The sequence below is a fragment of the Aquarana catesbeiana genome, linkage group LG08 (assembly GCF_042186555.1).
Source record: "Aquarana catesbeiana isolate 2022-GZ linkage group LG08, ASM4218655v1, whole genome shotgun sequence".
In the NCBI taxonomy this organism is placed as follows: Eukaryota; Metazoa; Chordata; class Amphibia; order Anura; family Ranidae; genus Aquarana; species Aquarana catesbeiana.
The window spans coordinates 299,163,689-299,224,636 of record NC_133331.1 but is presented as its reverse complement, the minus strand read 5'-3'; the positions used below and the strand labels follow the sequence as shown (position 1 = coordinate 299,224,636).

Genomic DNA, 60,948 nt, shown 5'->3' with positions numbered 1-60,948 from the left:
GGGACTATAAAGTAGAATACGCCCTGTTGTATCCAGCACGCCTGCGCATTACTGCCCTAGGGGCCACTCATTTCTTTGACACAACGACAGGGGCAAAAAAATGGCTCGAAGACAACAAAATGACTCTGCAGAGCTAGGGGTACTACAAGGCTGGTTAAATCACTATGTTTCATTTTATTTTTGTTTTTTTTTTTATTTTTCGTCTTTTTTTTTTTTTTTCTCTCTCACCATACAGCGGATGGCATGGGGATTTGGGTTTTGTTAGTATCATATAGCGGATGGCACGGGGAGGGAAGGGCAAGAGGGGGGCGTGTTGGATGGATGGAAGAACAGATGAAGGATGTGGTTTCACTAGGTGTACATTTTCAGAGTATTTTTCTGGTGTTTTGGAATCGGGTGGGGGGAGGGGGAGAGGGAGGGAGGAGTTTGGAAGCGTGTTACGAAGCACTTGGTCAGTACATGAGTGAAGAGGTTCTTTTTGAATGGTTAGAAGGGAGTAAAAAGGTCACACGTATAGCCCCTAGGGCTAGCCTAGTAAGGCAGGAGGGGGGAACACCAAGGGGGGTGGGGGAAAGGGGGTTAGGCCAAGTAAAAGTTGGGGGGAGGGAGGGGGGTAGGTTAAACAGAGGGAGGGAAGGGGGGTTCACAATAAATAATGGGGTCAGATACCGTGGTGAACAAAAGGCACACGCATTTAAGAGGAGAGAGCTTGTAAAAATTAAGCACATGTGCACAGGTTGGTCACGCTTGCAATTAAATAACACGGGAGGAGGGGATGGAGTGGTATCTGGACGCGGGGACCCTTACCCCCTCACCCTATATTTTTTTCTTATTGTTAACACAACCACAGATATCACGGCAAGCCCTGTAGACATAAATGCACAAATGAATCGCTTTTATTTCTTTTTTTTGGGGGGTCAACCACTCCCCCTTTCTTCTTTTGCTTTTTTCTTTTTTCTTTTTTTCTTCTTATTTATTTGTTTCTTTTTTTCCGTAGATGCCCTTTAAAACTTTAAAAATAGGCTCATGGAACATTAGGGGTATGAGTGATCCTGCTAAGAGAGCGGCTGTTTTCTCGATGATGGAAAATTATGGTGTTGGACTGGCTTGCCTGCAGGAAACTCACCTCACTAATGAGACTAAAGTACATGTTCGGAGTAACAAATTCCAAGAACAGTATCACTCGGTCTATACCTCTTATTCAAGAGGGGTGAGCATTTTTGTGAGGAGAGGTATCTCATTTTCCTGCAGGAAAGCTAGGACAGACCCGCTGGGAAGGTACGTTTTTCTGAGCTGTGTGGTAGAAAATAAACCCCTGGTGATAGCAAATATTTATATCCCTCCTCCGTTTAAAACAGAGAGCATGCTGGAATTGCTGGAGTTTGTGGATGGCATGGTGAACATTCCTATAATAGCGGTGGGCGACTTTAATGCAGTCTTAGATAGTAGTATGGACCGATTCCCGCCCGTGACCCACGCGGAAAGAGTACCAGAGGGGCGATTCGCCCAAATGCTTGCAGAGATTGGATGGTGCGATTTCTGGAGATCCTATAATCCAAATACTCGGCAGTACTCCTGCCACTCAGGGTCACATTCCACTCTCTCGCGTATAGACATGGCAGTGGGCAACAGCGAAGCCATGCGATTAATAGGAAATATAGAGTATAGACCGAGGGGAATATCGGACCACTCTCCCCTGACTTTGACTCTAAATCTAAGCACTAGAACTAGCCAGAAGAGGTGGACAATAAACCCACTATGGTTGGACCTGATTAGTAGTCCAACAGAAGTCTCTTCTAAGTTAAAAGAGTTTATAACATTCAACTCAGGTACAGCACCAGTAGGGGTGGTGTGGGATACCCTAAAAGCATATCTTAGGGGTCTGCTACACCAGCAGGTGGCCATGGTAAAAAAAACATCAAGGGACCGGGAGGTAAGGGCTAGCAGGGAAGTCATGGAAGCAGAAGCACAATATGTGTCAGACCCAACCCGAGAAAAACAGGAGACTTGGCTTAATAAACAACAAGTGTATAAAGAGGTAATTAACAGAAGAGTAGAGAATAAGAGACTGTTCCAGAAACAAAATTACTTTGGGGAGGGAGAGAAAGTAGGCCGGATGCTCGCCCTCCTTACCAGGTCTAATCTATTTTCACCGGCCATCTCCTCAATTAAAACGTCGGCTGGAAATATTACATCTGATCCGGCCGAGGTTTTAGAAACCTTTTCCACATTCTATAGAGACCTGTACAGGTCCCGCCAAGGCTTGAACCAGCATGAGATGGACAGATTCTTGGAGGGAGTAGACCTGTCCACACTCTCGGAGACTGATAGAAGCGAGATAGATTCCCCTTTGACCCTGGAGGAGCTACAAAAGGCAGTTGCAGAGTTGTCAGGGCAGAAATCTCCGGGCCCGGATGGGCTACCATTGGAGATCTATAGGAAATATGGGGAGACTCTGCTCCCGGAACTTCTAAAAGTGCTAGAGCAGGCAACCAGGGATGGCAGGCTGCCCCTATCAATGTCAGAGGCTGATATAGTAGTAATCCCAAAGGAGGGGAAAGATCAATCGGAAGTTGCTTCATACAGACCAATATCGCTGCTGTGCACAGATGCCAAGATCATTGCAAGGGTGCTCGCATCTAGGCTAAATAAATGTATTGATAAACTGGTACATCCGGACCAATCGGGGTTTATCCCCGGTCGGTCCACTAGCATAAACATCAGAAGAGCTTACTTGAACCTACAGGTACCAACAGAGAATGTGGAATCCAGAGCCATATTGTCTTTGGACGTTGCCAAGGCCTTTGACAGCCTAGAGTGGGAATACCTTTGGAGGGTACTAGAGAAGTTTGGATTCGGTCCTGTATTCATCAGTTGGCTAAAAACCCTATATAACCATCCAAGGGCAAGGCTTAAGATAAACGGCGAATACTCGGAATGCTTTCCCCTCGAAAGAGGGACAAGACAGGGATGCCCCCTGTCTCCTTTGCTGTTTGTTCTGGCCATGGAGCCACTGGCGGGAGCATTGAGATCATCCACGGAAATACAGGGATTTCAAAGAAAGGGGAGAGAAGAGAGAATAGCGCTTTTTGCAGACGATGTTATATTCTTCCTGGGGGACACGACCTCCTCGCTGAAGAAAGTGATGCACTTAGTAGAAGACTTCGGAAAATTTTCAGGACTAGTTATCAATTGGGAGAAGTCATCGCTTCTACCGATAGACCCACTGGCTAACTCCACCCCGATGTGCTTGCCCCACTTGAAGATCACAGAGAAAATGAAATACCTGGGTGTTGTGCTGTCCAAGGACCCCGGCATGTTTATTAAGGACAATTTGATCCCCCTCTTATTAAAATTCAAGAGGAAATGCGATATTTGGAGCAGACTCCCTTTGTCGGTGGCAGGCCGAGCCAATTTGATAAAAATGGTTTGGATGCCTCAGCTGTTATACTTACTCCACAACTCCCCAATTTGGATTGGAGAGAAGTGGTTTCAAAAAATCCAATCCATTTTTAGGGAACTAATATGGAAAAAAGGGCAAGCTAGGATTAGCCTACAAAAACTGCAGCGTTCTGATACGGAGGGGGGACTGGGGGTCCCTCAACCGTTTACCTACTTCCTGGCAGCCCAGCTACAACAGCTGGGCGGTAGTGCTACCGAGAGTGGGGGAAACAGCAATATTAAAATCATCCTGCAGGGGAATCCACATACCTCATTAGCTGGAGCATTGGAGGCAGACTCGCTACAAAAAGAAATTCCAACATTTAAAATGATTACCAAGGTCTGGCAGGCAGTTAAAAAAATAATGGGGTACAAAGGAATATCGGAATACGCGCCACTATGGAACAACAAGCGACTGCATGAACTATTAACAGTAGAAAGGAACAGAATGTGGGAAAACTGTGGGGTAAGCCGGCTAATACAACTATATGAAGGGGACACTCTGAAATCCTTTGAGGACCTAAGAAGTGAGTACGGGATGTCGAGTCAGACATTCTACAGCTACCTACAGATCAGGTATGCTTTGAGCAAGCAGTTTAGTAGACAACCCCCAACATGGTGCGGGATCCCACTACTACAGACAATAATCAATTCAGAGACCACCAAGGGTTTAATCACAGAGGCATACACCCAATTAACAAAGAGAGGTAATACGAAGGCAGGTCTGTCAGGGGGAAGGGGCAGATGGGCGGCAGATGTGGGGGTGATAACGGACGAGCAATGGGAGAGGATTCTTGAGCTTGGATCAGAGGTGTCAGTCTCTCCCTCACAAAAAGCCTCCCACCTGATGTTGTTACATAGATCCTATTACACACCAAAAAAGCTGTTTATGTTCGGCCGTAGAATCAATGACGAATGCCCTAGATGTAGAGGAACAGGCGACCTAATTCACATGGTTTGGAGGTGCCCAAAATTAGCTAGATATTGGACCGAGATTATAAAGAAAATAAATGCTACATTTAGAGTGGATATAGAACTTGATCCTAAAATCTGTGTGCTGGGCTGTGTCAGTAGTGAACTGAGGGACAGGACCACAGCCATAGCGATAGCAAGGTGCTTGTTTCAAGCCAGAAAATTAATCGCTCAAGCATGGCAATCAAGTACATCTCCAACCCCGGAAGCCTGGGCTAGGACGGTTAACTCCACAATATGGAGCGAAAGGACTTTCTACACTAGGTTAGGCAATTACAACTTGTTCATGAAACTATGGAACCCATGGGTTCAAGCAATGCCATGCTCCCTACCAATACTATCTTAGTGCCGAGGGTAATCGTCTCCTCACCAGGGTAGAGAGGCCGCTCCATAGCCTAGAGACCTGAAGTCAAAAGAGAATATGAGAAGGGGAAGAAAGAGGAAGGGAAGGAAAATATATGTATTAGCTTAATATAAGGTGTGCACTGGAATAATTAGGGTGGGTCACTGGGGGGAGGGGGGGGGGGGCTCAATAGCTTTAAAAGCAATAAAATATAGCCATGCATGTAAATAGTAAGAGATTGTGTGGTCTGCTGGCCGAGACGTATAGAGCGGGTACTTTTTTTTTTCTTCCTTCTTATATTACACTTTTGTACAAATGCAATTTTATTCATTGAACGCACAAATCAAACTAAGAGAAAAACTTGAACGGCCACTATGATGTGACTCGGCAAGAGACAATTATGACTATCAATCTGAAAAATGTCTCTGGATCAAGGTAACTGAAGTGGCAGAAAAAAAAAAAAAAATAGAAAAAAAAAAAAAAAAAAAAAAGGATAATCGGTGCCCTTTCACACAAGTCAGTTATCAGCTCTCCTCTGCTCACACTGTCAGCATGAGGAAAGGAATGCTGATAACCAGCTTGTGTTTACATCATGATCAGCTGTCATTGGACACAGCTGATCACGTGGTAAAGGGCCGCAGTGATTGGACCTTTTACTCCGATCTGTGTCCTAAGGATGCAGCGATCACAGAGCGCACGGCAGGGGGCGTCTGGTCAGCACGATCACATGAGGACGTCCATATATGCCCCCCCGGCAAAGTAAGATCGCGATATAGTCATTTTTTGGGTATAGCACGGGCCAGAACTGGTTAATTTTCAAATATATAAACTAAAGTTTTTAGACTCTATGACTTCCCACGGAAGTATAAATAATATACATATTGTTTGTTGTTGTTAATTTATTTAAAACATAGGAAAATACATGTTGGCCAAAATTTATGAAGGAAGATTATTTATTTGCAAAGATTTATAAGAGAAGCAAGAAAAATTAGTTTTTTAACTAAAAGTGGTGAAGAAACACAACCAAAAGAAAGCTTTACATTACGGATCCACCGATACCGGTACCGATACCAAGCATTTGAGCGATTATCGGTACTCGCTCAAGTTCTCCCGATACCGGTACTTTGCGGTGCGATTTGCATCAATTCAAAATGAATGGGTGCAAATCGAACTGCAAAGTATTGCATGCCCGCCAGAGGGGTGACAGCAGGGGTGGACTGAGCCAGGCCACTCTGATGGGGCCAGGATGGCCAGGGTAAAACCCGCAGCTTCATTCACCTACTCCTCCCCACCCCCCCTCGTCTGATGACCGATCTGTCCTCTGCACATGTGGGTGACAGCTGGCTCGGGAAGGAGGGGATCCCCCCAACTCCATCATGCCTGAGTATGACACATCCCTTCTCCTGACCTCCTCCCCCCGCCTGTATGCTCCGTCTGTGAAGCCGACAGCTACATTAAAAGAGAAGCCACTGACTGAACAAGTGAGCCCCCGGGACCATCCAAGTAAGCGAGCACTGACCAGACACTACCCCCCCCTCCCCCTGCCCCTCTCTCCTCCTGAACTTCTCTATCCCCTCCCCTTCTCGCCCTGCCCCCTCCCCTATTTTTCCATGCCCTCTTTCTCTTTCCCTCCCTCTCTCTCTGTCCCCTCTCTCCCTGTACTCTCTCTCGTCCCTTTCTCTCCCACTCCCTGCCCTCCCCTCACTGTCCCCTCTCGCTCTCCCTGCCCTCCTCTCTCTCCCTGCCCTCCTCTCTCTCCCTGCCCTCCCCTCACTGTCCCCTCTCGCTCTCCCTGCCCTCCTCTCTCTCCCTGCCCTCTCCTCTCTGCCCCCTCTCTCCCTGTCCCCTCTCTCTCTCCCTGCCCTCCTCTCTCTCCCTGCCCTCCTCTCTCTCCCTGTCCCCTCTCTCTCTCCCTGCCCTCCTCTCTCTCCCTGTCCCCTCTCTCTTTCCCTGCCCTCCTCTCTCTCCCTGTCCCCTCTCTCTCTCCCTGCCCTCCTCTCTCTCCCTGTCCCCTCTCTCTCTCCCTGCCCTCCTCTCTCTCCCTGTCCCCTCTCTCTCTCCCTGCCCTCCCCTCTCTCTCTCCCTTCCCCTCTCCCACCTCTCTCTCCTCCTGTCCCCCCTCTCTCTCTCCCCCTCCCTGACTCCAATCTCTCTCCCCGTTTCCTTTCTCTCTCCCTCCTCCCCTCTTCCTCCTCTCTCTCCTTGCCCCCTCTCCTCTTTTTTTCACTGCCCCCTCTCTCTCTCTCTCCCCCTTTCTCTGTCCCTCTCTCCCCCCCCGCTCCACCCCCTCTCTCTCTCCTGGTTCCCTCTCTCCCCCCTCTCTCTCTCCCAGTTCCCTCTCTCCCCCTCTCTCTCTCAGTCCCCTCTCTCCACCCCCTCTCTCTCTCTCTCCCGGTTCCCTCTCTCCCTCCCTGTCCCCTCTCTCTCCTGGTCCCCTCTCTCCTGGTCCCCTTGCTCCCCCCTTCCTCCCTGTCCCTTCTCTCCCTGCCCTCACCTCCATCTCTCTGTCCCCTCTCTCCCCCCTCTCTCTCCCAGTCCCCTCTCCACCCCCTCTCTCATTTTTTGGTCCCCTCTCTCTCTCCCGGTTCCCTCTCTCCCCCTCTATCTCTCCCGGTTCCCTCTCTCTCCCTGTCCCTTCTCTCTCCCTGTCCCCTCTCTCACTGCCCTCCCCTCTCTCTCCATCTCTCTGTCCAATCTCTCTCTCCCTGCCCTCCCTCCCCCCTCTCTCTCCCTGTCCCCTCTCTCGCTCCCGGTCCCCTCTCTCCCCCCTCTCTCTCCCTGTCCCCTCTCTCGCTCCCGGTCCCCTCTCTCCCCCCTCTCTCTCCCGGTCCCCTCTCTCCCCCCTCTCTCTCCCGGTCCCCTCTCCCCCCCTCTCTCTCCCGGTCCCCTCTCTCCCCCTCTCTCTCCCAGTCCCCTCTCTCCCCCCTCTCTCGCTCCCGGTCCCCTCTCTCCCCCCTCTCTCTCCCTGTCCCCTCTCTCTCTCAGTTCCCTGTCCCCCTCTCTCTCTCCTGGTCCCCTCTCTCCCCCTCTCTCTCCCTGTCCCCTCTCTCTCTCAGTTCCCTGTCCCCCTCTCTCTCTCCTGGTCCCCTCTCTCCCCCCTCTCTCTCCCTGTCCCCTCTCTCTCTCAGTTCCCTCTCCCCCTCTCTGTCTCTCCCGGTCCCCTCTCTCCCCCCTCTCTCGCTCCAGGTCCCTTCTCTCCCCCCTCTCTCTCCCGGTCCCCTCTCTCCCCCTCTCTCTCCCTGTCCCCTCTCTCTCCCGGTTCCCTCTCCCCCTCTCTCTCTCCCTGTCCCCCCTCTCTGTCTCTCCCGGTCCCCTCTCTCCCCCCCTCTTCCTGTCCCCTCTCTCTCCCAGTTCCCTCTCTCCCCCCTGTCTCCCACCTTTCTCTCCTGGTCCCCTCTCTCCCCCCTCTCTCTCTCCCTGTCCCATCTCTCTCTCCCCCGGTCCGCTCTCTCTCTCCCCCGGTCCTCTCTCTCTCGGTCCCCTCTCTCCCTTCTCTCCCTGCCCTCCCCTCTCTCTCTCCATCTCTCTGTCCCCTCTCTCTCTTCATGCCCTCTCTCTTTCCCTCTCTATCCCTGCCCCCTCTCTCTCACTCTCCTCTCTCTCTCCCAGCGCCCCCCCTTTCTTTCTCGCATACAATTTTTTGTAGTGCGATTTGCACCAATTTTTTTTTGTGTATTGACACGAATCGCACTGCAAAGTATTGGCACTCGTACTCACCAATAAAAAAACAGTATCCGTGCAACCCTACTTTCCATGTCTCAAAAATGATATAAAATTCATTTGGGTACAATGTTGTATTGTCGGTCAAAGTATAACTGTGCTGGAAACTAAAGAATGGCGTATACAGGAAGGGGGAATAACATGGCGGTCTTTAAGTGGGTAACAAACAATAAAAACTAAGCTAGAATATAAATCAAAACCTTTATAATTGAAGATAATAAACCATAAAGTGTATTTATTATTGGTTGGACCAATGAGAAGCCGGCTTCTTCAGTAATACATAAAAAGACCAATAATGTACAGAAACCGATATCAACCAATAAGAAGTGTTGTTCATGTATTGTCATATCTGGCCATGTATTAGCACAGTTTAGTTGTATGGTGCGGTCTGTGTGAGTGCGGGACCGAGTCATCTCTATATGATTAGAGGATCGTATTACTAGAATTCAATCCCTGCAGACTCAGATCTATCAAACCGAACCTGAAAAACATTCAATATATTCTGCCCCACCCCCAACACACCACTGTTATCATGAGAAAGATTGTTATCTCGTGTGAATTCTCTGATGTAGCACAAGGTTTCCTTTCTGAATGAAAGATTTCCCGCACTCTGCACACGAATAAGGACGCTCACCCGTGTGAACTCTCTGGTGTTGCACAAGCCTGCTTTTCGAAGTGAAACATTTCCCGCACTCTGAACATGAATAAGGACGCTCCCCCGTGTGAATTCTCTGGTGTTCATCAAGGTTTCTTTTCTGAATTAAAAATTTCCCGCACTCTAAACATGAATAGGGACGTTCATCTGTGTGAATCTTCTGGTGTGCATCAAATGAATATTTCCATTTGAAACATTTCCCACACTACAAACACAAATAAGGACGCTCGCCCGTGTGATCTCTCTGGTGTACAAGAAGTTTTTCTTTTGCAATAAAACCTTTCCCGCACTCTGAACATGAATAGGGACGCTCCCCCGTGTGAAGCTTCTGGTGTCTAATAAGACTTTTTTTCTCAGTGAAACCTTTTCCGCACTCTGAACATAAAAAGGGAAGGTCGCCCGTGTGACATCTCTGGTGTGCAATAAGATTTTTTTTGTTGGCATAACATTTCCCGCACTCAGAACATGAATAAGGACATTCACCTGTGTGAATTCTTTGGTGTATAAGGAGGATTCTTTTATCAGGGAAATGTTTCCCGCACTCTGAACATGGAAAGGGACGCACACCCGTGTGCATTCTAAGATGTTTAAGAAGGGGATTTTTCCGAAAGAAACATTTCCCACACTCTGAACATGAATATGGACGCTCACTTGTGTGACTTCTCTGGTGTTCAATAAAACTTTTTCTTTGTGAAACATTTCCCGCACTCTGAACATGAATAGGAAAGGTCAACCATGTGATTATTATGGTGTCTTATCAGATGATTTTTCAGAATGAAAGATTTCCCACATTCTGAACATGAATAGGGACGCTCACCCGTGTGAATCTTCTGGTGTTTAGTAAGGCTTCCCGTTATCAATGAAACATTTCTCACACTCTGAACATGAATAGGGACGCTCAGCAGTGTGACATTTCTTGTGTCTAAGAAGTTCTCTCTTTTTTGTGAAAAGTTTCCCACACACTGAACATGACAATGAAGTCTCTTCTGTGTGATCTCCTTCCTGCCCTGAAGAAGATTCCTCGGGAATAGACGGATCTATTAAAGTATTTCTACTGTGAGATCTTAGAGTCCTGGAATGTGATTTATCAGAAGATTCCTCAGACGTATTCCGCACATTATGGTCATCTGCTGAGAAATAATTTTATAATAAAATGTTAGAAGAATTTTTTTAAACCTTTTATTCAGGAGTCATATATGTTGGTCTCGTTCTAAATCTTTGAGCTCCGGCATGTAAGTGGATGCAATCAAAACAGAAATATAAATTCATAGATACGATTCACCCAAATCACACTGTGTAACTTTGTGCATTGATGACATTGTTATTGTGAAAATAGAGATGGAAACATGACAACATACTGAACAATGGAGATGAACCTTTCATATGATGTACAGTATCTCCTCCTCATTTGTAGGGAACATGACGTTATATTGAGGAATGGAGATGGACCTTTTATATGGTGTACAGTATCTCCTCCTCATTTGTTGGGAACATGACGTTATATTGAGGAATGGAGATGGACCTTTTATATGGTGTACAGTATCTCCTCCTCATTTGTTGGGAACATGACATTATATTGAGGAATGGAGATGGACCTTTTATATGGTGTACAGTATCTCCTCCTCATTTGTTGGGAACATGACGTTATATTGAGGAATGGAGATGGACCTTTCATATGATGTACAGTATCTCCTCCTCATTTGTAGGGAACATGACGTTATATTGAGGAATGGAGATGGACCTTTCATATGGTGTACAGTATCTCCTCCTCATTTGTTGGGAACATGACATTATATTGAGGAATGGAGATGGACCTTTTATATGGTGTACAGTATCTCCTCCTCATTTGTAGGGAACATGACGTTATATTGAGGAATAGAGATGGACCTTTCATATGGTGTACAGTATCTCCTCCTCATTTGTTGGGAACATGACGTTATATTGAGGAATGGAGATGAACCTTTCATATGGTGTACAGTATCTCCACCTCATTTGTTGGGAACATGACATTATATTGAGGAATGGAGATGGACCTTTCATATGGTGTACAGTATCTCCACCTCATTTGTTGGGAACATGACATTATATTGAGGAATGGAGATGGACCTTTCATATGGTGTACAGTATCTTCTCCTCATTTGTTGGGAACATGACATTATATTGAGGAATGGAGATGGACCTTTCATATGGTGTACAGTATCTTCTCCTCATTTGTTGGGAACATGACATTATATTGAGGAATGGAGATGGACCTTTCATATGGTGTACAGTATCTTCTCCTCATTTGTTGGGAACATGACATTATATTAAGGAATGGAGATGGACCTTTCATATGGTGTACAGTATCTCCTCCTCATTTGTTGGGCACATTAGTTAATGTGGTAAATATAACTGACTTCTTCTGATTAAGGCTAGAGATGATTCTGTTCACATGGTGTACAATAAACAGAGTACATTGGGCGGTGGGGTAGGTACATCGATGATGTTCTTACTATCAGCATTTCAGGTTTCTCAGCCTTTCCTGGAAATAAGAATATGATGTTCTCAATTTTATAGCTGTGCATCATAGATTGTGTGTAATTAAAGTGGGGTTCCACCCAAAAAACAAAAATATCTGGAAAAAATCTAAAAAAAAAAACAAAAAAACATTTGGATATTTTTTTTTTTTTCACTTACCTCTAAATGCCTGTTGCTAGGTGGTCCCTCGTAGTCTGCCTGTTCTTTTGCCTGGGCTGGTGACATCACTTCCCCCCAGGCACAGGAAGGGCTCCGCTCTGCTCCCTCCCTCTTGTCAATCATCTGGGACCTGTAATGGGTCCCAGATGATTGAGCGGCCAATCACGGCGCGCGGCGCCGCTCGCGCATGCGCAGTGGGTGCCAGGCTGTGAAGCCACAGCCCGGCGCCCACAGTTGAAATGCCGGCGCCGACGAGCGGAGGGGGGGGGACGAGCGGGGCCTCGATCCCCCGCATCGCTGGACCCAGGGACAGGTGAGTTTCCAATTAAAAGTCAGCAGCTGCAGTATTTGTAGCTGCTGACTTTTAATTTATTTATTTTTTTGACGGCCCCCTGGGTGGAACTCCTCTTTAAGAAAAAAACAACCTCTGTATATGGAAGGGGTGATTTGTTTTTAGAACTCTGTAGATTAGAAATAGTCTGGTTCTAGATGACTCTGAAAAAAGACTGGATGTCTTCTTATGATTACTACTAATTTTAGGAAATACATTTTAGAATGTTGGTCTGGGTAGTCAACTGATTGCCTTTTGGAATCAGGAAGGAATCTTTTTAACCTAAAGAAAATTAATCCTAGCTTTATATGGCTATTCGGTTTTCCTCTGTAACTATTACCACTTTGATATTTTTATTGTTTTCCTGGGTGAACTCAGTAGACCTTTTCTCCTCTGATGTAACAAAGTAAAATAATAATGGGAACGGTTTCTACATTTAGTATTCATTACTCGCTTGTGTCCATATGTGGAGAAGATTCCTCCTGTTTAGTTTTCACAATCATCTCCCCCTCCTCCATAGACTGCTGATCTCCACTCACCAACATCTCTTCTTCTTCCTCTTTATCCTCAACTTTGATGTCTTTCAGTTCTTCACCCTAAACACAAAAGATGATAGAATACATTTATAAAAAGGAACAAGAGATTACATAGAAGAGTGTCGTCTCATAGCTCAGAATTCTCTAGAGTTCTAGTCGCTCAGTCCCACCTACCTGATGAAGGTGAGGGATGGTGTGATCTTCCTGTGTGGAATCCCGGGAATACAGAGGACGGGGACATCTCTCTGGTGGGTTCCCATTACTGGATCCATCTGTAGGAAACACACACACTGACTGAATACATTGTTTCTATGTGTTTATCAGATGATGGGGGATCTAGGTGGACCCTCCGTACTGCTCTCTCCTTTACAATAAAGTCTCCTCTTACCCGGTGATGTGAGGGGTGGCTGATTGTTCATCATGACGTCCTTGTAGAGATCCTTGTGTCCTTCTAAATACTCCCACTCCTCCATGGAGAAATAGACAGTGACATCCTGACACCTTATAGGAACCTGACACACACAATGATACAGTCACCATCCAGACACATCCCTTGTCTGTTACTGGATAATGTCCCAGAATTCCCGGCACCGCTCACCTCTCCTGTCAGCAGCTCAATGATCTTGTTGGTGACTTCTAGAATCTTCTTGTTTCTCAATTGTCAGGGAAAGAGGTGGAGGCACCTTAATGATCACCTGGCCACTAGACTTCACAGGAGGCAGGATCTATAAAAAAAAGACAAATATGGTTGTCATGATACTGCCCGTTTCTTTTCAGCTCTCCAGGAGGTCTGCTCTACTAATACAGATAAGAGTGATGTCATGTGACCTCTCAGAATCCTCCTCACCTCCTCCTGATCTATACAGGACTCTCCTCTCTGTAGACGGATAATAAACTGAGGATTATCTGGACTGTACTGGAATGAATAATCTCTGCACAGAGTTCCTCCATAGCTCTGACACCTCAGACTGCCTTTAAAGAACAAAGCTAATTAAAATCTTTTATTTTAGGCTTGGAATGACTGGAGAAGAAATAGAACTTCAATTAATATATGTTTCTGTCTGGCTCTGGATAGACAGTTGGATACATGGCTCTATATTTAGGATGTATTTGGTCTATAAACCAGAGGCTCTGGATTAAAACTCAGATAAATGGCTCTATATTTAGGATGTATCCGGTCTATAAACCAGAGGCTCTGGATGGACAGTTGGATAAATGGCTCTATATTTAGGATGTATCTGGTATATAAACCAGAGGCTCTGGATGGACAGTTGGATAAATGGTTCTATATTTAGGATGTATCTGGATTAGGGTTGCCACCTCATCCCTTTAAACCCAAACACATATTAATTATACAAGTTGGCCGGAACAATGTACACAGGCTTTCTAGCTTGAGTTAGGGAGAGCTGCCTGCTAGCAGTTGTAAGGGGGATTTTTCACCTCCCTCCTTCTTCCTGTTTTCACTGACTGAGTTAATGTAATATGAGCTCACACACAGAGCTCTGCATCCAGCAGCCTCTCTTGTGGCCTTATTGGCCGGAAAAGGAAAACCAATTAAGGGCACAGTTACAGTAACCAATGGAAGAGATTGTAGTGAACTGCAGGGAGAGCTGCAATGGATTCTGGGACATGCAGTTTCCACACCAAAACGGCCCCTGTTTCGTCAGAGTAGGCAAACCGTCAGAATGTGTAACAAAAGTGACGTTCCATCACCGCCATCTTCCTACACCCCGCACTCCTCTACAGTAAGGATACACTGAGAAGGGGGAAAGTAGACATCTTATTACACCCACCAGAGTTTTGCCATTTTACACTTATTTTTACCAGTAAAGTGAGGTTATATAGTGCAATATAGTACTTAGAATGCCATCTGTTTAGTTGTTGAATTTCAAAAGCAGCGGCAATCTGGCTCATCTCATAGGTTTGCTAATCTAACAGAAGTTCGCTGCTTTTAAAATTCAACATCTAAACATTCAGACAGAGTTCTAAGTACTGTATTGCACTATATAAACTCACTTTACTGTTAAAAATAAGTGCAAAATGCAAAACTCCGGTGGGTGTAACAAGATGTCCGATTTCCCCCTTCTCAGTGTATCTAAACATACCCCGGACATCTCCCCTTTGAGACAGACAAAGGGACTGAGGACGCAGATTCCCCAGTCCTTTTCTCAGCAATAAAGATGAATGAACAGGAGACAGATGCTCTTGTTCATTCATACACTGACAGGAGTAAAAACAGTTTATTCTGCTAAGTTATCACAGGACACAGGAGCGATGTCGCTCACTGTGTCCAATTCCTCACAGTCAACCCCCCCACAGCCGGTGGTAGAGGAGAGGAGGGGAGCCAGCTACGGGGGACGAGGGGGGGCGGAGGAAGAGGACAGGTGGGGCAGAGGAGAACACAGGGGCTGGAGGAGAACAGGGGGGGCAGAAAAGGACACGGAGGGGGCTGGGGGAGAAGCACACAGGAAGCATGATCGGTGCGGCGTGAGGGACAGCTGTGAACACCGATCTCCCTCTATAGCTTTTTTTTAGCTGACAGCCACGGGAGGATGAGAAGGAGAAGTGTCTGTCAGCTAAAAATCTATACAAAGGAGATTGGTGTTCACAGCTGTTCCCCACCACACCGATCATTCCCGAGAGATCGGGAGGCACTTGCGGGTGTGCAGGAGCCACCGCAGAAATGCGGGAGACTCCCATACCTCATGGGAGAATTGGTATGTCTGTGCATAGAGTGTGCAAAGTTGGGACTGTGGTGTCAGGGGACAGTAGAGAGAGAGGCTTGACACAAAGGTTCCTCTGCTCTCCTCCTGCCTGGACCCATAGAGCCAATCTGTGCAAAGGTAACAATCTCATTTGAAGTGCCATATTGTGCTTTATTTACCATTAAAGTGTGCCTCTGCTCTTGGGGACATTCTCAGGTTTGGAATCCCCTGAAAGCAGCTTGAATATAGGATTAAGAGCTATATTGCTCTTAAATCTCAGTTATTGATCTCTAGTTGATTCATTGATTATACATTGTTACTGTCTGTTATCCTTCCACAGAAATATTGCAGTAAAGACAATTTATGTGTTTTATCATAACGTGTGTGTTTCTCATTGGTCATTGCACTTACACTATTGCCAGGTGTGCCAGAGGGGGCTGAGGCTGTTATTAGGGCTGAGAGGCAGAGTAACGGACTGAAGAAACATAAGCAGCTCCTTCGGGGGGAGGGATTATCTCTACAAATGCATGTGCTCCCATTGTGGAGACCCAAAAGGCAGGGTTAGGGACTACAGAAATCAGGTTGCCTTGACGGGGCCTGTGGCTTACGCATGTTTTTGCAAATGTGTTCAGACTAAACCTCTGTTTTGAAAGCATATTCTTAGACAGGTCAATTCAGTTGGTCGCTGGCTGGTTGGTAAGTTTGAGCTTGGAAATTTCCTTGTATTTGTTTGATGCATGTTGAAACCACAACTCTGTTTTCTCTTACACAAATCGGCTATGGGAGGTAACACAGTGTTATCCCAGTGATAAGCACAGTACAGTGTCACCAGAGCAGCCAACCAATGTCCCTGATCACTATCAACTCCAGTACAGTATCACCATACCAGTACAACCAGCAACAGTGTCCCTGATCGTTACAGGTACTGCTACAGATGACAACACCAAGGTATATTCTCTTACCACTTAGGCGTCCATTACTGTTTTTCATACGCTGGCTGATTTTTATGATACATAAGATACAATATATGGTACATAATCAGTCCAAACATTGAAAAATTCTCCCACATGTGGTATCCACATACTCTTAAGGAGTAACAAAATGTGTTTTGGGGTGCAATTCTAAGTATGTCCATATTGTGTTGTTTACTTTGCGTATATAAAAAAAAAAAATTCATTTTCTTTCTGCATTTTCCAAAATTTATGGGAAAAAAGTGAAATACCTTTAGGTGTTTACTCTCCAAAATGTAGTAATTTGTGGGTGTTTCCATTATTCTGGTGCTCCAGGGCCTCCAAAATGTGATAGGCAGTCAGGAAATTAGATGTGTAAATTATGCCCCTTTAAAGCCTGAAGGTGCTCATTGAATTTTGGACCTCTCCGTGTGGTTAGTCACGGAGTCACATATGAAGAGTGTGTTTTAAGGTGTGATTGTAAGTACCGTATGCCTATGATGTGCGTTTGAAAAACCTTGTTATTTATGACAACTTAAAGAGGAGTTCCACCCAGGGGGTCCAGTAAAAAAAAAAAAATTAAAAGTCAGCAGCTACAAATACTGCAGCTGCTGACTTTTAATTGGACACTTACCTGTCCCTGGGTCCAGCGATGCGGGGGATCGAAGCCCCACTCGTCTCCCCCTCCGTTCAGCGGCGCCGGCGTTGCAACTGTGGGCGCCGGGCTGTGGCTTCACAGCCTGGCACCCACTGCGCATGCGCGAGCGGCGTCGCGCGCCGTGATTGGCCGCTCAGTCACCTGGGACCTGTAATGGGTCCCAGATGATTGACAGGAGGGAGGGAGCAGAGCGGAGCCCTTCCTGTGCTGAGGGGGAAGTGATGTCACCAGCCCAGGCACTGGAAGGGGCAGACTACGAGGGACCCCCTAGCAACAGGCATTTAGAGGTAAGTTAAAAAAAAAATATCCAAATGTTTTTTTGTTTTGTTTTTTAGGATTTTTCATGTATTTTTGTTTTTTTGGGTGGAACCCCACTTTAAAAATAAAATAAAATGTATTCATATGACAAAAAAGGAGGGCAAAAAAAAAAACTCATCACGCGTCTTACTAAATACCTTGAAGAGTCTACTTTCCAAACTTTGTGGGTGTTTCTACTGTCCTGGCATCCCAGGGCCTCCAAAATGTGATAGGTATTCAAGAAATTGAATGTGTTATATATGCCCCTGTAGCACTCACCCCCGAAGGAGCCGCAGTTTGCACAAAGTTCTCTCCCCAGTTTAGTGCAGAGGCAGCGAAGCACGCAACAACAGTCACTCTTTCTGGCTCAATGAACAGTCTAGGGGTTGCCTTTTTCAGATTTATTGCTGAATAAACTTGTATGGGGAGCAATGAAGTATGGGATACTCCAATAACACCATGCAGTAACAGGAGGACATTCTTCGCTATGTGTACGCAGGCCAGAACAATCTTTTCAGCAGGAACTAAGAGATTGGGCAGCACTGAGATATGTCTATATAAATAACATTCCATTAAAGGAGCCACTGGCATTTTTGCACTAGGGAAGACAGAGACCAGTCAGTAGGATCCCAAATCTGGTCTTTAGGTCTGAACTCACAATGTTTCTGCATAACTGGATGCCTTCTTCCGATATCAGTCAGACATTCACCACTAAGCTCTCCAGACCAGATCCCGAATAATTATCTTCATTAGCTTCAAAAACAAGAAGGTAAGGATCCTCAGAAGTAGGCCCCTCAGCTCTGGACTAGCTGGGACCTCAATGAACTGAAGAACATCAGTTGGGTTGCCCAGAAAAGCAGCAGCCCCTCAGGCTGGGAACTTCTCCTGCTGGACAAGAACGGGGCTCACCCAGGGTGTTTATGTTCACTCCTACCCACCTTCACTCCTACCCACCCTCCCTCCCTTAGGGATTGGTTGAGACAACATAAATATTCTGGCTGCTGATTTTCTTCATCCAGCCCACTACATTCTAGGATCCTCCAGAAGGCAATGGGAAACAATAAAACCTGCAGCCAGTGAAACCCAGAACAGCCTAAAGCATTTATAAACTGCTCCACTGATTATAGAGGAGCCAAAACGAACTATAATGTTCCTAATCATCCTAGCAACCTATTTAGGGGGTGAATGTCTGAAGGTGCTCCTTAGATTTTGGGCCTCTCTATGTGGTTAGGCTCTGAAAAAAAATCAATATATTCAATAAGTCCAAACATTGAAAATGTCTGATATATGTGGTATTCCTATACTTGGGAGGAGTAGTAGCTTGTGGCAGAAGAACTAAATCCTCAAAAGACTCAGCATGCCTCTTAAAAAAAATACCTTAGGGTGTTTACTTTTCAAAATGTTTTGACATTGTGGGTGTTTCTCCTATCCTGGCACTTTAGGGCCTCAAGAAATGTGATAGGAAGTCAAATGCAACATGTATGCCTTTTTGAAAGCCTGAAGGTGCTCCTTGTGTATTTTGGACCCCTCTATGCATCTAGACATTTAAAAGGCTCACACCTGTGGTATCCCCATGCTTGGAAGGAGTAGAATAATGTGTTTGGTGGTTTAGTTCTAAGTATACATGTTGAGTTTGAGAAACAATTTGTTAAAATGCCAACTTAGTAAAACAAAATCAAATTTGATTTAATTTCTTAACTTTCCAAAAAGGTTGTTGCAAACATGTACATCATCACAAAACTCCCCATGCTTCTTACTAAATACCTTGAACTGTCTACTTTCTAAAAATGGGTCATTTTGGGGGTGTTTGTGCTGTCCTGGCATTTTAGGGCTTCAAGACTTGAGCTAGGCAGGCAGAATTGATGATTTTCAAATATATAAACTTTAGTTTGTAGACTATAACTTTCCGGCAGACTAAATAATATACATGTATTTGTTTTTTTATTTTTCCCAAAAAAATGTAGAAAAATAAATGTTGGCCTAAATTGATAAAGAAACATTATTTATTTGCAAAATTTTATAAAAGAAACTAAAAAAAATGTTTTTTTCCATTTTCAGTCTTTTTTCTTTATATAGTAAAAGTGGTAAAGAAACACAACCAAAAGAAAGCTTTACATGTATCAAAAATGATCTAAAATTCATTTGGGATTGTCAATCAAAGTTTTACAGTACTAAAAATTAAAAAATAGCATGGACAGGAAGGGGGTTTAACATGGCGGTCTTCAAGTGGTTAACAAACAATAAAAAATATACTAGAATCTAAATCAAAACCTTTATAAATGAAGAAAATAAACCATAAAATGTATTAACTATTGGTTGGACCAATGAAAAGCCGGCTTCTTCCATAAAATATAAAAAGAGCAATAATGTATACAAGCCGATACTAACCAAGTGTCCATGTATTTTCATATCTGGCCATGTATTAGCACAGTTTAGTTGTATGGTGCGGTCTGTGTGAGTGCGGGACCGAGTCATCTCTATATTTTAGAGGATCGTATTACTAGAATTCAATCCCTGCAGACTCAGATCTATCAAACCGAACCTGAAAAACTTGCGTGCTTCTTCTGGTGTTGCGCAAGATATCCTTTTGATATGAAAGATTTACCGCACTCTAAACATGAATAAGGATGCTCTCCCGTGTGAATTCTCTGGTGTTCATCAAGGGCGTACTTCTGAGTGAACGATTTCCCGCACTCTGAGCATGAATAGGGACGCTCACCGGTGTGAATTTTCATGTGTGTATCGAATGAATATTTCCAATTGAAAGATTTGCCACACTCAGGACATGAATAAGGACGCTCGCCCGTGTGATCTCTCTGGTGTACAAGAAGTTTGGCTTTATCAATGAAACCTTTCCCGCACTCTGGACACGAATAGGGGCGCTCCCCCGTGTGAAGCTTCTGGTGTCTAATAAGACCTTTTTTCTCAGTGAAACCTTTCCCGCACTCTGAGCATGAATAGGGAATCTCACCCGTGTGGCCTCTCTGGTGTGCAATAAGTTTTTTCTTCTCGGGGAAACATCTCCCGCACTCTGAACATGAATAAGGACATTCACCTGTGTGACTTCTTTGGTGTATAAGAAGAATTCTTTTCTCAGTGAAACATTTCCCGCACTCTGAACATGGAAAGGGACGCACACCCATGTGCATTCTAAGATGTTTAAGAAGGTGATTTTTCAGAGAGAAGCATTTCTCGCACTCTGAACATGAATGAGGACGCACTCCTGTGTGAATCTTCTGGTGTCTACTAAGATGATTTTTGTGAATGAAACATTTCCCGCACTCTGAACATGAATGAGGACGCACTCCTGTGTGAATCTTCTGGTGTCTACTAAGATGATTTTTGTGAATGAAACATTTCCCGCACTCTGAACATGAATAGGGACGCTCACCTGTATGACTCTTCTGGTGTGTAAGAAGACTTTGTTTGGTAGTGAAACATTTCTCACACTCTGAACATGAATAGGGACGCTCAGCAGTGTGACATTTCTTGTGTCTAAGAAGTTCTCTCTTTTTTGTGAAAAGTTTCCCACACACTGAACATGACAATGAAGTCTCTTCTGTGTGATCTCCTTCCTGCCCTGAAGAAGATTCCTCGGGAATAGACGGATCTATTAAAGTATTTCTACTGTGAGATCTTAGAGTCCTGGAATGTGATTTATCAGAAGATTCCTCAGACATATTCCGCACATTATGGTCATCTGCTGAGAAATAATTTTACAATAAAAGTTAGAAGAATTTTTGAAGTCATATATGTTGGTCTACTTCTAAATCTTTGAGCTCCAGCATGCAAGTGGGTGCAATCAGAACAGAAATATATACATTTAATGTAGATAAATGTTATGATGCCCCCAAATCACACTGTGCAACTTTGTGCATTGATGACATTGTTATTGAGGAATGGAGATGGACCTCTCATATGGTGTACAGTGGACCTCCTCATATGTTGGGAACATGACATTATATTGAGGAATGGAGATGGACCTCTCATATGGTGTACAGTGGACCTCCTCATATGTTGGGAACATGATGTTATAAAGAATGCAACAAGAAATGTAAGGGTGCAATGAGGACAGCTAAGATAGAACATGAAAGACACACAGCGGAGGAGAGCAAAAAAAATCCCAAGAAATTCTTTGTATGTAAACAGTAAAAAAGGGAGGACAGACCATATTGGCCCCATAAAGAATGAGGAAGGACATCTGGTTACAAAGGATGGGGAGATGGCGAAGGTATTGAATTTATTCTTCTCCTCAGTCTTCATGAGAGAATTGGGGGGCTTCAGTAACCAAAACTGCAGTGTTTATCCTCATGACATAACACAGGAAGCACCTCCATGGTTAACAGAGGACAGAATTAAAATTAGACTTGAGAAACTTAACAGTGATAAATCACCGGGACCAGATGGCTTGCATCCGAGGGTACTTAGGGAACTCAGTTCAAGTGATCGCCAGACCGTTGTTCCTAATTTTTACAGACAGTCTACTGACTGGAATGGTACCAGCTGATTGGAGAAAAGCCAATGTAGCACCAATATTTAAAAAGGGCCCAAAATACATCCCTGGGAATTACAGACCAGTTAGCCTAACATCAATAGTATATAAACTCTTGGAGGGGATGGTAAGGGACTATATACAAGATTTTAGTAATGAGAACGGTATCATTAGCAGTAATCAGCATGGATTCATGAAGAATCGTTCTTGCCAAACCAATCTACTAACCTTCTATGAGGAGGTGAGTTGCCATCTAGATAAAGGAAGGCCCGTAGACGTGGTGTATCTGGATTTTGCAAAAGGATTTGACACAGTTCCCCATAAACATTTACTGTACAAAATAAGGTCCATTGGCATGGACCATAGTGTGAGTACATGGATTGAAAACTGGCTACAAGTGTCAGTTCAGAGGGTGGTGATAAATGGGGAGTACTCGGAACCGTACTGGTGACCCTACAATAGAAATAAAACTTTTTTGCAGAAGAGAGTTTAACAAGACTCGTGGCCACTCGTTAAAACTAGAAGAAAAGAGTTTTAACCATAAACTACGTAGAGGGTTCTTTACTGTAAGAGCGGCAAGGATGTGGAATTCCTTTCCACAGGCGGTGGTCTCAGCAGGGAGCATCGATAGCTTCAAGAAACTATTATGCCTCGCTTCCACCGAGCGGATTGGTTCGGTTCGGTACGGTACGCTACTTTGGGTGTTTCCATTATGAAAGCGGCCCATACAACTGAACCGTACCGCTCCATTCAGGGGCATGCTTCAGATGTGGGGCAATAGAAAATGGAACGGTTCGGTTAGGGCGGAGCTACGATACATTCCACTGATTGGTGGACATGTGACGCCATGCTAGGCATTTTTTCTAAACCCACGTATGGCCCCTGTCGGTCCGACTTGCAGTGGAAACTCTCACCTGAATTGGCCGGATCATTCTAGGCCTTCCAAACTGTACCGACCCGAACCGATCCGCTCAGTGGAAACGAGGCATTAGATAAGCACCTGAATGACCGCAACATACAGGGATATACAATGTAATACTGACATATAATCACACATAGGTTGGACTTGATGGACTTGTGTCTTTTTTCAACCTCATCTACTATATATTAAGGAATGGAGATGGACCTTTCATATGGTGTACAGTATCTCCTCCTCATTTGTTGGGAACATGACGTTATATTGAGGAATGGAGATGGACCTTTCATATGGTGTACAGTATCTCCTCCTTATTTGTTAGGAACACAACGTTATATTGATGAATTGTCCAATGTAGTAAATAGGATTGCCGTATTGTGGTGAAGAGTTGATTCATGTGGTTTACAATATACACAGTACATTGGGCGCTGGGGTAGGTACATCGATGATGTTCTTACTATCAGCAGTTAACATTTCTCATTCTTATTACAAATACTAAATATGTTACTAATAATTGTAGGATTTTTTTTTCAGAATGTTGATATGAAGAGTTAACTGATTGCCTTTTGGGATCAGGAAGGAATCTTCTTAACCTAAAGAAAATGAGGCTGAGCTTTATATGGGTATCCTGCCTTCCTCTGTAAAAAAACAAACTGCTTCTTCAAAATTTTAAGTGTTTTCTTGGGTGAAGTCAGTAGACATAGACCTTTTCTCCTCTGTTGTAACAAAGTAAATACAAATTTTATACTCATAGAAGTGTTGCAATATGGACTACCAATGCAACGAACAGCTATTCCCTGCCCTATCTGAATAGCATATCATCCCTCTAGTGCCCAGCGTTACTAGACTGACCTTATATTTGTGAGCCCAATCAAAAGGGATTGTGGGATTGGTAGTTCCATCAGATGGCTGTTCCCCTGCATGACTATACACTCGGGACTACATATCCCAGGGATCTTTGCTACCACCAGGGAGATTGCTGGGAGAGCTATAAAAGAAGCCAGAGATCTGCCTCGCACTTTCTTCCTCCTGGGCCTTGTGTGTGAAGAATCTCTCTGTGCATGGAGAGTGAGATTGCGGCCTACCACGTGGTCTACAGCTTTCCGACCTGACGGAGAAGGGGTCCAGCGTTGCCCGCTGTTCATCGGACATCTGACCAGCACCACCTCTATAGTGCAGCAACCCACGCTTTGTGCTCTGCAACGGGTGATCATCACAAGCGGGTCAGCAGTCAGGACGTCCATCCAGGGTTTGCTAGCTAGGAGGCGTTGAATCAGGCTGGTCATTGGTGAGAGGGCCATTGCCCATCTTTGCAAACCTTTCCTTTTGATGTTTCACTGGGACACTGTGCACAGACAGCTTTACCTTGGGAACACTTCAATGCACCTTTATTTGAACACTGTACAGAAGCATCTTTAGCTACAGTCATCACAAGATATACTACCACTCTGTTACTACACCTTATTGAATATAATTAATGAGCTCCGACTGCCGGTGAAGACCATCAGATCTGCAACGGGGGCATTCTGTCATTGCTACTTAAAGGGCTCTCATACCATTCTTGTTTAGCACCATCTCTCATTAGGATCAAAAAGTTAAACAGGCCAGCCTGGGTTCTCTTTCTAGAAGTATTGTCAGGATTGATGCTTGACGTTTGCTTATCCTTTCAGGTCATGTTCCAGTGGTACTCTATTGTACATATATGTATATAATATTATGTTGCCATCTGTCCTAATTGGCATTCCTAGATAAGTCATTCGGCTGGGTTTGTTTTGCTATCCCAAACTTAGTTGAACTATCACCTCTTTTGTACAAAAACATCTTAACTAAAGTATTCCAGTAAACATTAATAGAATATAACCTTCTTGAGTGTTGCCTTATTACTTAAAGGTGTTGCAATGATGTCTGAACCCAAAGTGTCAGGTGGGTTGGCATGTTCACAGGGTCATGTCGATGCAGGTGAGCAGGTGAATCCAAGCAGTCCCCAAGGGGGGCTGTGCTAAAGAAGTAAAATAATAATGGGAACTAGTTCTATATTTGTGTTTTTTAACTTACTTGGGTCCATATGTAGAGAAGATTCCTCCTGTTTACTTTCCATAATCATCTCCCGCTCCTCCATAGACTGCTGATCTCCACTCACCAACCTCTCTTCTTCTTCCTCCTCTTTAATCTCAGGTTTGATGTCTTTCCATTCTTTGATCTAAAACCCAAAGATGATAGAACACATTTATAAAAAGAAAGAAGAGATTACATAGAAGAATGTCCTCTCATAGCTTAGAATACATGTTAAATTCTAGTTGTTCAGCCCCACCTACCTGATGATGGTGAGGGATGGTTTGATCTTCCTGTGTGGAATCCTGGGAATACAGAGGACGGGGACATCTCTCTGGTGGGTTTCCATTACTGGATCCATCTGTAGGAAACACACACACTGACTGAATACATTGTTTCTATGTGTTTATCAGATGGGGGATCTAGGTGGACCCTCCGTACTGCTCTCTCCTTTACAATAAAGTCTCCTCTTACCCGGTGATGTGAGGGGCGGCTGATTCTCCATCATGACGTCCTTGTAGAGATCCTTGTGTCCTTCTAAATATTCCCAAATCCTCCCAACTTATGGGTGGTAATGGATCACCAGATATTTTCTTCACCACTTTACAATCCTGTTGAAAGAGAGAAATAAACAATGGTCAATCCTGACCTCCTATATTCCACCTCACCTCTCCAGATAGAATATTATTTTAATTACAGAGATAAAAATAATATCATGTGACGTCCCAGAATCCTCCTCACCTCCTCCTGATCTACACAGGATTCTCCTCTCTGTAGACGGATAATAAACTGAGAATTAACTGGAGTGTACTGGGATGAATAATGTCTGCACAAAGTTCCTCCATAGTTTTGACACCTCAGACTGCTATTAAAGAACAACTCTAACTAAAATCTTTTATTTTGGGTTGGAATGACTGGGGAATGAATAATATTTCCTTTCACTTCATGTCCAGCATTAATCCAGTCTATAAACCAGAGGCTCTGGATGGACAGTTGGATAAATGGCTCTATATTTAGGATGTATCTGGTCTATAAACCAGAGGCTCTAGATGGACAGTTGGATAAATGGCTCTATATTTAGGATGTATCTGGTCTATAAACCAGAGGCTCTGGATGGACAGTTGGATAAATGGTTCTATATTTAGGATGTATCTGGTCTATAAACCAGAGGCTCTAGATGGACAGTTGGATGAATGGCTCTATATTTAGGATGTATCTGGTCTATAAACCAGAGGCTCTGGGTGGACAGTTGGATTAATGGTTCTCTTTTGAGGATGTGTACATATTATAATACTCTATATATACGTCTGTATAGTAGTATCTGCTGGAGGTAACAGACATCACAGTGACTATGGAGGAAGCGGATGGACATGACATGGGAGGTTACTGGGAGTAAATATAAAACAATTTGTATTACCTCCTCTGCTGCCGATTGTAAGGATATCCTTCTCTTCTTCCTGCAAACTGTCTTAACTCTAGAAACGGTAGCGGCTACCTCCCATCCTGCAGATTCACCTAGTCATGTCACAGGAAACATGTGACCAGGAAGCAGGAAATCGGGGTGGTGAACGTGAAGTGAATAGGAGGAGCTGCAAGCAGAGCACACATTCTCACCCCGAAGGTCTCTCCCTCCTTCTTCTTTTATATTATATCTTCTCTGTTCCTATCTCCCTGTATACTCCTCTCTGTATATCTCCCTGTATACTCCTCTCTGTATATCTCCCTATATACTCCTCTCTGTATATCTCCCTGTATACTCCTCTCTGTATATCTCCCTGTATACTCCTCTCTGAATATCTCCCTGTATATCCCTCTCTGTATATCTCCCTGTATACTCCTCTCTGTATATCTCCCTGTATACTCCTCTCTGAATACCTCCCTGTATACTCCTCTTTGTATATCTCCCTGTATACTCCTCTCTGAATATCTCCCTGTATACTCCTCTCTGTATATCTCCCTGTATACTCCTCTCTGTATATCTCCCTGTATACTCCTCTCTGAATATCTCCCTGTATACTCCTCTCTGAATATCTCCCTGTATACTCCTCTTTGTATATCTCCCTGTATACCCCTCTCTGTATATCTCCCTGAATACCCCTCTCTGTATATCTCCCTTTATACCCCTCTCTGTATATCTCCCTGTATACTCCTCTCTGTATATCTCCCTGTATACCCCTCTCTGTATATCTCCCTTTATACCCCTCTCTGTATATCTCCCTGTATACTCCTCTCTGTATATCTCCCTGTATACTCCTCTCTGGATATCTCCCTGTGTTGGGTTCGGGCTTCTGGACCCTTGTAGCCTAGGCTCGGACACTGGATGTGTGGATCTCAACCCCTTCACCGGTGAGGTAGACAAAACACATACACAGGTTGTATGTGAATAATGAATACAATTTAATGCTTGCTTGGGTGCAGAATATATACAGTATCAAGCACGTACTCCACTCGTAGGTGGGCCAATCAAATTACAAGTTAAACTTATACAATATAGCACGACTTCTCAATATCATTTTTAGCATACTTCCTTGGGGCTCATCCTGTACAGACAAAGCTTGTTCGTCATTAAGCAGAACTGTATAACCACATTCTAATGCCCCGTACACACGGTCGGATTTTCCGATAGAAAATGTCCGATCGGAGCGTGTTGTCGGAAATTCCGACCGTGTGTGGGCTCCATCGGACATTTTCCATCGGATTTTCCGACACACAAAGTTGGACAGCAGGAGATAAAATTTTCCGACAACAAAATCCGTTGTCGGAAATTCCGATCGTGTGTACACAAATCCGACAGGCAAAGTGCCACGCATGCTCAGAATAAATAAAGAGATGAAAGCTATTGGCCACTGCCCCATTTATAGTCCGGACGTACGTGTTTTACGTCACCGCGTTTAGAACGATCGGATTTTCCGACAACTTTGTGTGACCGTGTGTGTGCAAGTCAAGTTTGAGCCAACATCCGACGGAAAAAATCCTAGGATTTTGTTGTCGGAATGTCCGATCAATGTCCGACCGTGTGTACGGGGCATAAGTATTCTAAATGTCAAGCGCTTGCGGTTGGAACATATGCATGAGAAAAAGAGAACTGTATCAGGCTAAAACCTAAATTTATATCTTATGTTCGGTAAACAAAAAGCAGAACTTACTGGTTTTGACTGGAACATCTTAAATGTCATAAATGCACTGAATTTAATGAAAGCTGTATAAGTCAATTTAGATGATTAGGTGAGCGATTTACCCTTATAAACCTCCCTTTGATCATGTCATCTGTCCAGATGTCATTGATCACTTTACATAGCATTATCATACCACTTTTCATCTTCATTTGGGGGAAGTAATGAAAGAAGCAAGTTAGGATCTGGGGTAGGATCCTTCTTTACCTTGAGTTTTCCTGTTTTATTCAAGATGCAGAATACTAGTTTAACAGCTAGGTACATGGCAAAGAACAGGGATATCACCAATAGTAACACTATGCCTATCTTCTTGAAGAATCCAGTAATGCTAGACCAAGTTCCTCCAAACCAACCTCCCACACCTGAGAAGGGATTCCAATCATCAGCAAACGTCCTGGCCTGTTCTAGGAGTATCCCTCTTTGGGTGGCGTGGTTCTGTATTATATCATGGTAGTCTGGGACAGTTAATTTTTCAATGGGGGTAGTAAAGTTATGGATATAAGTACAACACATATCTTTATCATCCATAAGGTTACACAGGCCAGTAATAGCAGCTAACATTTGCTCTTGGTGTATGATGATGAGTTCCTGTTGTAGTCTCAATTTGAGGGTTTCTTCATTTAACAAGATGATATCTCTAGATGAGGAGTTTCTAGCTCTCCAATAAGTGGGTCTAGATCCATATCTTCCTTCATGTCTTCTATGTCCTTTTTTCTGTCTATTTCCCTTTTCCATTGTTCCCTTTGTGCTGGGGTAGCTGATTGATGTAGGAGGGATAACATGGTGTTCATGTCTACCCCGGGAATGGGGTCTGTGTGTAGATTTGGGTATAAGGTAAGTTTCCTAGGGGGACTGACGGTGTCATCTTTTATCATTACATATGGGGGAGGGGGCTCTGGAGCCGAAGGGGATATGTTATTGTCCGGTACCTTTTGTTTCTTGGACTTTATGAATTTCTTTTTATATGTTTTTAAGTGACCTTCTCACAGTTTACATGTCTGTTTCATGTATTCAAGATCCCATGTCCCTGGGGGGTATGAATTTTTATGCATACCACAGATTTTTTGGACCTCCGACCAGTCTCCTTCACTACAGGGTCCAACTATACCTATATCTGGCAGACCTATTTGGTGACACCGTTGGCGGACGTTGGTCCAGAAGGGTTCCATATATGCCGCCGGGACATGGGCATAAAGGTATTCATAGGGAGTGGGCTGACATGCCTGGCTGACTTGGGACCTCTGGGGAGTTCCCTCTATTTTGTCTACAGAATTCCCCATTTATTCCTAGAGGCACTACGTGACTCGAGAAGGGACAAGGATGATAACAACCGGTGTGTCTAATAATCTGATCTTTTACCTCATCAAGTGAGGACTCGTAAAGCAGTTTGCCTTCACTTATGGGACTATGTATGTTTATCTTCAAGAGATATGAAATATTTGAGTTTTCGGTCTGTGATTAAAGGGCAGTTTTTCCTAATCTTGTAGTAAAACCATAGGTTCTGGTTGATATTAGTATGGGAATTTCTTCTTGGTACAAAAATAACAATCCTAGTTTACATTGACTACATCTAGTAGCAGGTACTTCACAATAATCATATACACTGGTTGACATTTGATAAAATACTTACCTGTACTTAAAAATAAAACACTCTAAAGTGACTTATTTAACTTCTACACAATCATACATATATAGTCACATATTTATACATATATAATCCTTATTTTGCGTGCACGCCAATATAATTGGGGCTCCACAATAACATCCGTCCTTTGTCTTGAGTGCAGTCTATTGCCCCTCAAGTCTCTATCTATTTTGACCAACACCAGTCAAGTATTCTTCCCTTAATGTCTTTTACTTAACAGAAGTCAACCCTTAATTTCCCAGAGGATCAGCCTAGTCCCCCGCAGAAACACAGAACGTCTATAAGACACTTTTCAAATGACAAATTGTGGTCGGTCGTTGCGACAGAATAAGTGTACAAACTTCACCAAAATTAGGTAAAATAATGTCCACTTACCTGCCGGACAACGACCCCACTTCTGGTACCAGCTCTGTTGGGTTCTGGCTTCTGGACCCTTGTAGCCTAGGCTCGGACACTGGATGTGTGGATCTCAACCCCTTCACCGGTGAGGTAGACAAAACACATACACAGGTTGTATGTGAATAATGAATACAATTTAATGCTTGCTTGGGTGCAGAATAAACAAAGCTTGTTCGTCATTAAGCAGAAGTGTATAACCACATTCTAAGTATTCTAAATGTCAAGCGCTTGCGGTTGGAACATATACATGAGAAAAAGAGAACTGTATCAGGCTAAAACCTAAATTTATATCTTATGTTCGGTAAACAAAAAGCAGAACTTACTGGTTTTGACTGGAACATCTTAAATGTCATAAATGCACTGAATTTAATAAAAGCTGTATAAGTCAATTTAGATGATTAGGTGAGCGATTTACCCTTATACCCTGTATACTCCTCTCTGGATATCTCCCTGTATATCTCCCTCTCTGTATACTCCTCTCTGTATATCCTTCTCTGTATATCTCCCTGTATACTCCTCTCTGTATATCTCCCTGTATATGCCTCTCTGTATATCTCCCTGTATACTCCTCTCTGTATATCTCCCTCCCTGTATATCTCCCTGTATACCCCTCTCTGTATATCTCCCTGTATACTCCTCTCTGTATATCTCCCTGTATACCCCTCTCTGTATATCTCCCTGTATACTCCTCTCTGTATATCCTTCTCTGTATATCTCCCTGTATATTCCTCTCTGTATATCTCCCTGTATACCCCTCTCTGTATATCTCCCTGTATACCCCTCTCTGTATATTTCCCTGTATACCTCTCTCTGTATATCTCCCTGTATAATCCTCTCTGTATGTCTCTCTCCCACGCTGGCTCTCACACATTATTATTATTCTCAACGTCTTTTTACTTACTGTCTCATTTACATTGTCACTCACACTGTTACTCATTCACACCCCCCCCCACCCCCCCCCACCCCCAGGCCGGTGTGCAGGCGGTGGGAACAGATAAGCAGGCACAGCGGAAAAGGAGGCAGCGGGGAGCTGGTGTCAGCCAATGAGTGTGCAGTCTCTGGTGGTCCACCTTAGAAAAGCACCAGCCCGTATGGGTGAGGAGGAAGTATGGCTCAGACATTCAATGGTAGCTGGGCATTCTAATCCCATCTGCAGGGAGGAAGAGGAGACAGATTGTCTCCTTGTATACTTTACAGACCACAGGAGAGCCCACAGATCCCCCCCCCCCATGCACTCATCGACATGGGATGGAGGAGGACATGGGATGGAGGAAGAGGACATGGGATGCAGGACATACGATAGAGGAGGACGACATGGGATGGAGGAGGACATGGGATGGAGGAAGAGGACATGGGATGCAGGACATACAATGGAGGAGGACGACATGGTATGCAGGACATATGATGGAGGAGGATATGGGATGGAGGAGGAGGGGAAGGACATTGGATGGAGGAGGACAACGTGGGATGCAGGACATGGGATGTAGGAGAAGCACATGGGATGGAGGAGGAGGACGTGGGATGCAGGATATGGGATGGAGGAGGAGACGGGATGCAAGATATGGAATGCAGGACATAGGATGGAGGAGGAGGACATGGAATGGAGGACCTGGGATGGAGTAGGATATGGGATGGAGGACATGTGATACAGGAAAAGGACATGGTGTGTGTGTGTGTCTTTCTCTCCCTCCCCCACACACACAGTGTGTGTCTCTGTCTCTCCCCCTTACACACAGTGGATGTCTCTTTTTCTCTCTCCCCCTTACACATTGTGTCTCTCTTACCCCCCTTACACATTGTGTCTCTCTCAACCCCCTTACACACCGCGTGTCTCTCTCGACCCCCTTACACACCGCGTGTCTCTCTTACCTCCCTTACACACCGCGTGTCTCTCTCAACCCCCTTACACACCACGTGTCTCTCTTACCTCCCTTACACACCGTGTGTCTCTCTCACCCCCCTTACACACCGTGTGTCTCTCTCACCCCCCTTACACACCGTGTGTCTCTCTCTCCCCCCTTACACACCGCGTGTCTCTCTCAACCCCCTTACACACTGCGTGTCTCTCTTACCTCCCTTACACACCGTGTGTCTCTCTCACCCCCCTTACACACCGCGTGTCTCTCTCAACCCCCTTACACACTGCGTGTCTCTCTTACCTCCCTTACACACCGTGTGTCTCTCTCACCCCCCTTACACACCGTGTGTCTCTCTCACCCCCCTTACACACCACGTGTCTCTCTTACCTCCCTTACATACCGTGTGTCTCTCTCACTCCCCTTACACACTGCGTGTCTCTCTTACCTCCCTTACACACCGTGTGTCTCTCTCACTCCCCTTACACACCGCGTGTCTCTCTCACCCCCCTACACACCGCGTGTCTCTCTCACCCCCCTTACACACCGCGTGTCTCTCTCACCCCCCTTACACAACGCGTGTCTCTCTCACTCCCCTTACACACCGCGTGTCTCTCTCACTCCCCTTACACACAGCGTGTCTCTCTCACCCCCTTACACACCGCGTGTCTCTCTCACCCCCCTTACACACCGCGTGTCTCTCTCACCCCCCTTACACAACGCGTGTCTCTCTCACTCCCCTTACACACCGCGTGTCTCTCTCACTCCCCTTACACACAGCGTGTCTCTCTCACCCCCTTACACACCGCGTGTCTCTCTCACCCCCCTTACACACCGCGTGTCTCTCTTACCTCCCTTACACACCGTGTGTCTCTCTCACCCCCTTACACACCGCGTGTCTCTCTCACCCCCCTACACACCGCGTGTCTCTCTCATCCCCCTTACACACCGCGTGTCTCTCTCACCCCCCTTACACACCGCGTGTCTCTCTCACTCCCCTTACACACCGCGTGTCTCTCTCACCCCCCTTACACACCGCGTGTCTCTCTTACCTCCCTTACACACCGTGTGTCTCTCTCACCCCCCTTACACACCGTGTGTCTCTCTCACTCCCCTTACACACCGTGTGTCCCTCTCACTCCCCTTACACACCGTGTGTCTCTCTCACCCCCCTTACACACCGCGTGTCTCTCTCACCCCCCTTACACACCGCATGTCTCTCTCACCCCCCTTACACACCATGTGTCTCTCTCACCCCCCTTACACACCATGTGTCTCTCTCACCCCCCTTACACACCACATGTCTCTCTCACCCCCCCTACACACCGAGTGTCTCTCTCACCCCCCTTACACACCGCGTGTCTCCCTTACCTCCCTTACACACCGTGTGTCTCTCTCAACCCCCTTATACACCGCGTGTCTCTCTTACCTCCCTTACACACCGTGTGTCTCTCTCACCCCCCTTACACACCGTGTGTCTCTCTCACTCCCCTTACACACCGCGTGTCTCTCTCATGTGTGTATTTTGTATTTTCAGGAGGATGACTTTTTTGAAGATTTTCAACATTTATTTTTTGCAATTTACATGCCCAGATCAACATTTTGATCCTTAAGTGGGACCTTTCTCATGGTGAATGTACACTGTGCACACTAGACTTTCAGGCCTCATGCACGCAGGGCTTTTTTACACCTGCTTTTACCAGCGTCAGACTTTTTTTTTTTTCAACTTAAAAACGCCTCTCCGTGTTATTCTATGGCCTCATACACATACAGGCTTTTAGGAGCTGTAAGTGGCATAGGCGTTTTTAAGCTACAAAAAAAAAAAAAAAACAGGGCCAGCTTGTTCTGAAGACCGGTGTTACAGTTGTAAAAACATCTGATGTGGCTTAACGCTGGATACAGCCGCGTTAAGCCTCGTCAAGCTTTTTTTTTTGACATGTCAAAATCAATGGTTCCCTATGAGAGTCCATTGATTGGAATAGAAGTCGCACCACACGTCGGATCATGGCGGCTTTTTCACTATGGATCTTGAAGGGGAACTCTCACCAAAATGAAAAAAAAAAACTGGCATGGGGTCTCCCCCAAAATCCATACCAGACCCTTATCTGAGTATGCAGCCTGGCAGGTTGGAAAAGGAGATACTTCTGTCTGCTTCCTTCTCCCTCTACTCTTGGCCCAGGCAGTGACGTCACTAGGGGACGGGGCCTCCGGGTGACGTCACCAGGTGGCCATGCTGCATGCCTATATGAGTAATGTAACACGGTGTAGCATTACAGCGGGAGCAGATCGGAGGAGGAACAGAGGGAGAAGACAGCGAAGAGAGGAGAAGTGGGAGAGGACAGCGTAGCGAGGAGAAGAGGGAGAGGACAGCGTAGCGAGGAGAAGAGGGAGAGGACAGCGGAGAGAGGAGAAGAGGGAGAGGACAGCGTAGCGAGGAGAAGAGGGAGAGGACAGCGGAGAGAGGAGAAGAGGGAGAGGACAGCGTAGCGAGGAGAAGAGGGAAAGGACAGCGGAGCGAGGAGAAGAGGGAGAGGACAGCGGAGCGAGGAGAAGAGGGAGAGGACAGCAGAGCGGGGAGAAGAGGGAGAGGACAGCGGAGCGGGGAGAAGAGGGAGAGGACAGCGGAGCGGGGAGAAGAGGGAGAGGACAGCGGAGCAGGGAGAAGAGGGAGAGGACAGCGGAGCAGGGAGAAGAGGGAGAGGACAGCGGAGCTGGGAGAAGAGGGAGAGGACAGCGGAGCGGGGAGGAGAGGGAGAGGACAGCGGAGCGGGGAGGAGAGGGAGAGGACAGCGGAGCGGGGAGGAGAGGGAGAGGACAGCGGAGCGGGGAGGAGAGGGAGAGGACAGCGGAGCGGAGAGGAGAGGGAGAGGACAGCGGAGCGGGGAGGAAAGGGAGAGGACAGCGGAGCGGGGAGAAGAGGGAGAGGACAGCGGAGCGGGAAGGAAAGGGAGAGGACAGCGGAGCGGGGAGAAGAGGGAGAGGACATCGGAGCGGGGAGAAGAGGGAGAGTACAGCGGAGCGGGGAGAAGAGGGAGAGGACAGCAGAGCGGGGAGAAAAGGGAGAGGACAGTGGAGAGAGAAGCGGCAGAGGGGGAGGATAGCGGAGAGAGGAGCGGCAGAGGGGGAGGATAGCGGAGAGAGCAGAAGCATCAGAGGAATAAGACATCACTACAGGGAGGAGAAATCAGAAGGAGAAGAGCAGAAGCAGCAGAGGGATAAGACATCGCTGGAGCTGCTTTATTAAATTACTTTGTCAAAAACTTGTGTACTGTTTTAATTTTTGACACTTTTTTGGGGGTGAACGGGTAGGGGTTTAGGGTGGGGCCAGAATCTTCCAGATGGGGTAAGCCCCCTCGCCCGCAAACCCCAATAACCACCGTCCAGGGTTGTCGGGAAGAGGCTCTTTTCCCCATCAACATGGGAACAAGGTGCTTTGAAGGGGGGGGGCACAGAGATCCCCTGCCCCAAAGCAGCCATCCCCCATGTTCAGAGCGTGTGGCCTGGTATGGTCACTCGTCCTCATCCATCCTCCCCCCTCCTTTCCTGACCTGCTGGGCTGTATGCTCGGATAAGGGCCTGGTATGGATTTTGGGCAGGACCCCATGCCAGTTTTTTTTTTTATTTTGGTGAGGGTTCCCCTTCAAGATCCTTAGCGCACAAACTGCACTGATGATCCGACTTGTGGTGCGACTTCTATTCAAATCAATATGGGCACTCATAGGGAAACACTGATTTTAAATAGAGGCAGTGAAACGCTGCTTAAAGCTAGCGTAAGTAAACGGGAATTAACGCCAATGCAAAAAGCTACTAAAAGCACATCTTTACAGCCGCCTTTTCCAGCTCACTTTTTCAAACGCCCTGTGTGCATGAACCTATTGTTAAGGAAACAACTTATTGTGTGATATATTTCCCCCAAAGGCACAGGGAAGATCCTTTTTTCAAATATGAATTTCCCAGGTTAAGAAGTTAAAGACAAAAAGAAACAAGAATGAGATCAGTGAAAAGTGGAAAACTTTATAAATCACTACAATGCAATAAAATGATCCTAAGTGTGTATGTATATTCTCAAATAAACGTTATTTCCATAAAATCAAGCTGTCTCTACCTTTTGTCACAGTTACACCCTTCACTTTTTACATTTCAAATTGTACCGGCAAGGCAATCCGTTATTGCACATAATATTTAGTAAACCCACTGCCAGGAATGTTTTCATTGCGTGAATCTAGTGCACATCCCAAACACGTACTCGCCTCAACACCATGCACAGAGTTTTTGAGGATCCCCCAGAAAGGTCCTTTTAACAGGATGGGATCTAGCTGTTTCGTTGTGAACTGTCCAGTTCTTATCCTCATAAAGGATATTGAAATAATGCAGAAAGGTCATTTAGCAGGATGGGAACTAGCTCCTTCATAGTGAACTGTCTAGTTCCCATCCTTCTACATGACCTGTATGGTAATAATGAAGAAAATAGGATTTTTGACTTACCGTTAAAACCATTTATCTGAGTTCATTGACAGACACATCGCTTCCTTATTCAGAACCATAGAGTTATATCGCCCCCTACAGGAGTAGGACACTAGGCAGAAAAAAAAGACTTAGCTATGGCCATTGGCAGTCCTAGGTGATATACACCCCTCTCTCTGCTATAGGCCTTCAGTTTTGTCATAGGCTGTGTCAGAAGCATTAAAAACCCCATAGAGGGGTGGGTGCTGTGTCTGTCAATGAACTCAGAGAAACAGATTTTACGGTAAGTTAAAAATCCTATTTTCTCATTCGTTCATTGACAGACACATCGCTTCCTTATTCAGAACCATAGGGATGTCCCAAAGCAGTGCCAAACATGAGGGGCGGGGCAGCCAACAAAAAAACAGGCCAACCAGACAATCTGGAGCTCAACGAGAACAACTGGAGCCCAACCTGAACAGCAAGAAAACCCCTTCATGAGGGAAAAACCCTCTAGACCGCAGTCTGCAGAACCTTGCGGCCAAAAGAGGCATCCGCAGATGCCAGCACATCCACTTTGTTAAATGTTGTGAAAGTGTGCACCAACGACCAGGCGGCCGCCCTGCACACTTGCGTCACTGACGCCTGATGACGGAAGGCCCAGGAGGCACTCAACGCCAGTAGAGTGCGCCTTCACGGGAAGGGAGGAACCCGACCCCTGACAGAATAGGCCTGAGTCACCGTCTGTCTGATCCATCAGAAATGGTCACCGAGGAAGCAGACAGCCCCTTCTTTGGCCCGTCTGCGATCGCGAACAGGGAGTCTGATCTCCGAAAGGCTGCCATATACACCCTGATCACCCAAACCACATCTAAGGTGTGTATGGCAAATTCCCTCGGTTGTTGCGGCCTGGGTTATAGGGAAGGCAACACAATGTCCTCATTTAAATGAAAATCAGAAAAAACTTTTGGAAGGATAGGGACGAAGAACCACCTTGTCCTTATGAATCACCAGGTAGGGCGTGCGACAGGATAGCGCCGCCAATTCCGACACCCTGCGAGCAGAGGTGATAGCCACCAAGAAGGCCACCTTCTGTGACAGAGTGAGCAGGGGAATTTCTCTAATATTTTCAAACGGAGGCTTCTGTAGAATCGAAAGCATCAGATTCAAGTCCCATGGTGGCAAGGGAGATCGCACCAGTGGAACCATATGTCACACCCCCTGAATGAAGGTATGCACCAGGGAATGCGAAGCTAGGGGGCATTGAAAGAAAACCGCCATAGCCGACACCTGGCCCTTGATGGTACTCAAGGCCAAATTATTTTCAACACCCCTCTGAAGAAAAGTCAAAATCCGAGCCACCGAAAAGGAACATGGGTGAAACCCCACTGACTGACACCATGAAATGTACGATTCCTACGTCTGATGATATACCTTCCTGGAAGTAGACTTCCTAGCTTTGAGTAGTGTCGGATTTACAGACGCAGGTAAGCCTCTATCCTTCAACAGCCAGGCAGTTAAAGCCAGCGATGGTAAAGCAGGGTGGAAGATTGGCCCTTGGGGTAGAAGATCCTCCCCGAGGCAGCCGTCAGGGGGCGTCTGTGACCAGACGCACCAGGTCGGTGTACCAGGACCGACGAGATCAGTCCGGGGCCACTAGAATGACTGGAATTCCTTCAGCCTCGATCCTGCGTAATAATCAAGGCAGGCGCTTGAGAGGAGGAAAGCCGTAGATCAGACAATACTGGCCCCAGTCAACCAGAGGGTCCCGAGAACTGGCCACAAACCTCTGCACCTTCCCGTTGACCCAGGATGCCATCAGATCTACCTCTGGAGAGCCCCAACGCAGACATATCTATTGAAATACCTCCTGGTGAAGGGACCACTCCCCTTGGTTCAACACTTGTTGACTCAGGTAATCCGCCTGCCAGTTGTCCACCCCTGGAATGTGGACGGTGGAGATGGCTGGGACGAAAGGCTCTGCCCACCGGAGAATGCCTGCTACTTCCAGGCCCGCTAACACACTCCTTGTTCCTCCCTGGTGATACACATAGGCCACCGCTATGGCATTGTCCGACGATCCTTATTGGGAGCCCCTGAAGTTGATCCGTCCAATGATCCAGACAGAGTCTGATCGCCTGGTGTTCCAAGATGTTGATAGGTAGCCTGGATTCCTCCAGCGACCCTGAGCCGAGCTCAGGCCCAGGACTCCTCCCCACCCGGACAGACTGGCATCGGTGGTGACCACCATCCAGTACAGAAGGAGAAAAGACTTCCCCTGCCGAAGAGCCGGGGAATGAAGCCACCAGATGAGGGACTCTTTGGTTCCTTGGCTCAGCCAAATTTGACAGTCCAGGGACCCTTGACATTTGTCCCATTTTATGATCTGATGAGACAGATGAAGCAGGGGAAGGCGGGGGACGCTTCTGCCGCCCAAGAGCCACCTCCACCCAGGACACAAAGGACTCCAGGGCCACCGTCAGTGCGTCAATGGATGGCTGGGACCCAGTGGGACCTGCAGCCTCTGATAGGGGGTCAGGTGGGGAAACATGCTCCTGAGACTCCATAGGGGAAGAAGAGACCTCCCACACCAAGAGCGACCACTGCAAAGGGACACCCCCCACGCCAGTAGTGGTACCAGAACACCAGGACACCCCACAGCCTGCAGCAGAGAGAGGAAGGGACCCCACCAGACTCACCACCCCACCGGCGCAGCACTTGCTGCCTCAGGTGTAGACCCGCACACACGTGGCATCCGAGGAAGAGGATAAAACAGGAGCCAGCACCGGGTTAAAAGGAGGAGCTTCCACCTGCTAAAAACGCTGTCTGGGCTACACAGTAATGGCCGCCGCCTGAGCACAAAAAAAAACAAATCATGGTCGCTGAGCTACACAAACATGGCTGCCAGCCATAAAAAGTCAGCAGGCACTAGGGGGAAAAGATGCTGCCTATGGAAAAATGGCCGCTGGACGCGCTACACGAGGCTGACACAGCCCCAGAAAAACCCCTGAAAGAGAGAAAGAGAGGATCCGGGCACCAGACCCCCGGGAGCACCCGGTGCCTCCCCCTCCCCCACGGTAGGCACTGCACATGGCGGCCCGTACCCCCTGCCCATCTGTACTTATTCCCATCCCCCAGGATCCATCATGGCACCACACTACCTCATACAGAGGAGGGAGGGGGAAAGGGGGGCTACCAGGGGACCTCCAGGGACCATCCACCCCAGAAAGAGAGTGTGCAAGGGCGGAGGGAAACTGTCAAACCCGGGGAGGGGCCCCCGTCCACCGCAAACCTACCTAGGGGAGAGGGGGACATTTACTCACCATACCAAGACCAGGTGGGCACCGCTCCAGACAGAACCTCCTCGCCACTGAAGTGGGGGGCTGTTGGCCATGAGGGATGCTGCGACTCAAGCCGAGACCTGGTTGTATGGGACCATGCGAGACGTTTAACTCGCAGGGCCAGCCCCCGTCCAGTGGGGCTAAGTCGCGACCGACCTAGGGAGATCATGCGCTCGCTGGCCAGACTGGGGAGATCACTTGATCAAATGTCCAGCCCGTCGCCCAGTCTGGCAGTTGATTGCAGATCTCACCGGAAAATATCTAGGAAAAAAAAAACAACAATCAAAAAAAAAAAATTTGCCAGGACTAGAGATCCCAGCAGGGAACTAGGTCCTTACTCCTGACTAGGCTGAAAAAACTGAAGGCCTATAGCAGAGAGGGGGGTGTATATCACCTAGGACTGCCCATGGGCATAACCAAGTCTTTTTTTATGCCTAGTGTCCTACTCTTGTAGGGGGCGATATTATCCTATGGTTCGGTTCTGAATAAGGAAGCGCTGTGTCTGTCAATGAATGAATGAGAAAGGTCATTTAGCGGGATGGGAACTAGCTCCTTCATAGTGAACTGTCTAGTTCCCATCCTTCTACATGACCTGAGCACTAGGGGGCAAACAGGTTATTCTGTGGGGTGGGAACTAGCCAGTTCACATTGAGCAAGCTAGTTCCCATCCTCAGGATTGACTAGGTGAATCTGCAGGATGGGAACTAGTCGCAACCCTCTAGAAACCTGTCTGTAGATGAAGTAACTTCCTGTGTGTATCTTCTATCACTTCCTGTCTCTGCATTCCAATGACGATAAGTGAGATTGCCATCTTGTGGAGAAAATACAACCGCAGCCTGTATCTTTATTTACTTTGAAAGCTACTTCATGGATTGTTCAGTTTTGGTGCATAACCACCTGCCATATCGCCATTGTTGTATAGAAACAACAAGACAGCTGACTCCTGAAGGTTGGGGTTGTATAAGAATGGCCTCCTCTTTGTGCTGCTGATGAGCATCCTTGGCACCTCAGATGTTTTGGAACCTAATTTCCCATGATGCTCAACTACACTGCAGAGTGCATGAGAATCATGGGAAATGTGCAGCAGAGTGCTCCGTGCTCACTGTGTTCATCAGACACGACAGAGCAGCGTACAGACCAATGAAATTGGCCCCATGTGATCACTGTGAACAATTACAGCCACCAACATGAATCATAAATCACAGGGGAGGGGCCAGGACGGAGAGACTGACACGGACTTTACACCAGCGCTGTCTCAGCACAGCATACCGCACCAAACATCCGGTGATTTTGCATAGAAAGCCGTTATAGTATGGTGCACTGACACACCAGTGCCATATGAGTACCCCGGTGTGGGGAGCGTTTTCTTTTAATAAAAGTATTTTGACTATATTACACTATATAGTTTCCTTTTCATTTATATGTATGGAGCCACATTGTTTCCAGCTGGAGGAGTGCAGCAGACACTGAGACTGAGACCAGGGGTGGCTCCAAAGCGTATTTGGACTCAGGGTAGAAGCTGAGTCACACACTCTGAGGTGAGCACATTAGTTTAAGGGGGTCACGAAGGAGCACAGGAGCATGTTTTGCAGCACTCAGGATATCTTCGGCATGATGTTGGATTGTTGTCACAGCTGAACACCACCTGCACACATTGTTTTATTATCACTGCTGGACATTATTTGCACGCACTATTTAGAGTGCCAAAGAGAACTTTTTTTCATTATTTATTATTTATTAATTTTTTCATTTAAAATAGCAGGATACTTTATATTGAGCACTAAGCACTTTTTATGTTGATTAAAGTGGGGTTCCACCCAAAAAAACAAAAATACATAAAAAATCCTAAAAAAACAAAACAAAAAAAATTTGGATATTTTTTTTTTTTTAACTTACCTCTAAATGCCTGTTGCTAGGGGGTCCCTCGTAGTCTGCCCTTTCCAGTGCCTGGGCTGGTGACATCACTTCCCCCTCAGCACAGGAAGGGCTCCGCTCTGCTCCCTCCCTCCTGTCAATCATCTGGGACCCATTACAGGTCCCAGGTGACTGAGCGGCCAATCACGCCGCTCGCGCATGCGCAGTGGGTGCCAGGCTGTGGAGCCACAGCCCGGCGCCCACAGTTGCAATGCCGGCGCCGCTGAACGGAGGGGGAAAACGAGCGGGGCTTCGATCACCCGCATCGCTGGACCCAGGGACAGATAAGTGTCCAAATAAAAGTCAGCAGCTGCAGTATTTGTAGCTGCTGACTTTTGATTTTTTTTTTTTTAATGCCCCCCCTGGGTGGAACTCCTCTTTAAGACACTATGTATGGTGTAACAAGCACTATTAAGCACTAATTTATGGTGTAACAAGCACTTATTTTTTCACACCTTGTTTATTTATTCAACATTCATATTATTTGTATTTAATATTATCGCACTAGTAAGCACAGAGTTGGTTATTATCAATTTTGTTTTTGGGGTCACCCAAGCGCAGCGCATAACTTGAAAATTTATCCTATGCACGTTATATGAAGCGTGATTAGCGCATGCAGCTGGAGGTAGCACAAGTAAGGCATAAGATCATTGTGGCTCACAGAATTTTTCCAATTTAACATGAATCACACAGCTGCATGTTGGAGCCACCACTTTGTTTTCTCTAATAGGGCGTACACACGGTCGGACTTTGTTCGGACATTCCGACAACAAAATCCTAGGATTTTTTCCGACGGATGTTGGCTCAAACTTGTCTTGCATACACACGGTCACACAAAGTTGTCGGAAAATCCGATCATTCTGAACGCGGTGACGTAAAACACGTACGTCGGGACTATAAACAGGGCAGTGGCCAATAGCTTTCATCTCATTATTTATTCTGAGCATGCGTGGCACTTTGTCCGTCGGATTTGTGTACACACGATCGGAATTTCCGACAACGGATTTTGTTGTCGGAAAATTTTATCTCCTGCTCTCCAACTTTGTGTGTCGGAAAATCCGATGGAAAATGTGTGATGGAGCCCACACACGGTCGGAATTTCCGACAACACGCTCCGATCGGACATTTTCCATCGGAAAATCCGACCGTGTGTATGGGGCATTATACTGATCGGCTCTGGGGAACAGAGTGTTATCCCAGTGATCACCACAATACAGTGTCACCAGAGCAGCCAACCAATGTTCCTGAACACTACCAACTCCAGTACAGTATCACCATACCAGTGCAACCGGCAACAGTGTCCCTTATTGCTAGCCACCCCAGTACCAAGTCACCAGACCAGTGCAGCCAATCATAGTGTTCTTGATCACCGTCACAACTGTTCTTGATTGCCGCTACACCAGTCCCACTGTCACCAGACCAATGCAGCCAGGAACAGTGTTCCTGATCACCACAATGGATCTCAGGTTCACCGAACCAGTGTAAGCCAGCAATAGTGTTCCTAATTCTAGTCCCAGTGTCATCAGAACAACATAAGTCAATGACAGTGTTCCTGAGTAGGGATGGGCGAACGATTAGGCCTGAGCGTAAGTTCTGCGAACACCGAACAATTTGCGGTGTTTGGGGCAAATTCGAAGGCTGCCGGAACACCATTAAAGTCTATGGGACACTAACATGAAAAATCATAAGTGCCCATTTTAAAGTCTTACAGTATATGCAATTTATTGTCATAAAAAGTGTTTGGGGACCCGGGTCCTGCCCCAGGGGACATGGATCAATGCAAATTTTTTTTTTAAAAACGTCCGTTTTTTCGGGAGCAGTGATTTTTTTTAATGCTTAAAGTGAAACAATAAAACATATTCCTTTAAATTTTGTGCCTGGGGGGTTTCTATCGTATGCCTGTATAGTGGCACATTTTTCCCATGTTTAGAACAGTAAAGAAAGGATTTCGCGCAAACACATGTATCAAATACAATAAAACGTGCAACAACAATAAAAAACCAAAAGGAGTGTCCAATAATAATGTCTAAACTTAAATCTTCCTGTTGGATACTATAGTGAAAAATTGGCTGGTTGAGATATTTTCACATATAATCAGTGATACGATGATGTCCTTCCCTTAAAACAAGTCTCCCATTGCCCTTACCTTAAAGGGCTTAAAATAAAGCCTTGATGTAGATGCAGGTGATGGTCTGGGAGTGACTGGAGTCTGTCCTCTGGTGGTGGTTCCTGATGTGTTGAAACTTAGGGTACTTCTAGTCAGGAACGATTCCGGGTCCTGGGCTCCAGCCCAACCAGGTGGGCAAAAAAAGAGAGAAGGGACAAAAAAGGCTTCCAATGGTGTAGTAAGGTTAAAAAATGAAATTTATTTTACCAAAAAAACTTTCCAAACATGGGATAAAAAGCCATACACACTGTGGATACAGTGTGCAGCGGTGACAGGTACAGATGGCGGCGAGACGCCGTCACCTAATGCAAAGCTTCCGGTTCACACTGACAGCTTCTGGGTCAGAGCAGTGTGTAATGTCGTGTGAAGTGGTTGACGGGATCCTACGCATTACGTCACGTGACCTCGTGACTTCATCAGGGATTAGAACAGTACCATAGCAAAATGACATTTCTAAAGGAAAAATTGTCATTTAAAACTGAGCGTGGCTGTAATGTATTGTCAGGTCCTGGCAATATAGATAAAACTCATTGAAAAAAAGAGCATGGGATCCCCCCAGTCCATTACCAGGCCCTGTGGTCTGGTATGAATATTAAAAGGAACCCTGAACCAAAATTTTTTTTAAAATTGCGTGGAGGTCCCCCTAAAATCCATACCAGACCCTTATCCGAGCATGCTACCGGGTGACCCCACCCCCCTCTGACACCACGGGAAAGCCATTGGAAAGTCCCTGTGGCATCAGAGGAGGCGGGGTCACCCAGGTACATCACCGGGTGGCCCCGCCCTCAGTTATATAAGAACTGTCAAAGGCGATGAAGCGTCACATGGTGGGAGCCTCCAATGGAGGCAGGTCAGGGTGGATTTTTTTTTCTTTTTCGGTCCGTCGGCGGAGCGATATAAGAAGATGAATGGACTTCGTGGGACATTTTTATATTTTTATTTTTTAATAAAGGACTTGTCCCCAAGCTGTGTCTTGTCAATTTTAATATTTTGACACTTTTTTTGTGAAATGGTAGGGGTACATTTGTACCCTGTTACCATTTCAGACAGGGGGGAGGCCGGGATCTGCGGGTCCCCTTGTTAAAGGGGGCTTCCAGATTCCGATAAGCCCCCCGCCCACAGACCCCCACAACCACCGGGCAAGGGTTGTGGGGATGAGGCCCTTGTACCCCAAAGCACCCTCCCCATGTTGAGGGCATTCATTAATTTCCATATCAGAACCGAAGGGCCTGGTATGGATTTTAGGGGGACCCCCACGCAATTTTGTTTTTTATTTTGGTTCAGGGTTCCCCTTAATATTCATACCACAGACAAAGGGCCTGGTAATGGACTGGGGGGGATCCCATGCTCTTTTTTTTAATGAGTTTTATCTATATTGCCGTGACCCGACAATTCATTACAGCCGCGATCAGTTTTAAATGACAATTTTTCCTTTAGAAATGTCATTTTGCTATTGTACTGTTGTAAACACGGGAAACATGTGCCACTTTACAGGCATACTATAGACACCCCCCAGGCACGATATTTAAAGGAATATTTCATTTTTATTGTTTCACTTTAAGCATTAAAAAAATCACTGCTCACAAAAAAACGTCAGTTTTTAAAAAAAAAAAAATTTGCATTGATACATGTCCCCTGGGGCAGGACCCGGGTCCCCAAACACTTTTTGTGACAATAACTTGCATATAAGCCTTTAAAATGAACACTTTTGAGTATTCATGTTCGTGTCCCATAGACTTTAATGGTGTTCGTGTGTTCTGCCGAGTTTTTTGCCTGTTCGGTATGTTTTGGTGCGAAACGAACCGGGGGGGTGTTCGGCTCATCCCTATTCCTGAGCACTGTCAGACCAGTTCCTTATCATTGCTACACCTCTGCCAGTGACCTAGACTAGTTCAAGCAGCAACCGTGGGGCTGGCCAGCGCTGTCTCACCAGTTCAAGTGTCAACAGAGAAGTGTAAGCCAGCACCAGTGTTCCTGATCACCACCACACCAGTCCCAGTGTCACTAGACCAGTGTAAGCCATCAACAGTGTTCCCATTCGCAAGCACATCAGTCCCAGGGCCATCAGCTGTGTTCCTGATCACAACCACTCCAGTCCCAGTTTTCCCCGACCAGTGTGCACTAGTACGTCTTCCTGATTGCCACCAAAGCAGCCCCAATTTCACCAGACCAGTATAAGCCAGCAAGAGTGTTCCTGATTACCCCCACTCCAGTCCCAGGGTCCCCTGGCCAGTGTAAGCTAGAAGCCGTGTTTCTGACCACCACCACACCAGTCCCAGTGTTACCAGACCCCAGTAAGGGGAGAGACTGCTAGGGTTAACACATCATCCCTTTAATGCAGGACACACATTAATTACACAGGTTCTGTGGTTGATTAAGGTGGTAATTAAACTCATTTGGCGCCTTATCTGCATTAAATCAGCCTCAGAACCTGTTTAAATAATATGTGTCCTGGATTAAAGAGATGTTGTGGCAACCCAAACTGCCACATGTAGCAAGCTTTCAAAGGACAGCGCTGTGCTTAACCCCTTTTCTCCCTTGTCCTTTGGAGCAGCGAGGTGGGCTGGTAGACAAACAGCCAGGAGGGCTGGTATTACCTGCAGGCAGTAAAGCTGGGGGCAGTTCTACAGAGGAAAGGAGATACTCCTACATGCGGTTTTGCGGTACCCAAACAAAATTTGTATCATTTTTTTTCACACAAATAGAGTTTTTTATGGTGGTATTTTTTGCTAAAATTTTTTTTAAAAAGATCAAAAATTGGGAAAAAAACGTTTTTCTTTCTGATGGGTCACACTGATGGACACTGATAGATGGCACTGATGGGCATCACTGATAAGGAGACACTGGCAGGCATAATTTGTGGACAGTAATTGGCATAATTTGTGGCCACTGATTGGCATCTCTGGTGACCATGGGTGACATACCTGGTGGTCATCAGTGGTGGGCATCCCTGGTGGTCCTGGGTGGGCATCCATGGGGGTCAATCATTCAGCGCAGACCCCCCCTCCCGAAAGGAGAGCAGTCACTCAGCTCTCCTCTACTCGTGTCTGTCAGACACAAGTGAGGAAAAGCCGATACATGGCTTTTCCTGTTTACACCGTGATCAGCTGTGATTGGACACTCTGTCAGAGGCTCTTTACCGAGATTGGAGTTGCAGTGTGTCAGACTGACACCACAACTTCGATAGCCACGCTGTGCACCCCTATGGCCGCGTGCTGGCTTGTTGTTCTGAAAGACGTCATATGACGTTCAGGATAACCACTTTGCGCACGTCATATTGCTATACTGGGGAAGGGAAGTGGTTAAAGACTGATTATGCCCAGGAAGGAGAACAGTCTATCATCTTGTCTTTGTACATCAGAAGGAAGTTGTCCCCATCCATTGTTTCAGTCAAGTTGGGCATCCCATAACCCCTCTACTCCACCCAGGTTGTTATCCCTAATAAAAACAACAAAAAGAATTCAGGGACTGATTTCTTGTGCCCAGATGCAAGTGTGTTGCCTGGCTGTGCAGGAATAGTGGAGCCAGTTACTAGCAGTCCCTGCTAGGAGTAGTGCGGGGATAGCGCTACATCAATACAGAATCAGACCAAACATTAAAAATGTCTCACATATGTGGTATTCCCATACTTGGGAGGAGTAGTGGAATGTATTTTGGGGTGAAATTCTAAGTGTGACCATACTGTGTGTTGGGATATTTTACTCATTGACAGCTTTGTGTCAAAATAAGAATTTTAATTTTCTTCCTGTATTTTCTAAAACCTTGTGACAGAAGAATAAAATCTTCAAAAGACTCGTCGTCCCTCTCCTGACACTTTAGTGTCTCAAAGAATGTGATAGGTATTCAGGAAATCAGATGCAACATTTATGTTTTTTGAAAGCTTGAAGGTGCTCCTTGGATTTTTGGACCCCTCTGTGTCTAGGCAGCTAAAGAGTCTCACACATGTGGTATCCCCATGCTTAGGAGGAGTAGAAGAATGTATTTTGTGGGGTTGTAAATATACTCATACTGTGTGTGAGAAATAACTTGTTAAAATGACAACTTTATGAAACAAAATAAGATTTGATTTCATTTCTTTATTTACCAAAAAGATTGTTGCAAATATTTACAAAATTCCAAAAACTTTTCAAGCCTCTTACTAAATACACTGGACTGTTTACTTTCAAAAATAGGGTGATTTGGGGGTATTTGTAGTATCCTAGCATTTTAGGGCACCATGAAATGTGATAGGTAGTCAGGAAATCAGATGCAACATTTATGCCCTTTGAAAGCCTGAAGGTGCTCCTTGGATTTTGGATCCTCTCTATGTGTCTAGGCAGGTAAAAGGCCTCACACATGTGGTATCCCCATGCTTGGAAGGAGCAGTAGAATGTGTTTTGTGGTGTAATTGTATACCCATGTTGAGAGTGAGAAAAAAATTGTAAAAATGAAACATTGTAAAACAAAATCAAATTTTATTTAATTTATTTTTCCAAAAAGATTTGGGGGGGTATTTATACTGTCCTGGCATTTTAAAGCCTCAAGAATTAAGACAGGTGGTCAGGACATCGGGACTGATTAATTTTCAATATATACACTATACATTGTAGACTTTATAACTTTCACAAAGATTACATAAAATATACACCGATTTGCTTTTTATTTTACAAAAGAAATGTAAAAAAATAAATTTTGGTCTAAATTTATGAAGAAAGATTATTTGCAAAGTTTTTATAAGAGAAAGCAATAAAAATACATATATATATTTTAAATGTTTAGGCCTTTTCCTTTATATATTAAAAGTAATGACAAAATACAACCAAAAAAAAGGTTTACTGGTCTCAAAAAATTATTTAAAATTTCACTTGGGTACAGTGTTGCATTACCGAGTAATTGTCAAAGAGTCACTGTGATGAAAACCAAACAAATGGAGTGGACAGGAAGGGTGTTTAACATGGCGGTCTTCAAGTGGTTAACAAACAATAACAATTAAGCTAGAATCTAAATCAAAACCTTTATAATTGAAGACAATAAAATATATAATAGAAGAAGATAATAAACTATAATAAAGCCCGGAAGTGACCTGATGTGGCCGTTTGCTGGGCAGAAAGTCGAGTGAGGCTGAGATGGCCTCCACTCATCTCTATGCCCTTGGAGGACCGGAGTGATGTCTGACATCACTTCCAATTCTCGGGTCAAATCTATTTATTTTTTTTAAAGTCAAAATGCATAAAAAAAAATAAAAAAAATAATAATTTTGCTTTTAAAAGGTAAATGAGAGATCTGGGGTCTTTTTGACCCCCGATTTCTCAATAAAGAGGACCTGTCATCCTTATTTTTATTGCAAGGAATGTTTATGTTCCTTGTAATAGGAATAAAAGTGATTAAAAAAAAATGAAGGACAGTGTAAAAATAAAAACTAAAATAAATAAGAAAAAAAATTGAAAACACCCTTCCATAGGGGGAATTGTGTTGGGTCCTGCTGTCGCACTGATTCCGCTTGAGCGGGTGAGCTTGTCCTCAATTTTATCTTTTATGTATTGTGTTTTGTGACTACCTTTGTGATTAATTATGTTTGCTGCATTTGTCTAATATATGTATGTATATATTAAAAAGTTATCCTAAATTACCTTATAGATTTGTTTCTCCTGAAGAAGCGGTTCCAACCGCGAAACCGGTCGAGATAAAAGCTTTACATACATCCCCCGTAAAAATTAGCTGTTTCCACTCGCTGTATTCAGTGTGGTATATTCCCTTGATTTTATGACTGTATGTAGACATTTTGTTTGTAATCTTGTACTTTCAATTATTAAAATGTATACATTTTTTAGATTTTTGTAACTATGTATTATTATCGAGTACCGTGATAGTCCCAACTTCCAATTTTGGGGGTGCACACATGAAGAGACAGTAGCAGCAACTGCCGTCACGTCTCCACCCCCATATCCCCTTTTTCCATCCCTCCATGCTCACGTGCAGACGCAAACGCATATGTAAGCCGCGCACATATGTGTAAACAGTGTACAAACCACACATGTGAGGTATCGCCGCAAACATTTGACTGAGAGCAATAATTCTAGTGCAGAACCTCCTCCGTAACTCTAAACAGGTAACACGTAAAAATTTTAAAGCGTCGCCTATGGAGATTTTTAAGTACCGTAGTTTATCACCATTCCATGAGTGTGCGCAATTTTAAATCATGACATGTTGGGTATCTATTTACTCGGCGTAACATCATCTTTCACATTATACGAAAAAAATGTGCTTTTTTTTAATTCATTAAAGAGTATTTTTTTCCAAAAAAAATTGCATTTGAAAGACGGCTGCGCAAATACTGTGCGGCGTGAAAAACTGCAATGATCGCCATTTTATTCTCTTAGGAACCTTTGCTAAATTTTATATATATATATCTATATATATATATATAGATAGATATCTATATATATATATATATATATATATATATATATAGATCTATCTATATATATATATATATATATATATAGATATCTATCTATATATATATATATATATATATATAATATTTGTGGGTTCTAAGTAATTTTTTTAGCAAAAAATACTTATAACATTAGGGGGGCTGGACTGTGGCCGTTGGATGTAGAAAATGTCCCGGCATCAGTGGGAGTTAACAATGCCCAATCCTTGGTGTCAGTGAGAGGAATTGAGCCCCACCCTGTTGGTGTAATTGGGAGGAATTGGAGCCCCATCAGTGTCATTGGAAAGAAAGTTGGCCCAATGTTGGCATGTTTGGCCCCCATTGTTGGTGTCATTGAGAGAAACTTTGCCCCATTATTGGTCTCATTGGAAGAATCGTGCTCCATTGTTGGTATCATTGGGAGGAATTGTGCCCCATCAGTATCATTGGAAAGAATTGTGTTCCAATGTTGGTTTCTTTGGGCCGCATCATTGGTGTAATAGGGAGGAATTGTGCCCCATTGTTGGTGTCATTGGGAGGAACTGTGCCATATTAGTGTCATTGGAAAGAGTTTTGCCCCAATGTTGTAGTCATTAGGCAGATTTGTGCCCCTTCATTGGTGTCATTGGGTCCCATTGTTGGTGTCATTGGTAGGAGTTGAGCTTCGGGAGGAATTGTGCCCCTTCGTTGGTGTCAGTGAATGAAATGGCGCCCCAAGGGCCATATAAAAGCACACCTGGTCCATGGGCCACAGTTAGAAGATCCCTGGTTTAGAGGATCGTATTACTAGAATTCAATCCCTGCAGACTCAGATCTATCAAACCGAACCTGAAAAATATTCAATATATTCCGCCCCACCCCCAACACACCACTGTTATCAGGAGAAAGATGATTAGCTCATATGAATTCTCTGGTGTTGCACAAAGTTTCCCTTGTGAATGAAACCTTTCCCGCACTCTGAACATGAATAAGGACGCTCTCCCGTGTGAATTCTCTGGTGTGTCACAAGGTATCCTTTGGTAGTGAAAGATTTCCCGCACTCTGAACATGAATAAGGACGCACTCCCGTGTGAATTCTCTGGTGTGTCACAAGGTATCCTTTGGTAGTGAAAGATTTCCCGCACTCTGAACACGAATAAGGACACTCACCTGTGTGAGTTCTCTGGTGTTCATCACAGAGGTTTTTCTGAATGAAAGATTTCCCGCACTCTGAACATGAATAAGGACGCTCACCTATGTGAATCTTCTGGTGTGTATCATATGAAAATTTCCAATTGAAACATTTCCCACACTCCAAGCACAAATAAGGACGCTCACCTGTGTGATCTCTCTGGTGTACAAGAAGTTTTGTTTTCTCAATGAAACCTTTCCCGCACTCTGAACATGAATAGGGACACTCCCCCGTATGAATCCTCTGGTGTCTAATAAGATTTTGTTTTCGAGAGAAACTTTTCCCGCACTCTGAACATGAATAGGCACGCTCACCCGTGTGAATCTTCTGGTGTTTAATGAGATTTATTTCCTCAGTGAAACATTTCCCGCACTCTGAACATGAATGAGAAGACTCACCTGTGTGACTTCTTTGGTGTATAAGAAGATTTCTTTTCTCAGTGAAACATTTCCCGCACTCTGAACATGAAATGGAACGCTCACCTGTGTGAATTTTTTTGTGGCTAAGAAGTTTCCCTTTTACAGTGAAACCTTTCCCACACTCTGAACAAGAGAAGGGACGCTCACCCGTGTGACTGTACCAGTGTATAAGAAGGTTGTATTTGCTAGTGAAACATTTCCCGCACTCTGAACATGAATGAGGGCGCTCCCCAGTGTGAAGCTTCTGGTGTCTAATAAGATTGTTTTTCAGAGTGAAACATTTCCCGCACTCTGAACATGAATAGGGACGCTCAGCAGTGTGACATTTCTTGTGTCTAAGAAGTTCTCTCTTTTTTGTGAAAAGTTTCCCACACACTGAACATGACAATGAAGTCTCTTCTGTGTGATCTCCTTCCTGCCCTGAAGAAGATTCCTCGGGAATAGACGGATCTATTAAAGTATTTCTACTGTGAGATCTTAGAGTCCTGGAATGTGATTTATCAGAAGATTCCTCAGACGTATTCCGCACATTATGGTCATCTGCTGAGAAATAATTTTACAAAAAATGTTAGAAGAATTTTGGGAATCTTGTATTCAGGAGTCATATATGTTGGTCTCGTTCTAAATCTTTGAGCTCCGGAATGCAAGTGGGTGCAATCGGAACAGAAATATAATCTCAAAGATATTGAGATTAGGACATTCTATGTGGGTGGGTCAACTGCTGATTTGAAATTTATATTTTTCTCTTGTGAATTCAGTAGACATAGACCTTTTCTCCTCTGATGTAACAATGTAAATACAAACTTTGTACTCATAGAAGTAAAATAAAAATGGGAACTGATTCTGTATTTAGTGTTTATTACTTACTTGTGTCCATATGTAGAGAAGATTCCTCCTGTTTATATTTCATAATAATCTCCCCCTCCTCCATAGACAGCTGATCTCCACTCACCAATGTCTCTTCTTCATCCTCTTTAACCTCAGCTTTGATGTCTTTCAGTTCTTCACCCTAAACCACAAAGATGATAGAACACATTTATAAAAAGAAACAAGAGATTACACAGAAGAATATTACCCCATAGATTAGAATACATTTTGAGTTCTAGTTGCTCAGTCCCACCTACCTGATGATGGTGAGGGATGGTGTGACCTTCCTGTGTGGAATCCCGGGAATACAGAGGACGGGGACATCTCTCTGGTGGGTTCCCATTACTGGATCCATCTGTAGGAAACACACACACTGACTGAATACATTGTTTCTGTGTGTTTATCAGATGATGGGGGATCTAGGTGGACCCTCCGTACTGCTCTCTCCTTTACAATAAAGTCTCCTCTTACCCAGTGATGTGAGGGGCGGCTGATTCTCCATCATGATGTCCTTGTAGAGAACCTTGTGTCCTTCTAAATACTCCCACTCCTCCATGGAGAAATAGACAGTGACATCCTGACACCTTATAGGAACCTGACACACACAATGATACAGTCACCATCCAGACACATCCCTTGTCTGTTACTGGATAATGTCCCAGAATTCCCGGCACCGCTCACCTCTCCTGTCAGCAGATCAATGATCTTGTTGGTGACTTCTAGAACCTTCTTGTTTCTCTCAATTGTCAGGGAAAGTGGTGGAGGCACCTTATTGGTCACCTGGCCACTAGACTTTACAGGAGGCAGTATCTATAGAAAAAGATCAAGAATGATGTCATGACACTACCAGAATTGTTTAAGCTCTCCAGGAGTTTTTTTCTACTAATAGAGATAAGAGTGATGTCATGTGGCCTCCCAGAATCCTCCTCCCTCCCTCCTCTATTTCTGTACAGGCCTCTCCTCTCTGTATATGGATAATAAACTGGGAATTATCTGGACTGTACTGGGATAAATATTGTCTGCACAGAGTTCCTCCAGAGTTTTGACACCTCAGACTGCTTTTAAAGAACAACTCTGGGGCGTGTCCAAGATGGCCACCGGAGCAGACATGCCTTAGGAGAGCTCTGAGACCTGGCTGGATTATTATCCGTTCTCCCTGCAGAATACCACCCGGAACAGACCCAAACCGTGCAGGACCCTCTCCGGAACAGTATACACAGAGGGAAATGCACTCCGCTGTTTTGTAAGCCCCGCAACACCTCTAAAACCCCATCCTCCACTGCACAGCCGTCTCCCGCCACAGCAGTCAGCATGGCATCTCAGACAGAGGACACTGATCCAGGCCTAAGGGAGCAGACCAACTTTGAGGCCCTCATGCAGGCTATTACCACCTGCCAAACTACCCTGACAGGGAAAATTGAGACCATGCAGCTTGATATTAGCCTGATCCGCAGGGATATGGACGGTTTTCGCTCCAGACTGACTGAAGCTGAGAGGAGAGTGGGGGAGGCGGAGGACACGCTGCAAGCACATGGAGTCTCACTCCGCACGCTGCAGACCAAAATGAAGACCCTGTAAGCACGTGCAGAAGATGCCGAAAACAGGAATCGAAGGAATAACCTCCGGATAGTGGGACTACCTGAGGGAATAGAAGGTAAAAACCCCACAACATTTACTGAACAACTGCTGCCGGCCCTCCTGCCTAATGCCCGGTTTTCGGATTCCTTTGTAGAGGGCACATAGAATGCCTGCTACCCGGGGGCCCCCAGGAGCTCCTCCACGTACTTTTATCCTTAAACTCCTAAATTTCAGAGATTGTGATCTGGTCCTGCGAGAAGCGAGACAGATTGAGGTACTCCGCCATGAGGGAGCGAAGAATATGATATTCCCTGACTATTCAGTTGATACACAAAAGATGCGAAGATTCTTTGACCAAATTAAGTTGGACCTACGTAATCGCAAGATTAAATACAACATGCTGTTCCCCGCCCGACTGAGAGTCCAAGATGGAGAATCTGTGCCGTTTTTTACTTCTCCTGAAGAGGCGTCCAGATGGTTGGAAACACTAACAAGAGGATGAACCTGCTGATACTGTGATTCCCCCTTTCAAGTCACCGGGATCTTATGCTCAGCATAGGCCTCTCTCTACTGCTGACCTTCTGGCTTACATAACTTTTCTGAGTTTTCTTGTTTTTCATCAGCTCATCCAGAGACTGACTTATCCCTGCTTCTTCACAAGAATTTGTGCGGTGAGTGTGTTCTGTGAATGCTCAGGGATTATACACTAACTGTGATGGAATGAGCCCTCTGATCCTGTCAATACTTCTGACAGAGGTGCTTGAAGTTTCAGGTTTGCAACGTGTTCCAGTTTAAGAGTGCTTATCATGCCAGCAGGTAAACTCCTCTCATGTGATGGACTAAAAAACACCTTCCAACTTCCAGCGAAGATGATTTTTCGCTACCTACAATTGCGTCATGCCATACAGGCCCAATTTCCCACAGACATTCACTTGGAGTCACATATGGTGGAGCGCTTTCTTATTTCAGCCAATGTGGACCGTATCCTCTCTGCCCTGTACCTTCGGGAATCCTGTGGGACTGATGATCGAGGGACTGGGCTCTTTAATAAATGGAAGGTGGATGTGCCCTCCCTGATGGATGAGGATTGGGAAGAAGGTATTCAACAGTATATACCTTTAATGATATCCGCCAGGGATAGATACATTCAGCTAAAATTCCTCCACAGGGCATATTATACCCCACAGAGGCTTGCTAGGATATACCCCACCCAATCTGACAAATGTCCAGAATGCAATACTGAAGTGGGAACATTCTTCCATGTGGTGTGGTCTTGTCCTCTTATCCAACAATTCTGGAGGGAAGTGGTGCAATGTATCAACTCGATTGGGAATTTGGCCGTAGGACTTGACCCCCATGTCCTCTTACTCGGTGTCTGAGACAAAATTACCACAAATACTCACAAAAGGTGACTGATTTTCTATGCCAGAAAGTCCATCCTAACTAAATGGAAGCAGCCGGAGCCCCCGACGGTTGGGCAGTGGAAAAAGCTTATTGACTCTACCCTTCCACTTTATAAGCTTATATATATGAGTCATAAATGCCCGAAAAAGTTCGAAAAGATCTGGGGTGACTGGGCTGACAGATAAAATCCTTTTTATAATGAGAGAGGACCCCACTCTGTACAGCTGGGCAGATCATGCTCAGGACCCTCTGTGTCTCCCCCCACTCCTCTCACCCCCCCCCCTAAGGAACCCCTTAAAATTCCAGTATTGCTAAATATGGTTGGTACAGGATAGGACTATTCATACCTATGACATCTTATCCCTTGAATTAAAGACAAAGAAAATCATCTCCCGATGGAGATTAATAAAAACGTTTCTGTTAAAAAAAAAAAAAAAAAAACTCTAGCAAAAATCTTTTATTTTAGGCTTCTAATGCCCCGTACACACGGTCGGACATTGATCGGACATTCTGACAACAAAATCCTAGGGTTTTTTCCAACGGATGTTGGCTCAAACTTGTCTTGCATACACACGGTCACACAAAGTTGTCGGAAAATCCGATCGTTCTAAACGCGGTGACGTAAAACACGTACGTCGGGACTATAAACGGGGCAGTGGCCAATAGCTTTCATCTCTTTATTTATTCTGAGCATGCGTGGCACTTTGTCCGTCGGATTTGTGTACACACGATCGGAATTTCCGACAACGGATTTTGTTGTCAGAAAATTTTATAGCCTGCTCTCAAACTTTGTGTTTCGGAAAATCCGATGGAAAATGTCTGATGGAGCCTACACACGGTCGAAAATTTCCGACAACACGCTCCGATCGGACATTTTCCATCGGAAAATCCGACCGTGTGTACGGGGCATTAGAATGACTGGAGAGGAAATAGAACTTCTATTAATATATTTTTCTGCCTGTGTTCTGTATTGGGAAATATCCTTTCACTTCATGTCCAGCATGTATTGTGTCTATAAACCAGAGGCTCTGGGTGGACAGTTGGATAAATGGTTCTATATTTAGGATGTATCTGGTCTATAAACCAGAGGCTCTGGATAGACAGTTGGATAAATGGCTCTATATTTAGGATGTATCTACTCTATAAACCAGAGGCGTTGGATAAATGGTTCTATATTTAGGATGTATCCGGTCTATAAACCAGAGGCTCTAGATGGACAGTTGGATAAATGGTTCTATATTTAGGATGTATCTGGTCTATAAACCAGAGGCTCTGGATGGAGAGTTGGATAAATGGCTCTATATTTAGGATATATCCGGTCTATAAACCAGAGGCTCTGGATGGACAGTTGGATAAATGGCTCTATATTTAGGATGTGTTTACATATTATAATATACGTCTGTATAGTAGTATCTACTGAAGTCAAGCCATCAGACAGTTGCAAATCAGTGGTCTTGCTATCAGACGAGTATTTTTTGGTTGGATTTTAAACACACAAAAACTAAATATAATATTTATGTATATATATATATAATATGTGTGACAGCTCTGTATAATCATTATATTATATGTTACATCACCCTCTCTAACATTTACAATATGGTAAGATTTTACTGTTGAAATTTAAAGATACAGAGCCCCAAATATCAACCCATTGGCTACATAGTGACATTTTTCCAATACTTCTAAATGGGTTCAAAAAAAATTCTCCCATTGGACCAATACGTTTACAATGCAGATGTATCATACACACCCCCCTCTATGATATCTTACAATACGGTATGATTTTACTGTGGAAATTTAAAGATACAGAGCCCCAAATACCAACCCATTGGCTATATAGTGACATAATTGCAAATTGGGTTCAAAACCAATTCTCCCATTGGACCAATACGTTTACAATGCAGATGTGTCATACATACCCCCCTCTATGATATCTTATAATACGGTAAAATTTTACTGTGGAAATTTAAAGATACAGAGCCCCAAATACCAAACCATTGGCTACATAGTGACATTTTTGCAATATTTCAAATTGGGTTCAAAACCAATTCTCCCATTGGACCAATACGTTTACAATGCAGATATAAACACCCAAATATCTGTACATTGGCTAGTTACAATCAATATATGCCCTAAATATTAGCCCATTCATCGAAATTGATGTTTTCATAATATATATATATATATATATATATATATATATATATATATATATATAAAGAGTCCAAAGGGTTGCTGCACTTAAAAACTTTCAGTTGCTTTATTTCATGTAGTCACATGGAAAAATTACAAAGCAAGTACAATCTTTCCAGACGTAATCATGACATTAAATGCCTATATAATGCAGATATGGATGGATTACGTTTTGGGCTAGTATGCTTGCGCCCTTCCTAAGATCCGTCAGAGCATATCTAACAGGTTTACTGCAATCAATCCTTTAAATACAAATTAGTGGTATACATCACATGTGGAAACAATATGGTTGATTGATATAATTCATAGTATATTCATCACCTGTGCAGATACGTGTTTTTTACACCATAGACACAAGATCTAACAATTAGCGGCCGATATCCTTATCTCATCATTCTTATTCTCCAAATGTGTTATATGAACCTATGAAAAATACATACATAGATAGAATGAGCATAGCCATATACAGACCTCCCTATTTTGAAACACATTTCTATGTTTTTTTCATTTTATTATCACTTATAAATCAATACTGTTAAATAAACAAATAAAGATCCCAATCAACATTTAAACCATATGGAGCAATAGTATTTAGAAAATGTATCCAATAAACTTCTCTTTTTCTCAGGGTTATTTCACAGTTACCCCCCTCCTATTTTTCTCTATTCCCTCTAGGACCATATACTTTAATTGTGATGCATTATGTCCATATTCCACAAAATGTCTGACTAATGGTAGTCGTGTTAGTTTGTCATGTATTGAATATCTGTGTCTTGCTATCCTGTCTTTTACTTTTTGTGTAGTTTCTCCAACATACACTAAACCGCATGGGCACTTAATGGCATATCTGACATATGATGATTGGCAAGTGTAATACCCACGTATAGGGATATTGAAGCCCCTATGTGGATGTGCAAAAACTTTTCCTTTTATCATGGAGTTGCATTGTATGCATGACAAACAGGGATACGATCCGAGGGTTTTTTGTTCTAAAAACGTTGGTTTAATAAATGTGGATGTTGGTTGATCCGATTTTATTAATTAGTCGGTCCCGTATTGTTCTACCTTTCCTATATGAGAACATGGGGGGATTCCAGAATTCCTGTTTTTAAGTGCAGCAACCCTTTGGACTCTTTTTCTATATATAAGGTCGGTGGGAAGACCTGATTGCTGGCAGTGAATCGTAAGCTGGGTGAGGCTCTCCTCTACGATTTGAATGTATTCTTCCCTTGAGAACGAGCACCAGCTATTTTGTGTGGAATCATCACAAGGATGGCAACGAGTGGCTTATACTCTTTCTCTGAAACTGAGGCCTCAAGGATCTTCACAGACACTATGGGATCCAGAGATTTCCTGACCCAGTCATCCCCAATACAACTAATCAAGAAAATGGAGAAGCTTACACAGAGAGCTATTACAATGGAACTACACGAGGTAACACTAGCGGAATACTATAAGATGCAAATGATCCCCAGAGGATTAAGAGTTCGTACCACCACCAGAGGGCGCCCGATTGCAGAAGGAACCATAGGACTGCAGTAGGCCGCAAAGCCGGGGCCTCAATTACCGGCGCGGCCCAACGCGATCGCGCCGGGAGGGGGGTGTCGAACAGACACAGGATACCCCAGCTGATAGCAAGACCACTGATTTGCAACTGTCTGATGGCTTGACTTCAGTGTAGTATCTGAGGTAGATAAAAGACATCACAGTGACTATGGAGGAAGAGGACGGACATGACGGGGGGTTACTGGGTGTAAATATAAAATAACATCTTATTACCTCCTCTGCAGCCAATTGCAAAGATATCCTCCTCTTCTTCCTGCAAACTTTCTTCTCTCTAGAAACTTATCTGTAGATGAAATCACTTCCTGTGTGTATCTTTTATCACTTCCTGTTTGTAGATGAAATCACTTCCTGTGTGTAGATGACATCACTTCCTGTCCATATCTTCTACCACTTCCTGTCTCTGCATTCCAATGACCATAAGTGTGATTGCCATCTTGTGGAGAAAATAAATACCGCAGCCTTTGCCTTTATATACTTTGAAAGCTACTTCATGGATTGTTCCGTTTTGGTGCATAACCACCTGCCATATCGCCATTGTTGTATAGAAACAACAAGACAGCTGACTCCTGAAGGTTGGGTTTGTATAGGAATGGCCTCCTCTTTTCGCTGCTGATGAGCATCTTTGTGTAGCGCTGGTAGATTTTCATCTACTGCTTATAGGTAAATTTAGTGGGTTATCTGTTTTATACATAGTCAGATTTAGCCTCTATTCCAGTTTGGCTGTGTTGCATGTAGTTTCACACTGTGCCTGTGGGTGTCGTTGTCGCCATGGATCGGTGTTGGAAAGGCAACACGTTAAAGTGTATGAGTGCTCTTCTGTCCCGGAGATAACTTGGTGGAGGTGGTCCTCCGAGTTGCATTCTGGGAGAGGGTATTTATGGGACAGACGCCATGTTTTAGGGTCTGTTTCGTTCCTCCTGCTGGCCCTCCTGGCCGACAGGTATGTGTTAGGAGTACTAGTTTTGTCAGTGGATCCGCGCTACAGGGTATATTGCAACTGCAGCCCCCCTATGTAAGCAAGGGACACTAACGTGTGCCCTAAAACGAATAAGTATAACAAAATAGGGAATGGCGCTGTGCATAAAGGATGTATTGGTATATGATGTTTATTTAATGGTGGTGATAGGTGTACCAATGTGACATGCTATAGCGGACACCAATAAGTGGTACCCTCAAAATGCACCCCTGTTTTATCCCACGTATAAATGGGAAAAGTAAGAATTAATAAATAGTGATAGAAAAATGCTAGTTGATAAATAAATTAGTGAGTGACAATAAATATAAAAACAGCTATGATCTCATATAAAAATTATTAGTATTAATGACCACTAATAATATGGTGTAAAAAGATATAAGTGCAAAAAGTGTCAGGTGCAGTACAAGTGGCAATATTCCAGCCACTGCTGGATGATAGAAATAAACTGCAGATGTTAAATTAGAATAAAGGGTGTCCACAATCCTCTATAATGAAAAACAGAAAATGCAAAGCAATATGTGTAAAAAAATTCATATATAACACATACACAAATGTGAGGTTTATACACAAATATATATATATAAAAAATGTGTAAAGTAGAGGGTATCCACAGTCCTCTGTAATAAAGTGCTAGGAATGCAAAAAGTAGATACGTGGAAAAAATGTCATATAAA

General features: G+C 44.7%; 2 pseudogenes; both read right to left on the bottom strand.

Annotated features, from left to right (window-relative positions):
• Window positions 1-8,948: 8,948 nt before the first annotated feature.
• On the bottom strand, window positions 8,949-27,473 carry LOC141104986 (uncharacterized; annotated as a pseudogene).
• Window positions 27,474-47,822: 20,349 nt separating this feature from the next.
• The window catches only part of LOC141104978 (uncharacterized), a 43,491-nt pseudogene continuing 30,365 nt past the window's right edge, over window positions 47,823-60,948 (bottom strand).